This window comes from Ranitomeya variabilis, chromosome 4, assembly GCF_051348905.1.
Source record: "Ranitomeya variabilis isolate aRanVar5 chromosome 4, aRanVar5.hap1, whole genome shotgun sequence".
NCBI classification, from domain to species: Eukaryota; Metazoa; Chordata; class Amphibia; order Anura; family Dendrobatidae; genus Ranitomeya; species Ranitomeya variabilis.
Window position 1 is genome coordinate 653,129,594 of NC_135235.1, and position 68,272 is coordinate 653,197,865.

Consider the following 68,272-nt stretch of genomic DNA (forward strand, 5'->3'; position numbering starts at 1 on the left):
ATGAGGAGAAAGTTTAACAGTGTTGTCTCTGTCCTCACGACCCATCACAAACCCCACTTGGTCTGTGTGAATAATTCTCTGTAAAAAGGGAGCTAGTCTATTAGCCAGAGCTTTGGAGAAAAGTCTTATATCAACATTAATCTGTGATATGGGTCTATAGTTAAAGGGAACCTGTCACCCCGTTTTTTCCGTATGAGATAAAAATACTGTTAAATAGGGCCTGAGCTGTGCATTACAATAGTGTATTTTGTGGACCCCGATTCCCCACCTATGCTGCCGAAATACGTTACCAAAGTAGTCATTTTCGCCTGTCAATCAGGCTGGTCTGGTCAAAAGGGCGTGGTGTCTTCCCCCAGATCTTGCTTAGTTTTCCGTTGGTGGCGTAGTGGTGTGCGCATGCCCAAGGTCCCAAATCCACGTCACAGGGGAGTGAAAAGATCGCGATGTGCTGTATTTCATTGGTGATCGGTGGGTGTGGCCATCTTCCTTTGGCCGCGCGTGCGCAGAAGCGGCGCTCTGCTGGCCGCGGCTTCAGGAAAATGGCCGCGGGATGCCGCGTGTGCGCAGATGGAGATCGCGGCGGCCATTTTCCTGAAGCAGAGCGAACTCTATTGTCCAGCACAGCTCAGGCCCTATTTAACAGTATTTTTATCTCATACGGAAAAAACGGGGTGACAGGTTCCCTTTAAGAGACCACTGTATGGTCCTTCCCTGGCATAGGTGTAACAACAGGGACTGGGTCCTCCAGGGACTGGGCAACAAATGAGGTACCCTCAGAGATAGAATTAAAAACTTTAGTTAGGAAAGAGACGAGCTGGACCCCAAATACCTTATAAAATTTTGGGGTGAAACCATCTGGACCTGGACTCTTCCCCGCAGGGAAAGTCTTAATTCTGGATATAATTACTTCTTCAGCAAGGTCTTTGTACACTGTGTCTACCAACCCCGAAGAAATAAATTTAAGAGCAGTCTGTTTTATGTATGGTTAAAGGGCAAAGAAGGAATATCATTAAATTGACCCTTAATATTCTATAGGTCATTTTAGTATTCATAGAACACTCTCGTGATTTCATTTGGGTCTTGAGTAGAGGAACGCTAGGGTTTTCTAATTATGGGGATGCAACTAGAATCATTTCTGGGATAAAGAATTCTGGCTCATGGTCTCCTACATTTGTTCTCTTGTTCATACAAAAATCTATGCAGTCCAGTCTTTTGACGAAGGAATTTCTGATCCAAAAGATTTTTTAGGTCTTCCCTAGCTTTGACAAGGTCAACAAAACCTGAACAAGACAATGACTTCTTGTAATATTTTTGAAGGTTATTTACATTTTGTAGTAAAGAAACAAAGTCAGCTGCTCTCCTTTTTAAGCCTAGCACCATGTTTAAGACACCCCTTATCACTCATGTAAGCACCTCCCACTGCATCAGGAGAGATGTCCCTATAATGTATTTCCAAAAATTCAGAGATAGAATTATGGATGTCCATTATGCAAATTTGGTCTTTAAATATATTTTCATTAAGTCGCTAGGTCCATGGGCAACAAAGGCCATCAAAGTGGAGTAAGGTGAAGAAAGACAGGAGAATGGTCAAACCAAGATATTTAGCCAATCGATGTCTTAGCTTGATCTAGGCACGGAGCGTTTATTTGCAACCAGAAAAACCCTGTTGCTTTCTCTTGCAGAATTCTTCTACCTTTTACTACAGAAAGAGAAAATACTTCACAGTGTAATCATTTGTATTCCCCGCAAACCCTAAACATGTAAAGGCCAATAGAGTTAGCCCCTAACCTAACCTTGACCTAAAGCATTAAGATGCCTCATATTGCAGTCTTGCCACTATCACCACTTACTTGGTACCAGGTCATGCTCTCCTGAATCAGACGGTAGTGGATGTGTGGAAATGATGACTTATCTAGTACTGCCAGTGGAATAGAAGGGTGCATGTACTATGGTTAAATTCCTGATACCATTCCAGATTGTGACTCCAAATACATACAAGCTCCATGAATATGCAATGGAAAACCAGAGACACAAGCGTGACACCAACAATCCTACTTCTTTCGGCCCTCACGTGTACATTGCTCAATCAGGATATAGATGTTTTATTTCCATTGTTTGCTTTTTGATAAAAGATGTTTATTGGTAATTGCTTACATTTATTAGACATCAATAAGTTCTTTAAATTGTTTTCTATTTCTATTGTATGATGACATGTGAATTTAAATTGCCTGTTACTCATAAATTTGCAAAGTAAAAGATTTAAAAGAAAGTGTCTATCTACTCGTGTGATTTCTCTAAGTAAAAAAAGTAAATACTGTATGTAAAGAAAATTTCCCTACCTTCTGAAAATGAAAATTACTTCTCCCCTGTGTGACTTCTCCAATGTGTAACTAGATTTGATGTGTTTGATAAACATGTCCCAGATTCTGATAATCAAAATGGCTACTCCCCTGTGTGTATCCGCATATGTCTAGTAAGTAGTTTTTTCTGTTGAAAACATTTTCTACATACTGAACATGAGAATGGTTTCTCCCCTGTGTGACATCTGTGATGTCTAACAAGATTTGATTTAACTGTAAAACATTTCCCACATTCTGAACATGAAAATGGCTTTTCCCCTGTGTGAATTCTCAGATGTGTAGTAAGAGTTTTCTTCAGTTGAAAACTTTTTCCACATTCAGAACATGAAAATGGTTTCTCCCCTGTGTGAATTGCCTCATGTTTTACAAGATCATATTTTGAAGAAGAGCATTTTCCACATTGTAAACATGAAAACGACTTCTCCTTTGTGTGCATTTTCAGATGTGCAGCAAGAAGTGTTTTCCGATAAAAACATTTTCCACATTCTAAACATGAAAACGGCTTCTCCCCTGTGTGACATCTGTGATGTCTAACAAGATTTGATTTCCCTGTAAAACATTTCTCACATTCTGAACATGAAAATGGCTTCTCCCCTTTGTGAATTCTTTGGTGTCTAACAAAATGTGATTTCTGTGCAAAACATTTCCCACACTCTGAACATGAAAATGGCTTCTCCCCTGTATGAGTCCTCTGATGTTTATTAAGATCAGATTTCATTATAAAACTTTTCCCACATTCTGAACATGAAAACGGTTTCTCCCCTGTGTGAATTTTCTGATGTTGAGCAAGTGTTGATTTGTCAGCAAAACATTTCCCACACTCTGAACATGAAAATGGCTTCTCCCCTGTGTGAATTCTCTGATGCTTAGTAAGATCATGCTTTGATTTACAACATTTCCCACATTCTAAACATGAAAATTGCTTCTTTCTTTTATGTGCTTTTTGACGTTCACCATCCCTTTTGTTATTTTTATTTTTCTTAACACGTACTGGAGGTATGTCTGGCATAATTGGATGCTCTTCAAAAATATTAAGTGTGATACTAGTACCATTTGCATTAAAATCTGAAAACATCAGGTATTTCTCTGAGATCTTGGTCCAGTTATCTGCAAAAAAACAAAGGTATAGTTTTTTCAATAAACATTGACTCATTATTAAGAATTGATCTTGGCTTGCTCCTGAACAGCTTTCTGCCTCATCCCATGCTTAGACGTCCAGCTGCCTCACTTCTCTGCATGACCTAGAATACTTTTTACTTCATAAACTGTAAAATGCCAGTCAGCGACTAATTCCTGCTTCCCTGCATGCCAGACTACCACGCATTTCTTGAACCCACTGTCTGTTTGCGCAGCATCAGGCTTCCCATAGTTCGCACCACCTTGCTGGTAAGCATAATCATTAACAGAATAACAGACCATTACCATTGAAGGGGTTGTTATTTATTTTTAGTTATGTCTATCACTGCATTTGGCTTAAAAAAACTAACTGCATTGGACTTACCGGCAAGTCTCTACCAATGCTCCTGATGTCTGGCATTGGCTGTGGCACTGATGTCACATTGACAGCATGGCAGCCAGTCAGCTTATTGATTGGTTGCTGTGCTGTTGACATGATGTCAGCCTGTCATGCAATGCTAAACCTTGAGAGCAGAGGCAGGGATGTACCACAATATGCCAAACATACCACACTCCTCAATATTTAAATTGTAACACCTAGAAGGAAAAGTTGTGGAATTATGATAATCACAGGATCGAAAAACATGTACGGTAAGTAATTTGGGAATTATGAAAAATGTAAACAAAATTTTCAACACATCTCCATCTTTTCAGTATCCAGTATAAGTGGCTTGTGTAAAAATACACTTACACGCTTTGGTTTCTATTAACGAGGTTACTAATTGTTGTCTGAGAAATTTTCTGCCACACTGAATGCACTTTGGCGAAAAATCCTCAAGATCTGCTGCTGGCAGCTTCCTTTGAAATTGCCAACCAATGATGTCTCAGATGTGCTCAATGGGAGATAAGTCCAGAGACGCTGCAGAAAATTAGAGCACGTTTAGACCACACTGGCAGTTCACAGTACAACAAGCAATATGCAGCCTGGGGTTGTCGTGTGAGTGTTGAAAAACAGCTCCTGTGATACTTTGGAGAACTGTCCATACCACGGCAACGCCGAGCTATTAGTGTACATGGAATAAATAAAAGAGGGGTGCAGCTACCGTATATTATACCACCTCACAATATAATCATGGGGGTAGGACCAGTGTGATGTTCTCTGAGGCCAGTCTCACACGCCCAGATAATTCAGGTATCCCTTAATAAGCCGATGACTTAGCGGCGTATAAAAATTCATTATGATTCCTCAGGTCATTACGAGTTCATAAAAACCAAACATGTATAGGTTATTTTTTTTATGTAAGTGATGAAAAAAATGACTGAAATTTGTAAGAAAAAAAAATTCACTTATGTCGCCATTTTTGGAATCCCGTAGCTTTTCCATTTTTTCGGATCTGGGGCTGTGTAAGGGCATATTTCTTGCTCCCCGAGCTATCACTTTTATTGATACTATTTTGGGATAGATCCGATGTTTTGATTGCATGGTATTGCGATATTGCAGCTGACAAAAATTTTAATTCTGGCGTTTCTTTTTTTTTTCTCATTACGCCATTTACCGATTTGATTAACTTACTTTATATTTTGATAGATTGGACATTTCTGAAAACAGTGATACCAAATATGTACTTTTTTTTTTTTCAGGGAGATATTTGCTTTTTAACTTTTTTTTTATCTTTTCACTGACTTCAATAGTTCCCTTAGGAGACTTGCAATCATTTAATTCCCTGTGCTACACAAATCAGGGATTCAGCACAGCTATGCATAGCAGAAATCACGATCTCCTATGAATGCCGACCACGAGGTGGATCTCGGATCAATCTGGGGCTGTTAGAGGAATATGTGACAGGTGATCAGATCAGCTGTCATGTGTGGGGAAAAATGCTAACTCAGTGTTGGAGCAGGCATCAAAGGCAGGAACATCAAAGGTCATGAAGGCGTTACATTACTTTTTGTTTACTTTTTCACTGAGGAAGCCGCTTTTCTTTGCATGCATCTCCCAATTAATCCCTCTAGCTGGCACTACAGGTCCTATAATATGTACCCTCCACTGATTGCTTCTTTATGCGGTCCCTATAAAAAAAAAAACTTCATTTGTGCATTTGTGCAAGCCTTTATTCCACATCCTGCAATAATCATATATTATTTTTTATATTTGGTTATTTTGGTAGACACCACAATTAGCACTTACTAGTACTCTTTAAATGTATATTTATATTTTTCTAATTTAATATAGTGATATTACATAAAATTTTCATTTAGGCTACGTGCACACGTTGCAGAATTGCCGCGGAAATTTCCGCGGCAATTCTGCAACTCCTGCCACGGGTATATTGCATGCGGAATTGGCATGCGTATTCCGGCTAAACACTAGCGTTTTGCAAGCGTACTTAGCTTGCAGAATGCTAGTGTTTTCCAAGTGATCTGTAGCATCGCGTGGAAAACTGATTGAAAGGTTGGTCACACTTGTCAAACATAGTGTTTGACAACTGTGACCAACTATTTACTATTGATGCTGCCTATGCAGCATCAATAGTAAAAAGATAGACTGTTAAAAATAATAAAAAATAGTTATTCTCACCTTCCGACGTCCCCCAGGAGCCTTCCTGCTCCTCGCGATGCTCCCGGTCCCAGTAATGCCGCGTGGCAATGACCCCAGATAACGTAGCGGTCTCACGAGACCGCTACGTCATCACAGGTCATTTTCGCAAGGCTTTAATGGCAACGGGAGCATCGCGAGGAGTGGGAAGGCTGCCGGGGATGCCGGAAGGTGAGAATATCACTATTTTTTATTTTAATTCTTTTTTTTTTAACAATTATATGGTTCCCAAGGCCTGGAGGAGCGTCTGCACATGATCCGCTTACTTCCCGCATGGTGGGCAAGCGCATCAATGCATTCTTATGTGTGCGGAATCCCGGCGATTCCGCACAAAGAATGAACATGCTGCGTGGATTCCGCCGTGGAAAAAAACACAGCATGTGCACAAAAATTGCGGATTGCATTCTAATAATAGGATGCTTAATGGATGCTATTTTTCGCGGTTTTATCGCGTTTTTATAGCGAAAAAACAAAAAATATACGAAAATTCCGGAACGTGTGCACACAGCCTTAAGCTTTTTTGTTACTTTACTTATACATGATTAGGACTGTTGGAGTTGCTCAGTGTGGCACATACAAACACACAACAATTGAGTCAACTTCTTCCTTTTTCTATCTGGTTTCAGGCGTGATTTTCATATTGCCTTCACCTGTTACTTGCAACAGGTGAGTTTGAACAAGCATCACATGTTGTTTACCCCAAATTTTAGACATGTGCCACCAATTTTGTTTGGCCCATTTTGTTTTTGTTTGTGAAATTATGCCAAATTTGTCTTTTTTCTGTTTTTTTGTGTTGTTCCAATACATACAAAAGAAATAAACATGGGTATAACAAAACTTGTGCAATTGCAATCATTTTCTGAGAAATACTTCATTTTCTGGAAAAATGTCAAGGGTGCCAACACTTTTGGCCATGACTGTATATATTTCAATTAGGGATACATCAGTGCCTATACTGCTATATTGGTATGTATTTGATTGTATTTCTTCAGTCCTGAGGGATCTAATAGTACTTATTATTCTATATATTATTTATTCTCATATATGATATTTATGTATATTGTGAGTCACTGGCATAGTATGTGAAGGCAGATACGTGTCACTGCACATACTGCGGTCAGTGATGTAAAACCAGAGTGTTTTTGCCTCCAGCAAGCTAGGTGCTGAGAGTTAATGGGAACCGATGTTATGGGCTGGTTTTAGTGGACCTTTATAGAGTGGGTGGGCGGAGGTCCACCTTTTCTCCACATGCAGAGTCCTGACAGGACCTGTGTGATGTCATGTTCATGTGACCATCACATGGGTGTTAAATACCTGGCCATGACAGCCAGTGTGGTTGTGCTTTCAGAAAGGAGGTACTCCCACATAGCTCCAATGAGGAGCTGAGGCCAGTGTGTGGTGCCTGCAGGTTGAAACCTGCAGAGAAAGGACACTGTTTTGTTTTTCCATTAAGCCAGGAAGGCTCTGTTTTTGCTTTCTGAACCCTGCCTTCGTCTATGAGGACTTTAATAAACCAGCAGGTGTTTTACCACCAAAGTGTTCCTGTGTCTAAGTGAGGAAGCAGTAAGGCTAGGTTCACATTGAGTTAGTGCAGTCCATTCAACGCGTGCGTTAAACGGACTGTGTTAACGCAAGTGCCAAAAAAGATCGCGTTATGCAATCGCGCTAGCGCAGATGCTCTATCTGTGCTAGCGGTGACGGACCCGGAAACGCTACAGCCTGCGTCCGAGGGTCCGTCGCAGAATGACGGCACATCACTAGCGCATGCCGATTATGGCATGCGTTGGCGATGCGCCCGATAATAGGGGTTAATGGCGGCGTTAACATACTACGTTACACCGCGTTATGCCGCGGTGTAACGCAGTCCGTCTAACGGACTGCCATAACGCAATGTGAACCTAGCCTAAAGCGTGTCAACCCCTCACACGTGGTGTTTTGAATGCAGGCAGCATTCCAGGAATACGTATACAGGCTGAGGACAACTGTATGTCCTGGGTGAAATCTGCCATTCAGCAAGAGGTGTCTGGCAGCATGGAGGACCTTGTGAAACATCTCGTTCACGTACAGCAGCATCAACTCGCCAGTCAACAGCAAGTAGCGCAGCAGGAGACGAATAAACTGTTAGCACAGCAGTTTTAACACCAGCTGCAGCAACAACAGCAGGAGAACACGGCAAATGGAGCTCCTCGCCGAGGCAATTCGTGTAATGCCAACGGTCTTCTTCTGTCTCCAGGTGATGATGCACACGTCTGGAAAACGGTAAGACGGGCCATACAGAAAATGACCCTGGGGGAAGATGGTGAAGCCTTTTTGACTGTGTTTGAGCGGGTATCGGAGCGTGAGAAACTTCCACCAGAGCAGTGGGCAGAGGTTCTGACCCCTTATTTGACTGGTGAACCCCAAAAGGCATATTATGACCTAGCCCTCCAGGATGCCAGAGTATGGCAAATTAAAAAATGAAATTCTGGCACGCCTGGGAGTGACAGTATCTGTAAGGGCTCAGAGTCCATCGCTGGGCATATGCTAGCGTCAAACCTCCACACACCCAGATGTTTGATCTGTTGTACCTGGTCCAAAATTATCTGCAGCCAGAGACTTCCACTCCGGCCCAGAAGGTCAACCATGTGGTGATGGACAGGTTCATCCACTCCCTACCCAGGCCAATACAGACCTGGGTTGCCCAGGGCGACCCCCGGAATGCAGACTATTTGGTCAGACTGGTTGAAAGCTACCAGGTTGTGGAGAAGTCCCTCGGGAAACCAGATGCCGCTACGTCCCCATACTGGGATACCCAAAAGGTGCGGGCTCACCATGGAGGGTGGCTAGACCCACAAAAGGGGGGCATCCCAACCCTGCTGAGGGGTCATCTAAGGCACTTATGAAGAATGTGGTCTGTTGGCGGTGTCACAATTCGGGACATGTAGCCACCCAGTGCCATATGTCCCCCAAATCCATGGACTGTAGCTAGGGCAGATGCTGCTCCTATCCAGCCTGCGGCTTAGATTGCCAACCCGGCAATGGGTGGCAGTCGTGTGCCTTGTCCATCAATGGAAGTCTGGTGACCCTGATCAGTGCTACACTACCCCATCAGTTAATCCCTAACAAGTTTGTGGGTGTCTGCTGCATACAAGGAGATGCCAAGGACTACCCTGTAGACAGAGTGACCATGTGAACAGACTGTGGTGATAAGTCCCATGAGGTTGGGGTGGTAAAAGACTTGATCCATCCTGTCATACTGGGGCGGGATTTTCCTCTGTTTTGGATCTTGTGGCAAAAGGGGGCTGTACAGACTGTCCAGTAAAAATCCAGCGCCTCCGAAGAGGTCTCCATCAAAATTAAAGATGGAGGTGTTCCATCTATGTGTCCTTGCTGGATAAGAGGACGAGATTGTAATAGAGGAGCCCAGGTTCCCAGGTTTAGAGGTGCCTGAAGGGAACTTTGGGACTGCACAACTTTGGGACTTCACATTTAGGGGGCATTTGAGAATGTGACTGTAATGGGGTTGCACAAGAGCCGGGTGCTAACACCAGTTCATCATTTTGCAGTAGTTGGCGAGTTATTGTATCGGGTGACTAAACTGAGGGGAGGTGAGATAGTGGAGCAGCTGTTCGTTCCAGGACCCTACCAGCGGAGGGTTTTAGACATGGCCCATTCACATGTTTTGGGTGGACATCTGGGGGCGGAGAAAACTCAGGAGAGAATCTTCCAGAGGTTCTATTGGCTAGGGTGTTACCAAGAGATCCTGAATTATTGTAGGTCCTGCCCCACCTGTCAGATAACTGCTCCTACTTTTCACTTCTGAAGCCCCTTAGTGCTTTTACCTGTGATAGAAATCCCCTTCGAGAGGATTGCTATGGACCTGGTAGGTCCCCTCGTTAAATCAGCACATGGCCATCAGTACGTCTTAGTGGTCATGGACTATGTGACCAGAAGCAGTGCCACTAAGGAACTGAGTATAGCTCAGGAGCTTGTCCATATCTTTGCCAGGACTGGTTTTCACAAAGATACTTTGATGGACCAGGGGAGCCCATTTATGAGCAAAGTGATTCGAGAGCTGTGTAGGATCCTCCAGATCACCCAGCTACGAACCTCCGTTTACCATCCGCAGACCGAAGGGCTGGTGGAGCGCTTCAACAAGACTTTGAAGGCCATGCTCAAGAGGGTCGTTGAGGAGGACGGTCGGGACTGGGACTATCTGCTCCCTGTTATGATCTGGTGGCCTAAGAGCAGCATGAGACGTACTCTGGAGAAGGTGGTACCTGTACTGACCGCAGACCCTGAACTTAACACCGCAACTAGAAGTAGCCGTGGAATGTACCTAGCGCTCCCTGGACATCTCGACACAGCCGGAGGACTAATTACCCCTAGAGACAGAAAAGGGAAAACTATCTTGCCTCAGAGAAAATTCCCAAAGGATAGGCAGCCCCCCACAAATATTGACTGTGAGAGGAGAGGGAAAAAACATACACAGACTGAAATCAGAATTTAGCAAAGGAGGCCACTTCTAGCTAAATAGAAAGGATAGGACAGAGTACTATGCGGTCAGTATTAAAACACTAGAAAATATCCACCACAGAAAATACCAAAACTCCACAGCTAACTAAACATATGGAGGGTATATCTGCATCTCCAGAGATACCAGCTTGGCTAAACAAATCCTTATACAGACCAGGCTGGACAAGACAAAAAAAACATGGAAAAGAACTGAACAATAAGGCCACAGCATGTGGACAGCAAAAAAATCAAGGCCAGAACTTATCTTTGTTGAAAAGAACTGCAAAGCAGGAGAGACCAGGAAGAGATGTGAATCCTCCAGGAACAATGGACAACTGGCACTGGCTAAAGGGTGAAGCAAGACTAAATAGCCCAGTCAGATTTGCAGAAAGTGAACACACCTGATAAATGCTGCGATTCAGAGACAGCAGCGCTACCACTTACAACCACCGGAGGGAGCCCAAGAGCAGAATTCACAACAGCTCCCATTCTTGCTCTTTTCTATCACAGAATTCCCACAGGCCTCCACTGGCTTCTTGCCATTCGAGCTCCTGGACATCGCCAAGAAAACTTGGGAAGCCAAGGTCACGCCGCACCGGACTGTGATTGAGCATATCACCCATCTGCATGAAAGGATCGCACATGTAATGCCTATCGTAAGGGAACATCTTCTCCAGGCACAGGAGGCCCAAGCGAGGGTATACAACCGATCAGCGAGGCTAAGGCTATTCCAGCCCGGGGACCGCGTGCTAGTACTTTTACCTACTGTGAAGAGCAAATTCCTGCTTCTTTTTTCTACTGTCCCTTCAGCACTTAGTGACTGTGGGTCCACTTAGGACAAGAGAGTTGTGTATTGGTCACTTATGGCAAGGGCCACACAGGACAATAGGGTCAGTCATCATTGAGCGGGGGCGCCATTTTCGTAATTCTCTTTATAGGGTGCCAACCTCTGCAAGTAGGTAGGTACTAGGTCAGGGACCATTTATAGGGTGGACGTAGTATGCACTTTTCTGTATGGTGTGTCTCACGGCATGTTGTTTGTCCCCTTTCTTTGAATCATTAATAAAGGTTTAACTTTTTATCTGTCTTTAATGAGTTTTCTTATGATAGCAATTCAGGAGTGGCCACAACCGCTCTCCAAGAAGCAAGTGAGCGCGTTTCTTGGGATTGTGGGGTATTACCGGCATTTTTTTCCAAAACTTTGGCATAATTGCCGCACCGATAACAGATCTCCTTGTGGGCGCCAAGTCAACGATGGTGAAATGGACACCTGACACAGATGGCATTTCAAGAACTGAATAGAACTCTGTGCAAGCATCCTGTTCTGGTCTCACCAGACTATAGCAAGGAATTCGTGGTCCAGACCGTTGCTTCAGAAGTTTGGTTGGGAGCCGTGCTGTCTCAGGAAATCAATGGAAACAGCATCCCATCCTATACCTAAGCTTGAAACTCATCTTGCGAAAAGAACTACGCAATAGTGAAGAAAGCAGAGGGGGAGGGATATGTGACAGAGTCACTGGCATAGTATGTGAATAGAGATTCGTGTCACTACACATACTGCAGTCAGTGATGTTTTTGCCTCCAGCACACTAGGTTCTGAGAGGGTTAATAGGAACCAATGTTATGGGCTGGTCCATAGCATCTCCACATGTAGAGTCCTGACAGGACCTGTGTGCTGTCATGATCATGTGACCAGGGCCGCCATTAGGGCATTACTGCCCTTACTGCTGTATGGGGCCCGGTCAGCAGCAGTACATAGAGGGGCCCGCAGATCCGGGGCCCCACTGTTGTGCTTCTACTGATCGGGCCCCATCGTGCACTAAAATACTGTGCACTGTGGCGCACACGTCGGTGCTGGGGCCCGGGAGCCTTTTTTGAGCGGTCCACGGCCGTCTTACCTAGTCGGCTGCGCAGCTCCTGCTCGGCTGTAGCTAGAATGTATGGGCTCCCTGCAGGTCCTGACTACAGCCCATACATTCTAGCAATCTCTGTAGTGAATGTGCTAGAATGTATGGGCTCCTTTCAGGTCCTCTCAGCAGCCTATGCATTCTAGCTGCTTCACTGCTGAAAACACTAGATGCCCCGGGAACGACTGAGGTAAGTATAAAAACATTTTTGTTTTTTTAAATGGGTGAGGTGGGGGGAGTGTGCATGAAGTGTGTTTGAGGGGGTACTGCGCATGATGAAATGATAGGGGGCTGCAAATGATGAAGTAAGGGGGACTGCAGATGAAGTGAAGGGGGATAGGGGACTGCAAATGATGATGTGGGGGTGATGGGGACTGCAAATGATGATATGGGGGTGATGGGGACTGCAAATGATGATGTGGGGGTGATGGGGACTGTAAATGATGATGTGGGGGTGATGGGGACTGCAAATGATGATGTGGGGGTGACGGGGACTGCAAATGATGATGTGGGGGTGATGGGGACTGCAAATGATGATGTGGGGGTGATGGGGACAGCAAATGATGATGCCGGGGTGATGGGGACAGCAAATGATGATGCAGGGGTGATGGGGACTGCAAATGATGATGTGAGGTGATGTGGACTGCAAATGATGGTGTGGGGATGATGTGGACTGCAAATGATGATGTGGGGGTGATGTGGACTGCAACTGATGCAGGGGTGATGGGGACTGGAAATGAGGTGGGGGTGCTGGGGATTGCAAATGATGGGGATTGCAAATGATGATGTGGGGGGTGATGGGGACTGCAAATGATGATGTGGGGGTGATGAGGACTGCAAATGATGATGTGGGGGTGATGGGGACTGCACATCAAGTGAGTGTGAGGGACGGTGGACAGCAATTGAATTGAAGGTGGGGGTGGGGAGAGCAAATGGTGCATTGAAGGTGGGGAGAGCAAATGAATTTTGAGGGTGGGGAAGAGCAGTTGATAATGAATAGAGGGTGGGAGAGAGAGAAGACATGACAATGAATTGAGGCAGAAGGGGCATGTAACTATAATGAATAGGGGTAAGGGTTAGAGCAGAGGTACATAGTGGGGTCGTTGAGGATAAAGTGACTGGTAATAAATTGAAGGAAAGAGTACAGGTGCTAATTAATTTATATATTAAATGGGGAAAGTGGCTATGTATAGATAGTGGGGGCACAGTGGCAGATTATAATTTATATTTGGAATGGTAGGTTGCATAATATAACCAGTTATATATTAATGGTGGGTGAACGTCTGTATTCAGATGTGTAGAAGAAAGGGAAAAAGTGGGGAATGTGCTCTGGAAGCGGTGCTGTAGATAACTGTGTTATTTTATGCAGAGACGAGTCCTGGCTGAAAGAAGTGATGGCGGTCTGCGCTGGATTAAAAAGAAACGCAAAGATGAAGGACTTCAGCTAGAGACGACACTGGTGAGTCAGTATGTTACCTATACACTGACACCATACACTGTATACTGTATACAGAGCTGTTGTGAAATTGCTTTTTGCTCCCTCTAGTGGTTACTAGTTTTTTGACTCTGGTTTTTCTGTCATTCCTTTTATCCGCACCTGGGTCGTTAGTTAGGGGCGTTGCTATATAAGCTCCCTGGACCTTCAGTTCTATGCCTGGCAACGTAGTTATCAGAGCTAGTCTGCTGTGCTCTTGTCTACTGATCCTGGTTCCAGTTATATCAGCTAAGTCTGCCTTTTGCTTTTTGCTATTTGTTTTGGTTTTGTATTTTTGTCCAGCTTGTTCCTAATCTATATCCTGACCTTTGCTGGAAGCTCTAGGGGGCTGGTGTTCTCCCCCCGGACCGTTAGACGGTTCGGGGGTTCTTGAATCTCCAGTGTGGATTTTGATAGGGTTTTTGTTGACCATATAAGTTACCTTTCTTTATTCTGCTATCAGTAAGCGGGCCTCTCTGTGCTAAACCTGGTTCATTTCTGTGTTTGTCATTTCCTCTTACCTCACCGTTATTATTTGTGGGGGGCTTCTATCCAGCTTTGGGGTCCCCTTCTCTGGAGGCAAGAAAGGTCTTTGTTTTCTTCTACTAGGGGTAGCTAGATTCTCCGGCTGGCGCGTGTCATCTAGAATCAACGTAGGTATGATCCCCGGCTACTGCTAGTGTTGGCGTTAGGAGTAGATATATGGTCAACCCAGTTACCACTGCCCTATGAGCTGGATTTTTGTATGCTGCAGACTTCCACGTTCCTCTGAGACCCTCGCCATTGGGGTCATAACAGTTTGCCAGGCCAGTATTAAATGTTTAATGCATTGCAGAAGAGGGATTATAAGAAAGAAGATTCTGAGTTTTTTTTTTTTCTTCCCCTTTACCTCAGAGTGGCTATGCTTGCTGCAGACATGAATGTCCAGACCTTGATTACAAGTGTGGACCAGCTGGCTACTCGTGTGCAGGGCATACAAGACTATGTTATCAGAAATCCTAGATCAGAACCTAAAATACCGATTCCTGAACTGTTTTCCGGAGACAGGTTTAAGTTTAGGAATTTCATGAATAATTGTAAATTGTTTTTGTCCCTGAGACCCTGTTCATCTGGAGACTCTGCTCAGCAAGTAAAAATTATTATTTCGTTCTTACGGGGCGACCCTCAGGATTGGGCTTTTTCGCTGGCGCCAGGAGATCCGGCATTGGCTGATATTGATGCGTTTTTTCTGGCGCTCGGTTTACTTTATGAGGAACCCAATCTTGAGATTCAGGCATAAAAGGCCTTGCTGGCTATGTCTCAGGGGCAGGACGAGGCTGAAGTGTATTGCCAAAAATTTCGGAAATGGTCCGTGCTGACACATTGGAACGAGTGTGCACTGGCCGCTAATTTTAGAAATGGCCTTTCTGAAGCCATTAAGAATGTTATGGTGGGTTTTCCCATTCCCACAGGTCTGAATGATACTATGGCACTGGCTATTCAAATTGACCGGCGGTTGCGGGAACGCAAAACCGCAAATTCCCTCATGGTGTTGTCTGAACAGACACCTAATTCGTTGCAATGTGATAGAATCCTGACTAGAAATGAGCGGAAAATTCATAGACGCCGGAATGGCTTGTGCTACTACTGTGGTGATTCTACACATGTTATCTCAGCATGCTCTAAACGTATAGCTAAGGTTGTTAGTCCTGTCACCGTTGGTAATTTGCAACCTAAATTTATTCTGTCTGTAACTTTGATTTGCTCACTGTCATCTTATCCTGTCATGGCGTTTGTAGATTCAGGTGCTGCCCTGAGTCTTATGGATCTGTCATTTGCTAAGCGCTGTGGTTTTACTCTTGAACCATTGGTAAATCCTATTCCTCTTAGGGGTATTGATGCTACGCCATTGGCAGCAAATAAACCGCAATATTGGACACAGGTTACCATGTGCATGAATCCTGAACACCGTGAGGTGATACGTTTCCTGGTTTTACATAAAATGCATGATTTGGTTGTTTTAGGGCTGCCATGGTTACAGACCCATAATCCAGTCCTGGACTGGAAGGCTATGTCAGTCTCAAGTTGGGGCTGTCGTGGTATTCATGGGGATTCCCTGCCTGTGTCTATTGCTTCTTCTACGCCTTCGGAAGTTCCTGAGTATTTGTCTGATTATCAGGATGTCTTCAGTGAGTCTGAGTCCAGTGCACTGCCTCCTCATAGGGACTGTGACTGTGCTATAGATTTGATCCCAGGCAGTAAATTTCCTAAGGGAAGACTGTTTAATCTGTCGGTACCTGAACATACCGCTATGCGTTCATATATCAAGGAGTCTCTGGAGAAAGGACATATTCGTCCGTCTTCTTCCCCTCTTGGTGCGGGATTCTTTTTTGTGGCAAAAAAGGACGGATCTTTGAGGCCTTGTATTGATTATCGGCTTTTAAATAAGATCACTGTCAAATTTCAGTATCCTTTACCGCTGTTGTCTGACTTGTTTGCCCGGATTAAAGGTGCCAAGTGGTTCACCAAGATAGACCTTCGTGGTGCGTACAACCTTGTGCGCATTAAGCAAGGTGATGAATGGAAAACCGCATTCAATACGCCCGAAGGTCATTTTGAGTACTTGGTGATGCCTTTTGGGCTCTCCAATGCGCCTTCAGTTTTTCAGTCCTTTATGCATGACATTTTCCGGAAGTATCTGGATAAATTTTTGATTGTTTATCTGGATGATATTTTGGCTTTTTCTGAGAATTGGGATTCGCATGTGGAGCAGGTCAGGTTGGTCTTTAAAATTTTGCGTGAAAATTCGTTATTTGTCAAGGGCTCAAAATGTCTCTTTGGTGTACAGAAGGTTCCCTTTTTGGGGTTCATTTTTTCCCCTTCTGCTGTGGAGATGGACCCAGTCAAGGTCCGAGCTATTCTTGATTGGACTCAGCCCTCGTCAGTTAAGAGTCTTCAGAAGTTCTTGGGTTTCGCTAACTTCTACCGTCATTTTATCGCTAATTTTTCTAGCATTGTGAAACCTTTGACGGATATGACCAAGAAGGGCTCCGATGTAGCTAACTGGGCTCCTGCTGCCGTGGAGGCTTTCCAGGAGTTGAAACGCCGGTTTACTTCGGCGCCTGTTTTGTGCCAGCCCGATGTCTCACTTCCCTTTCAGGTTGAGGTGGATGCTTCAGAAATTGGAGCAGGGGCCGTGTTGTCGCAGAGAGGCCCTGGTTGCTCTGTTATGAAACCTTGTGCCTTTTTCTCTAGGAAGTTTTCGCCTGCCGAGCGAAATTATGATGTGGGCAATCGGGAGTTGTTGGCCATGAAATGGGCATTTGAGGAGTGGCGTCATTGGCTCGAGGGTGCTAAGCATCGTGTGGTGGTCTTGACTGATCACAAAAATCTGATGTATCTCGAGTCTGCTAAACGCCTTAATCCGAGACAGGCCCGCTGGTCATTGTTTTTCTCCCGCTTTGATTTTGTTGTCTCGTATTTACCAGGTTCAAAGAATGTGAAGGCCGATGCTCTTTCTAGGAGCTTTGTGCCTGATGCTCCTGAAGTCGCTGATCCTGTTGGTATTCTTAAAGATGGAGTTATCTTGTCAGCTATTTCTCCGGATCTGCGACGTGTGTTGCAGAGATTTCAGGCTGATAGGCCTGAGTCTTGTCCACCTGACAGACTGTTTGTCCCGGATAAGTGGACTAGCAGAGTCATTTCCGAGGTTCATTCCTCGGTGTTGGCAGGTCACCCGGGAATTTTTGGCACCAGAGATCTGGTGGCCAGGTCCTTTTGGTGGCCTTCCTTGTCAAGGGATGTGCGGTCATTTGTGCAGTCCTGTGGGACTTGTGCTCGAGCCAAGCCTTGCTGTTCTCGTGCCAGCGGTTTGCTCTTGCCCTTGCCTGTCCCGAAGAGACCTTGGACACATATCTCCATGGATTTCATTTCTGATCTTCCGCTATCTCAGGGCATGTCCGTTATCTGGGTGATATGTGATCGCTTCTCCAAGATGGTCCATTTGGTTCCGTTGCCTAAGCTGCCTTCCTCTTCCGATCTGGTTCCTGTGTTTTTCCAGAACGTGGTTCGTTTGCACGGCATCCCTGAGAATATTGTGTCAGACAGAGGATCCCAGTTCGTTTCCAGGTTCTGGCGATCCTTTTGTAGTAGGATGGGCATTGATTTGTCGTTTTCGTCTGCTTTCCATCCTCAGACTAATGGACAGACGGAGCGAACCAATCAGACTTTGGAGGCTTATTTGAGGTGTTTTGTCTCTGCTGATCAGGACGATTGGGTGACATTCTTGCCGTTGGCTGAGTTTGCCCTTAATAATCGGGCTAGTTCCGCCACCTTGGTTTCGCCTTTTTTCTGCAACTCTGGTTTCCATCCTCGCTTTTCTTCGGGTCATGTGGAGCCTTCTGACTGTCCTGGGGTGGATTCTGTGGTGGATAGGTTGCAGCGGATCTGGAATCATGTGGTGGACAACTTGAAGTTGTCACAGGAGAGGGCTCAGCGCTTTGCCAACCGCCGCCGCGGTGTGGGTCCCCGACTACGCGTTGGGGATTTGGTATGGCTTTCTTCCCGCTTTGTTCCTATGAAGGTCTCCTCTCCCAAATTTAAACCTCGTTTTATTGGGCCTTACAAGATATTGGAAATCCTTAATCCTGTATCTTTTCGTCTGGATCTTCCGGTGTCGTTTGCTATTCACAATGTATTTCATAGGTCCTTGTTGCGGCGGTACATTGTGCCTGTAGTTCCTTCTGCTGAGCCTCCTGCTCCGGTGTTGGTTGAGGGCGAGTTGGAGTACGTGGTGGAGAAGATCTTGGATTCTCGCCTCTCCAGGCGGAGGCTTCAGTACCTGGTCAAGTGGAAGGGCTATGGTCAGGAGGATAATTCCTGGGTGGTCGCCTCTGATGTTCATGCGGCCGATTTAGTTCGTGCCTTTCATGCCGCTCATCCTGATCGCCCTGGTGGTCGTGGTGAGGGTTCGGTGACCCCTCACTAAGGGGGGGGTACTGTTGTGAAATTGCTTTTTGCTCCCTCTAGTGGTTACTAGTTTTTTGACTCTGGTTTTTCTGTCATTCCTTTTATCCGCACCTGGGTCGTTAGTTAGGGGCGTTGCTATATAAGCTCCCTGGACCTTCAGTTCTATGCCTGGCAACGTAGTTATCAGAGCTAGTCTGCTGTGCTCTTGTCTACTGATCCTGGTTCCAGTTATATCAGCTAAGTCTGCCTTTTGCTTTTTGCTATTTGTTTTGGTTTTGTATTTTTGTCCAGCTTGTTCCTAATCTATATCCTGACCTTTGCTGGAAGCTCTAGGGGGCTGGTGTTCTCCCCCCGGACCGTTAGACGGTTCGGGGGTTCTTGAATCTCCAGTGTGGATTTTGATAGGGTTTTTGTTGACCATATAAGTTACCTTTCTTTATTCTGCTATCAGTAAGCGGGCCTCTCTGTGCTAAACCTGGTTCATTTCTGTGTTTGTCATTTCCTCTTACCTCACCGTTATTATTTGTGGGGGGCTTCTATCCAGCTTTGGGGTCCCCTTCTCTGGAGGCAAGAAAGGTCTTTGTTTTCTTCTACTAGGGGTAGCTAGATTCTCCGGCTGGCGCGTGTCATCTAGAATCAACGTAGGTATGATCCCCGGCTACTGCTAGTGTTGGCGTTAGGAGTAGATATATGGTCAACCCAGTTACCACTGCCCTATGAGCTGGATTTTTGTATGCTGCAGACTTCCACGTTCCTCTGAGACCCTCGCCATTGGGGTCATAACACAGAGCTCCTGTGTATAATGTCACTGGTGATCACTATATTACCTGTACACTATACACAGAGCTCCTGTGTATAATGTCACTAGTGATCACTGTATTACATGTACACTGTACCCTATATACAAAGCTCCTCTGTATAATGTCACTGGTGATCCCTGTATTACCTGTACACTGACACTATATATAGAGCTCCTGTGTATAATGGCACCGGTGATCACTGTATTACCTGTACACAGACACTGCATACTAAGTACAGATCTCCTGTGAATAATGGCACTTATGGTGGTATTTTTTTTTTTTTATTAATGATCAGTATTGTACTATTCAGTCAATATGTGGTGGTAATATGTGGTCTGGTCATGTTGTGTTGGTATTTGTTCCTTGTATGTAGTTGGTCACCATGTGGTGGTAATATGTGGTCTGTACTTGCTGCGGTGGTATTTGTCACTTGTATGTGATATTGTTCGGTCACTGTGGTGGTAATATGTGGTCTGCACATGGTGTGGCGGTATTTGTTCTTTGTAGATAGTATTATAGGTCACTATGTGGTGGTAATATGGTGTCTGGTCATGGTGTTGTGGTATTTGTCCCTTGTATGTGGCATTATTGCTCATTTGAAAAATCGAATAATAAATAAAAATATACCTAAATTGTATTGCATATTTTAACAAATGTTTAATAAGTTAGAGTAGAGTAGGGCCTGGCCAAAAGAGTCTACCTTGTCGTTGTGGCAGATTAAAAAAAAAAACTTTTGGCCAAAACAAAATCTGCTGGCTATGTGTGTGATCTGGTGATGGGAACTGTTAATGTGTGATTGGTGAAAAGTGGAGTTTTTCCAAGAGACAGCGGTGGGGCTGTAGACAGTTCTAGGGGTGGAGGCGGGGCTGGGGTGGAGCCTGGGTGGAGTCTTAAGGAGGCCCCGAAAATTTTGCCAGTTTGGGGCCTCGAAATTCCTAGTGGCAGCCCTGCATGTGACCATCACATGGGTGTTAAATACCAGGCCATGAGAGACAGTGGGGTGTTGTGTCTTAGGAGAGGAGGTACTCCGATGTAGCTCCAAGGAGAAGCTGAGGACAGTGTGTGGTGTCTGCATCTGGAAACCTGCAGATAAAGGACTCTGTTGAACGTTGTTTGTTTTGTTTTTCCATTGAGCCAAAAAGGCTGTTTTTGTTTTCTGAACCCTGTCTTGGTCTATGCGGACTTTAATAAACCAGCAGGTGTTTTACTACCAAAGTGTTCCTGTGTCTTCCTGAGGAAGCAGCTAAGTGTGTCAACACCTCACAATATTGATCAATATGTGTCTAAGGGGAGGCTTTGGTTTTGTTTTTAATTTTGGAGCTATATGGTGTTTAATAAAATATAATTGCTTTTGGAGGCTGCCGTCACACTAGCAGTATTTGGTCAGTATTTTACATCAATGAATGTAAAAGAGGTTGCCGCGCTGAACGGCACTTACACAAAGAAGTAACGTCCTCTGTGCGAAGTAGTACTTGTCTGGCGGTGTCCCGTCTGCCAGACCAGGAAGCCTGAAGCGAATGGGAGCGTCCTCCCTGTGATAGCAGTCCCCCGAAAGCACAAACTGCGACGCTGTGTGTCAGCGTGGAGCCACGGCCGATGGCGCCGCCGGCAGCGTCGCGAGGTGAGCGGGGGGCGTGGTGAAACTGGTGACGTCACCCGTCCGTACCTGACGGACGTATGCAAGGGGCCAATCCCCTTGCATACGTCAGTCAGGTACGGACGGGTGACGTCACCAGTTTCACCACGCCCCCCGCTCACCTCGCGACGCTGCCGGCGGCGCCATCGGCCGTGGCTCCACGCTGACACACAGCGTCGCAGTTTGTGCTTTCGGGGGACTGCTATCACAGGGAGGACGCTCCCATTCGCTTCAGGCTTCCTGGTCTGGCAGACGGGACACCGCCAGACAAGTACTACTTCGCACAGAGGACGTTACTTCTTTGTGTAAGTGCCGTTCAGCGCGGCAACCTCTTTTACATTCATTGATTTGTTGTTAGTTCCACACACCCTACTAACTGGTTTGCCTGCTGCTTTTCTGTGCATAGGTGTTTAGCGCCGGGTGTTTTTTAGTAAAGTATTTTACATCAGTATTTGTAAGCCAAAACAGGAGTGGGTGATAAATGCAGAAGTGGTGCATATGTTTCTGTTATATTTTTCCTCTATTTGTTCCACTCCTGGTTTTGGCTTACAAATACTGATGTAAAATACTGACCAAATACTGCTAGTGTGACAGCAGCCTTAGGTGTGCACCTTTTTCTGTATTGCTTTTTTCTCCTTATAGCATTGAATCCTTCTAAGACAGAAGACAAAATGAGTACTAGATCTTGAGGCTCGTAGAGACGGATCTCATGTAAATCTGTCAACATCTCATATATACTCTTATTTATTATTATTATTATTATTATTATATCTCTTTTCTATGTTGTTAAGGTCTATTTTTTTCTTGGATTAAGTAATTATTCCCATACCATGTAATCACCAGTGTTTAATACTCTGATAAGGGGTATTGTTCCCCAAGCTATGACTAAGAACTGTTAACAAGCATGAAACGCGTCGGCTGTGATGTGGCCATAAATGTATGTGATTTTCCTCAGCGTATGCCTGCACAGAAGGAATAGTTTTAATGAGGGAACCAAAGTGATCTTTTAACCTTTCCATGTGGTGCTGGATTATTGCTGTACAAGTCCTGGATCTACATATTCTCTGAATCCATATCGTAAGGTCATGGATGCCAATCAGCTAAGAGCATTTCTTACCTCTTCTGTACAGCCACCACATCAACCCCTTTATTTTTATTTGCGGAAAAACTGTATTTCTTCAGTTTTGGCCTGTAAAATCTTGTGGCTAACATGCTTTAATAGAAAAAGATGATAAAAAGTGTGTTCATTTGTTCAAACACTAAATCCTTCGACCAGTAAAAATGCACATCAAAAAGTCCTGAGTAAACAAGCCCTAAAAAATGCAACATATAATTCTAGAAGAAGGATAATCTGTGACTTCTCTGCATTCAGTAGTTATTACTCACCTGGACAGTTATCTATAGGAATCTCCTCTTTACACCACTCATCTCCCCTCACATATGTCTCTGTAGTATTAACATGGGTCAGATCTTCACCCTGAAACAAATATTGTAAAAGTCACAGACAGATGGAGAAGTCACATCTATGATCAGCTCTAATCCTGTCATCTCCACTGTTCTTGTGGCACCCCAGGAGTCCGGATGCCACAATAGCGTTGCCTTCCTCACTGTGGGGGAAGGCGATGTCATGCCTGGAGGTAAAGGTACCGTCACATTTAGCGACGCTGCAGCGATCTAGACAACGATGCCAATCGCTGCAGCGTCGCTGTGTGGTCGCTGGAGAGCTGTCACACAGACAGCTCTCCAGCGACCAACGATGCCGAAGTCCCCGGGTAACCAGGGTAAACATCGGGTTGCTAAGCGCAGGGCCGCGCTTAGTAACCCGATGTTTACCCTGGTTACCAGTGTAAATGTAAAATAAAAAAAACATACTCACATTCCGGTGCCTGCGTCCGCTTCCCTGCACTTCTCCTACATCCTGTGTCAGCACCGGCCGGCCGTAAAGCAGAGCACAGCGGTGACGTCACCGCTGTGCTCTGCTTTACGGCCGGCCGCCGCTTACACAGGATGCAGGAGTGCAGGGAAGCGGACGCAGGCACTGGAATGTGAGTATGTTTTTTTTATTTTACATTTACACTGGTAACCAGGGTAAATATCGGGTTACTAAGCGCGGCCCTGCGCTTAGTAACCCGATGTTTACCCTGGTTACCAGTGAAGACATCGCTGGATCGGTGTCACACACACCGATCCAGCGATGTCAGCGGGAGATCCAGCGACAAAATAAGGTGCTGGCCTTCTAGCTCCGACCAACGATATCACAGCAGGATCCTGATCGCTGCTGCGTGTCAAACACAACGATATCGCTATCCAGGACGTCACGGATCGCTAGCGATATCGTTGTTAAGTTGTTCAGTGTGAAGGTACCTTAAGGAGGGATCCCCTTAGCAGGTAACACAAACATACAACACCTTCCTGACTCCGGACCTGAAGGGGGAGCTCTAAACCCAGTTTAAGGGGAACTTCTCTATAAGTTCTGGTCTGGAGGCGGGGTTAGAGAGTGCAGTGTGAGACTGTGAAGGGAGAGGAAGATGGTGAGGAGAGAGACTGGGAGTGGAGCGGTGACTGAGCTCTTCCCAGGATTAAGCGCAAGAAAAACCAGACACCGGAGTCCGTGGTTGCACGGGTACTAAAGGCCAATCAACTAGAACCGGAGGGCAGGAGATTGCAGGTCTCCTGGACCATCTGACACCTGGAGGCACCACAGCAGGTCAGGGAGCCTGGGGCTGCCAATGAGAAGACAGTGCCCATGAAAGGCTCATGCTGTCAGCCATACGGGTTAGGAGTAACAAACACTGAGAGGAACTTGTGTAAGGTTTCAGGCAGCAAGGGACAGAGAATACAGCGCAAAGGGATGGCCTCCGAACCCACCTGGCTAGGTGGATCATAAGTTACACCCTGGCTGCCCGGACCCCATCAACACCAGTAACCTGTGCCCTGGACTGCACCTGCAATTCAACAGTAAAAGGTAGAGGAAACTGCAATCCCTGTGTCCTCCAATTATTTCCTGTACCCTCAGTCCTGCACCCCACCATCTATCATCCCTTACCAACTGCACTGGTAGCCCTGGGACCCCGGTCCACCTGTGGAGAGCAAAACCATCCTTGCTGCTTACCATCTGCTCCAGCGGTCCCTTTAAGCAGTGTCGGTCATCCTGGCCGAACACCACAGGTGGCGTCACAAACTGTTCCCCATAGACTTTATTTTCCACTTCCCTTCTTCATTTTTGTTGTATGCCCAGGGCCACGTCACTGCTTCCGCGACCACCCCTTTAAATTCCACCGTACCCGGCCCGAGTCCCCCACGGTCCTAGCAGGCGCTCCATTTCCATTACACAAGTATAAAACATTTAATACTGGAGGATAAAACAAAACTGAGCACAAAACCTTCACAGACGTCTGCACATCATAGGGGAGATCTCATGACATCTTCCCTCCATCTACCTGATGATCCTGAGGAACATTGCGATTTTCTTCTGAACAGTCCTGTGGAAGAAGAGGACGGGGACATCTCTCTGGTGTTGTCCTCTTACTGGATAGAACTGGAGGAAACACATACAGGGACTGAATTCATTCTTTACATACAGATAATTATAGGCCGTGAGCATTTAGTCCTATTACCTGGTGATGTGAGGGTCTGGGGAACCTCCATCATGACATCCTTGTACAAATCTTTGTGTCCTTCTAAATACTCCCACTCCTCCGTGGAGAAATAGACGGCGACATCCTGACACCTTACAGGAACCTGACACATATAATGAAACCATCATCCCCCGATCCCTTCATAGTGTTACTGTATAATGTCCATGCATTCCCAGCAGTGTCACCTCTCCAGTCAGCAGCTCAATCATCTTGTAAGTGAGTCTTAGGATCTCCTGGTCATTGATGTCCTCATGTATCAGAAGATAAGGTGGAGGCCATGCAATTGGGCTCAGGAGTCTTTCCCACACCTCAGACACATGGGCCTGACAGTGCTTGCTAGAGATCTTCTTCACTACTATGTAATCCTGGTTATGGAGAGACACATTAATAAATCTCACTACAGTCATTTCCAGAGTCCTCACCTCTCCCTGTCCTTCTGTCATTCCCATAGATAAGAATGATGTAATGTGATGTCATCAAAACCTCTCACCTCTCCATTAAGCCAGAAGAGGATCTCTAAGGTGAAGTGTAATATGCTCTCCACCATCTTGTCCCTGATCCTATCCATCCTTGATGGGTCAGGTTGGAAAATCCTCTTATATAGATGATCCCCACTGAGAGGATCTGATAAAGTACAGACCTGAATGGGAAGATGAACTGATGTAACATCGTGAAGAATCTATTCATTATGTTATGAAGACATTTTCCCCACATCACATCATCTTGTTGGCAACACCTACCTGAAAATTCTGAGGAACATTGGGATTTTCTGGTTTACAGTCCTGTGGAAGAAGAGGACGGGGACATCTCTCTGGTGTTGTCCTCCTACTGGATACAACTAGAGGAAACACATACAGGGGCTGAATTCATTCTTTACATACAGATAATTATAGGCCGAGTGTATTTACTCCTGTCTATTACCTGGTGATGTGAGGGGCTGGGAAACCTCCATAATGACATCCTTGTACAGATCTTTGTGTCCTTCTAAATACTCCCACTCCTCCATGGAGAAATAGACAGCGACATCCTGACACCTTATAGGAACCTGACACATATAATGAAACCATCATTCCCCGATCCCTTCATAGTGTTACTGTATAATGTCCATGCATTCCCAGCAGTGTCACCTCTCCAGTCAGCAGCTCAATCATCTTGTATGTCAGTTCTAGGATCTTCTGGACATTAGTGTCCTCATGTATCAGGGGGTGAGGTGGAGGCCCAATGTTTGGGCTCAGTGGTCTTCCACATCTCTCTGACACAGGGTCCTGACAGCGCTCGTTAGAGGTCTTCATTACTACTTTGCAATTCTGGTTATGGAGAGACACATTAATAAATCTCACTACAGACATTTCCAGAGTCCTCACCTCTCCAGTTCTGTCCATCTGTTATTCCCATAGATAAGAATGATGTAATGTGACATCATCAGAATCTCTCACCTCTCCAGTAAGCCAAAAGAAGATCTCTAGGGTGAGGTGTGATATCCTCTCTGCCATCTTGTTCATGTCTCTATCCATCATTGATGGGTCAATTAGGAAATTTATCTTATATAAAAGATCTCCACTGAGAGGATCCGATAATATTGTAGGGATCTGAATGGGAAAAAGATGGCGATGTAACAATTTAAAGAATATATTCCATATGTTATCAAGAAATCTCCACGTCATATCCTCATGATGGTAGCATGCCGGACACATGATCTCCATAAACCATCATGTAACAGAACAGTTACATCTCAGACATACTGGCATTTAATAACATCATTGCAGCGACGACAGACTGAAGTAAACAATGGACGCCTGAGTGATGGACTGGAAATATGTCATAAAGGTGAAGCGCGGCCTGAACTCGATGTGTTTTGTGTCAGAGTGGTGCAGATTATCATTATTTTGCAGAAAGGAGAAATGGGAATTTCCAGCACGTCCATCCAGTGTAAGTAAAATAACCAAAATTTATTAGAACATTTTAACCCCTTAGTGACAGAGCCAATTTGGTACTTAATGACCGAGCCAATTTTTAGAATTCTGACCAGTGTCACTTTATGAGGTTATAACTCTGGAACGCTTTATCGGATCCCGCTGATTCTGAGATTGTTTTTTCGTGACATGTTGTACTTCAAGTTAGTGGTAACATTTCTTCGATATTACTTGCGATTATTTATGAAAAAAATGGAAATATGGCGAAAATTTTTAAAATTTTGCAATTTTCAAACTTTGTATTTTTATGCCCTTAAATCAGAGAGATATGTCACAAAAAATAGTTAATAAATAACATTTCTCACATGTCTACTTTACATCAGCACAATTTTGGAAACAATTTTTTTTTTTGTTAGGGAGTTATAAGGGTTAAAAGTTGACCAGCAATTTCTCATTTTTACAACACCATGTTTTTTTTAGGGACCACATCACCTTTGAAGTGATTTTGAGGGGTCTATATGATAGAAAATAACCAAGTGTGACACCATTCTAAAAACTGCACCCCTCAAGCTGCTCAAAACCACATTCAAGAAGTTTATTAACCCTTTACGTACTTCACAGGAACTAAAACAATGTGGAAGAAAAAAATGAACATTTTACTTTTTTTTGCAAACATTTTACTTCAGAACCATTTTTTTTAATTTTCACAAGTGTAAAAACAGAAATTTAACCACAAATTTTGTTGTGCAATTTTTCCTGAGTACGCCGATACCCCATATGTGGAGGTAAACCACTGTTTGGGCGCACCGCAGAGCTTGGAAGTGAAGGAGCACCGTTTGACTGTTTCAATGCAGAATTGGCTGGAATTGAGATCGGACGCCATGTCGCGTTTGGAGAGCCCCTAATGTGCCTAAACAGTGGAAACCCCCCACAAGTGACACCATTTTGGAAACTAGACCCCCCAAGGAACTTATCTAGATGTGTGGTGAGCACTTTGAACCCCCAAGTGCTTCACAGAAGTTTATAACGTAGAGCCGTGAAAATAAAAAAATCGCATTTGTTTTCACAAAAATGATTTTTTAGCCCACAAATTCTTATTTTCACAAGGGTAACAGGAGAAATTAGACCACAAAAGTTGTTGTGCAATTTCTCCTGAGTACGTCGATACCCCATATGTGGAGGTAAACCACTGTTTGGGCGCACCGCAGAGCTTGGAAGTGAAGGAGCACCGTTTGACTTTTTCAATGCAGAATTGGCTGGAATTGAGATCGGATGCCATGTCGCGTTTGGAGAGTCCCTGATGTGCCTAAACAGTGGAAACCCCCCACAAGTGATACCATTTTGGAAACTAGACCCCTTAAGGAACTTATCTAGATGTGTGGTGAGCACTTTGAACCCCCAAGTGCTTCACAGAAGTTTATAACGTAGAGCCGTGAAAATAAAAAATCTAATTTTTTCTACAAAAATGATCTTTTTGCCCCCAAATTTTTATTTTCACAAGGGTAACAGGAGAAATTAGACCACAAAAGTTGTTGTGCAATTTCTCCTGAGTATGTCGATACCCCATATATGGGGGTAAACCACTGTTTGGGCGCACCGCAGAGCTTGGAAGAGAAGGAGTGTCGTTTTACTTTTTCAATGTAGAATTGGCTGGAATTGAGATCGGACGCCATGTCACGTTTGGAGAGCCGCTGATGTGCCTAAACAGTAGAGACCCCCCACATATGACACCATTTTGGAAACTAGACCCCTTAAGGAACTTATCTAGATGTGTGGTGAGCACTTTAAACCCCCAGGTGCTTCACAGAAGTTTATAACGTAGAGCCGTGAAAATAAAAAAATCGCATTTTTTCTACAAAAATGATCTTTTTGCCTCCAAATTTTTATTTTACCAAGGGTAACAGGAGAAAATGGACCCCAGAAGCTGTTGTACAATTTGTCTTGAGTACGCCGACACCCCATATGTGGGGGTAAACCACTGTTTGGGCGCATGGCTGAGCTCGGAAGCAAAGGAGCGCCATTTGACTTTTCAATGCAAAATTGACTGGAATTGAGATCGGACGCCATGTCGCGTTTGGAGAGCCCCTGATGTGCCTAAACAGCAGAAACCCCCCAAAAGTGACCCCATTTTGGAAACTAGACCCCCCATGGAACTTATCTAGATGTGTAGTGAGAACTTTGAATGCCCAAGTGCATCACAGAAGTTTATAATGCAGAGTCGTGAAAATAAAAAATATATATTTTTTAACAATAAAGATTTTTTAGCCCCCAAGTTTTTATTTTCACAAGGGTAACAAGAGAAATTGGACCCCAAAAGTTGTTGTCCAATTTGTCCTGAGTATGCTGGTACCCCATATGTGGGGGTAAACCACTGTTTGGGCGCACGGCAGAGCTCGGAAGGGAAGGAGTGCCATTTTGGAATGCAGACTTTGATAGAATTGTCTGCGGGCGTTATGTTGCCTTTGCAGACCCCTAATGTACCTAAACAGTAGAAACCCCCAACAAGTGACCCCATTTTGGAAAATAGACCCCCCAAGGAACTTATCTAGATATGTGGTGAGAACTTTGAATGCCCAAGTGCTTCACAGAAGTTTATAATGCAGAATAGTGAAAATAAAAAATATTTTTTTTCCCACAAAAAAGATTTTTTTAGCCCCCAAATTTTTATTTTCACAAGGGTAACAAGAGAAATTGGACCCCAAAAGTTGTTGTCCAATTTGTCCAGAGTATGCTGGTACCCCATATGTGGGGGTAAACCACTGTTTGGGCGCACGGCAGAGCTCGGAAGGGAAGGAGTGCCATTTTGGAATGCAGACTTTGATAGAATTGTCTGCGGGCGTTATGTTGCCTTTGCAGACCCCTAATGTACCTAAACAGTAGAAACCCCCAACAAGTGACCCCATTTTGGAAAATAGACCCCCCAAGGAACTTATCTAGATATGTGGTGAGAACTTTGAATGCCCAAGTGCTTCACAGAAGTTTATAATGCAGAGTAGTGAAAATAAAAAATATTTTTTTTCCCACAAAAAAGATTTTTTTAGCCCCCAAATTTTTATTTTCACAAGGGTAACAAGAGAAATTAGACCCCAAAAGTTGTTGTCCAATTTGTCCTGAGTATGCTGGTACCCCATATGTGGGGGTAAACCACTGTTTGGGCGCACGGCAGAGCTCGGAAGGGAAGGAGCGCCATTTTGGAATGCAGACTTTGATAGAATTGTCTGCGGGCGTTATGTTGCGTTTGCAGACCCCTAATGTACCTAAACAGTAGAAACCCCCACAAGTGACCAAATTTTGGAAACTAGACCCCCTAAGGAACTTATCTAGATATGTGGTGAGAACTTTGAAAGCTCAAGTGCTTCACAGAAATTTATAATGCAGAGTAGTGAAAATAAAAAAATATATTTTTTTCCAACAAAAAAGATTTTTAGCCCCCAAGTTTTTATTTTCACAAGGGTAACAGGAGAAATTGGACCCCAAAAGTTGTTGTCCAATTTATCCCGAGTACGCTGATGCCCCATATGTGGGGGTAAACCACTGTTTGGGCGCACGGCAGAGCTCAGAAGGGAGGGAGTACCATTTGACTTTTTTAGCGCAAAATTGGCTGTCGTGTTTGGAGACCCCCTGATGTACCTAAACAGTGGAAACCCCCCAATTCTAACTCCAACCCTAACCCCAACACAGCCCTAACCCTAATCTCAACCCGATCCATAATCCTAATCACAACCCTAACGATAATCACAACCCTAACCCCAAAACAGCCCTAATCTCAACCCTAACCATAACCCTAATCAAAACCCTAAATCCAACACACCCCTAACCCTAATCCCAACCCTAACCCTAATCCCAACCCTAATCCCAAACGTAACACTAATCCCAACCCTAATCCAAACCCTAACCCTAATCCCAACTCTAACCCTAACTTTAGCCCCAACCCTAACTTTAGCCCCAACCCTAACCATAACTTTAGCCCCCGTCGTCACAAAAAAAGTTCAATGTAACCGTTTTTTTGTACGTCGCGTCCGCCATTTCCGCGGATGCGTGGCCGTAACTCTGCCCCCTCCTCCCCAGGACATAGACTGGGCAGCGGATGCGTTGAAAAACTGCATCCGCTGCCCACGTTGTGCACAATTTTCACAACGTGCGTCGGTACATCGGGCCGACGCATTGCGACCGCCCCGTACCGACGCAAGTGTGAAAGAAGCCTAAGGCTACTTTCACACTAGCGTCGTACTCGGCCCATCGCAGTGTGTCAGGCCGACGTACCGACGCTAGCGTTGTAAGCGCCGCACAACGGGTGCAGCGGATGCTGTTTTTTCAACGCATCCGCTGCCCCATTGTGAGGTGCGGGGAGGCGGGGGCGGAGTTCCGGCCACGCATGCGCGGTCGGAAATGGCGGACACGTCGCACAAAAAAGTTACATGTAGTTTTTTTTGTGTCGACGGTCCGCCGAAGCACGACGCATCCGTCGCACGACGGATGCGACATGTGGCAATCCGTCGCAATGCGTCGCTAATGCAAGCCAATGGAGAAAAAACGCATCCTGCAAGCACTTTTGCAGGATGCGTTTTTTCTCCAACGACGCATTGCGACGGAAGCCAAAAAACGCTAGTGTGAAAGTAGCCTAACCCTAACCCTAGCCCTAACCCTAAATTTAGCCCCAACCCTAACTCTAACCCTAACTCTAACCCTAACCCTAACCCTAACTCTAACCCTAACTCTAACCCTAACCCTAACTCTAACCCTAACCCTAACCCTAATTTTAGCCCCAACTTGTCTTCTCCTGCCGGCCGGCAGATGGCAGCAGATGGCGGGCGCACTGCGCATGCGCCCGCCATGATGAAAAAGCCGGCTGGCAGGAGAAGACAGAAGAGGACCCAGGGACCCCGGGTGAGTATGATAGGGTCCCCGAATCCCCCTATTTCTCTGTCCTCTGATGTGCGATCACATCAGAGGACAGAGAAATAACTGATCGCTTTTTTTTTTTTTTTTTGCGGTCGCCGGTAAACTGTTAATTACCGGCGATCGCAAAGCAGGGGTCGGTGCAAACCGACCCCGATCATGTTCTTTGGGGTCTCGGCTACCCCCGGCAGCCGAGACCCCAAAGAACATCCGGGTGCCGGGCGGCGGGCGCACTGCGCGTGCGCCCGCCATTTTTTCCCGGAAAAAAGATGGCGGCGCCCATGGGGAGACACGAGGAGCACCGGGGGAGGTAGGTAAGTATTGGGGGGCTATTGGGGGCCATCGGGGACCACATTTCTCTGTCCTCCGATGTGCGATCACATCGGAGGACAGAGAAATTAAACGGCAAATCGCGGTTTTTTTTTTTTTGTTGCGACCGCCGGTAAACGGTTAATTACCGGCAATCGCAACTCGGGGGTCGGTAAAAACCCCCCGAATCATGTTCTCTGGGGTCTCGGCTACCCTCGGCAACCGAGACCCCAGAGAAAATCCGACTCTGGGGGGCGCTATTCACTTTTTCCACAGCGCCGTTAATTAACGGCGCTGTGGATTAAGTACCCTTAGCGGCCGCCGTTAAAAGGCGTATCGGCGGTCGTTAAGGGGTTAAAAAACAATTTAAAAAAAAAGAGAGAGGAACCCTCTTTGCCTGACGCGTTTCTGGCGCACCACAGCGCCCTTAGTCATAGGAACTAATACAACATGGATAAACAGGTTTATATATGACAGGGAACCAATCACAGACATAGCAATCAATTTCATTGGAAAAGGCTGCAGCTAGACTCACATAACAGAACTTTAACTTATTTTTCTCCAAATATATTGGAAATACACAAATATCTGTTTTAAATTACCACAAAATCTGTTTGTCAATTCAATATATATAAAAAAGATCATTTTTGTAATTCATACCATGTGGATATTTGGTGTCTAAAGTTAGAATCCAAAAAGCTTCCCGCAGAGCTAATTGCTTCCTCCAATCTCCACCTCTAGGTGACTGACTAACCCTTTCAATGCCAAAAAAAGAAAAATCTGATAGATCGCCTTTGTGCACAGAAATAAAATGTTTAGTAGCCCCAGAGTAACCTGAATTATTATTTTTTATATTAGCTATATGTTCCGAAATTCTTTTTTTAATTTTCCTTGTGGTATAACCTATATAGCAAATATTGCAGGCTTTGCATTTTATGCAGTATATGACATGATCAGAGTCACAATTGATAAATGATTTTATATTATAAGTGACATTGTGATTCGAAGAAAAAGAAGTTCTTTTGTTGTCTGCAAATTTGCAGACATTGCATCTATTACTAGAACATTTAAAGAAACCCTTCACTGATAGCCATGATGTGGGAGTTTTTTTCGGGCGCACCATACTGGGAGATAAAACATTCCCCAGTGTGCAACCTCTTTTAGCCACTATCCTGCATCCGTTTTGGAGAATTGTGCACAAAGATTTATCTTGATTGACTACAGGAAGATATTTGAGAATGATCTGTCTGATTTTGTTATACTGACTGCTATAAGCAGTAGAAAAAGTGATCTGCGTTTCAGAAGCGGCACTTACATTCTTATTTTCAGAATACAATAAATTGGTACGTGGAATTTTGGAAACTTGTCTGAATGCATGCTTTATGTTAGATTGTTTGTACCCTCTATCAAGCAGTCTATCAGAAATAATACAACTCTCCTTATGGAAATTTTCTTCACTAGAGCAAATTCTTCTTGCTCTGGTGAGCTCCCCCCTAGGAATGGCATGAATAGTATGACGAGGGTGTGAGCTTGAAGACATCAGGATCGTATTACCAGAGTTGTCTTTTCTGTAGAGTGAGGTGTTAACCCTCTGTGTTGTGTTACTGCCTGTAAGGAGTACATCCAAGAATGAAACTTCATCTGAAGGAATGCCGCTGGTGAAACGCAGGTTACACTGATTGTCATTATGTCTCGGCGTGTCAAGCTTCAACCCTTCCCCCTCCCCCCTCCTCCCTTTTCTGAATTATCACACAGTTTTCACCCTCCGCATACAATTAAAGCTATTCCGGATGGAGAATTAATTAGGGAAAAAATAAATTGTAGTGATCAAGAATAGTTTTGTAAAGAATCTAAAATTATTAAGTCCAGACTCAAATCTAGAAATTATCCAAACTGGTCACTGGATCATGTAACCAAAATTATCGATAAAAAGATCAGGAATAATCTTATCACAAAAAAGAAAGAGGTACATTCTGAGACTAAATCTATGATACCTACTTTAATACTCACCTACAGTACTTTTTTTTCCAGCTATTTCCAATATTGTCAAAAGAAATTTAAATATATTAAAGGGAATCTGTCACCTACTTTTTCGCCTATTAGGCTACTTTCACACTAGCATCGTTTGTAATACGTCGCAATGCGTCGTTTATGAGAAAAAACGCATCCTGCAAAGTTGCCCGCAGGATGCGTTTTTTACCCATAGAATTTCAATAGCGACGCATTGCGACATATGGCCACACGTCGCAACCATCATGCAATGGTTGCGTCGTGTTTTGGCAGACCGTCGGCACAAAAAAAGTTACATGTAACTTTTTTTGCGCGACGTGTCTGCCATTTTCGACCACGCATGCGCGTCTGAAACTCCGCCCCCTCCTCCCCGGACATTACAATGTTGCAGCGGAAGCGTCTTAAGACTGCTTCCGCTGCCCACATCGGGCATTACTTTCATAACGGGCGTCGGCACGTCGGGCTGACGCATAGCGACGGCCCCGTGCCAACGCTAGTGTGAAAGTAGTCTAAGCTGTGGCCACCGCCATTAGGGGCTTACCTGTTGTGAATTCTGTTCTCGAACTCCCTCCTGTGGTTATGAATGGTACTTCGGCGAGTTCTGTCCATGGACTCCCTCTGGTGGCTGTGAGTGGAGCTGCTGGTTCTGAGGTTCCTTCCCCAGCTGATCTCGTTTAGGCCTTTGCTGGCTGCTCTATTTAACTCCAGTCAGATCGTTACCTGATGCCAGCTGTCAATGTCCTAGTACTGGTTCAGTTCTCTTGGATCTTTCAGATGACCTGTCTACTTCAGCAAAAGCTAAGTCCCTGCTAGCTTATTTGTTACCATTGTGTTTTTGTCCAGCTTGCTATTATGATTTTGTCTTGTTAGCTGGAAGCTCTGGGATGCAGAGTGGCACCACCGCGCCGTGAGTCGGTGCGGTGCTCTCTTTTGCACACTCTGCGTGGTTTTTTGTTAGTTTTTTATGCTGACCGCAAAGATACCTTTTCTATCCTCAGTCTATTTAGTTAAGTCTGGCCTCGTTTGCTGAAACCTATTTCATTCCTGTGTTTGTGACTTCCATCTTAACTCACAGTCAATATATGTGGGGGGCTGCCTATTTCTTTGGGGAATTTCTCTGAGGCAAGTTAGGCTGTATTTTCTATCTTTAGGGGTAGTTAGCTCTTAGGCTGTGAAGAGGCGTCTAGGCAGAGTCAGGAACGCTCCACGGCTATTTCTAGTTGTTGTGATAGGATTAGGGGTTGCGGTCAGCAGAGCTCCCACTTCCCAGAGCTCGTCCTGTATTACTAGTTTGCTCATCTGGTCATTTCTAGTGCTCCTAACCACCAGTTCAATCATAACACTTACCTACAGCATTGTATAATGCTGTAGATAAGTCCCCGATGTAACCTGAAAGGTAAGAAAAACAAGTTATATTATAATCACCCGGGGGGGGGGCGGTCCGGTCCGATGGGCGTCGTGGTCCAGGTCCAGCGCCTCCCATCTTCATGCGATGACGTCTGTTGTGAATTCCGTTCTGGAGCTCCCTCCTGTGGTTGCTAATGGTATTTTTGTGAGTTCTGCCCTTGGGCTCCCTCTGGTGGTTTCGAGTGGAACTTCTGCTCCTTTAGGTAGCTGTAGCAGCTGCCTCCACTGATCGCCTTGCCTGGGTTTGTTATTTAAACCTGCTCTGGGCTTTAGTTCATGCCAGCTGTCAATGTTCTTGGTTGGATTTGGTTCTCTCCTTGGATTTCTCATATGGCCTGTCCTTGTCAGCAAAAGATAAGTTTTTGCTAGTTTTTGTTTGTCCATTTGTTTGGACTCTATTGCTCTGCAAATATGGCGTCATTCCATGTCAAGTGAACCAATGATTTTTACCACTATATTTTTAATTCTTTTGAGATTTTGTTATTTGGTAATAGTGTGTCAGAGAATGCAAAATATGAAGAAAAAAAAATTCTAGATTTTTTTATTTATTTTTTATTGATTTTCAAAGTTCGGAAAAAGTGCGAATTTCGGTGTTGTCTGCCTTTACATTTCTCCCCATAACTCAGGCTAGAAAAGAGATAGAGAAACAAAATAAACACCATTCTACTCAGAAATGTACAGGCTTTCACCAGATATGTCACAAGAGTATCTTTAATAATATTTTACCTATGCGAATGCAAGCGCAAAACTTTAAAATACATTTCCGAAAAAAACGTTTAATTAAAAAATTTCAAAAACAGCACATGTGCCTGCTATGGTCCTAGCCACATCTGTACCAAAATACAAGCTGGGATCGTGATGGGATCATATTTTAAAAAATAAAACTATTACAGTGTCAGTTCAAAAATCTTGATCTCAGGTCTGTTCAGCCTGTGGTGTAGAAGTGTGGGGTCCATATTTACCTAATAATCCATGATTGCTAGATATTCCTGTATTATTTTATTATGTTAGAGCTTAGAAGCAGGAGAGGACAGAGGAGAAGCTTTGTTAGGGCCCAACCTGAGATTGAACAGGGGTAGACGGTGACTGCAGAGCAGATGACAGGCCGGCAGCTCGGGCCTCCACAGACCGTATTCGCACCAAATCTGATCACCCAGACAACTCCTCAAATGGAGGGAGAAAAATATTCTTAACATCCAGTTCATGTATTGTACAAACCAGGACTACGAAGAGGAGGAGGAGAGTTTGTTATAACATCGGTTACAGGAAGCAGAACCCATCACAGGGACTCAGCAATACCGGACTGTCATCCCATGTAGTGGAAATAAAGACCGTGACGTCCATGACGTGGTAGAAGGCGGCACAAGATCGGCAATGGACGACACAACTGGTGATGTGACCTGTGAATATGATCAGCGCTGACGGCTACTGGACTCTCCAAAGATTGTGAAAATTTAGACATAGAAGTGACTTTTCTGCACCTTCTGGTCCAGAGCCATCCTTTGTGTATCCAAGAAAATCAGACATTGTAAAAGTGAACAAAAATCAGATATAACTCAGGTGGAGCCGAGCACCATGACAGCCGCACATACTCTGACACAGAAGGAAACAGCCATTGCTAGGGAGCGCTTATGGACAAGATGACATTTCACCCACTAGAAGGGACACATTGATGATAACAGGCCAGTGTAAAAACCTACTATTAATTGTTTGATTAGTTCATATTTTATAGTACGAGGATTTAACTACTGGACTATTCTTCTTAAACACTTCAGAAATGACATGTTTAGTGATATAGTAAAAAAAATTGTTCCATGTATAAATAGGAGGTAAAAATATTGGTTCTTTTAATCTTGTTTTTAACATATAATTAGGATCAGACTGAATTTAGAAAATCACACTTGAGGATGTGATCACGTTTTTTCTTTTGGCTTGTTCAAAGAATTCAGGTTGAAAATGCTGAGCAAGTTGTGTTATGATGATTAAGATGTATTTATTCTGGCACTTCGGTAGTTATTTTTTGGGTTTCTTTATTGTTACATATAAATGTTGAATGCAATAAGTTGTAATTTGAAAAGAAAAAGGGAAGAAACTCACACAAACATAAAATCAGATGATTCAAGGCTTAAAAAAAAATACAAATGTGATAGATCCCAAGTTGAATCCCTGTACAAATATAAACAAGGACACAAGTAACACACATGCATGTTTTCACAATTTTAAAACATACGTTTTTTTCAGAATTGCACATCAAAATGTTTAATTTGATTTCACCAAAACAAAATATAAAGAAACATAGTCTTGTGACATATCAAATGAAAGCCGGTACCGTTCTGAGAAAAATGTTGCCTCTCCCACCTCTATATCTTAATTCTAGCCCGAGATATGATAAAAAATGTAAAGCCATACCAGGCCAAAATCCGCACTTTTTTAAAACTTTAAAAATCTGTAAAAAATTAACTGATGAAGAAAAAAATTCTAAACTTTTAATTTGTAATTAACTAAAGTTGTACTTCATAAAAACAAAAAATAAAAAAAATCTAAAGACGTCAGGTAAAAAAAATATTCATATTTGGATCACTTGACATGGAATGACCCTATTTTTGTCCAGCTTGTCACTATGTCATATTCAGGCTAGCTGGAAGCTCTGGGAAAGCAGATTTGCCCCTCCACACCGTGAGTCGGTGTGGAGTTCATTTTTGTAAACTCTGCGTGGATTTTGTAGTTTTTAATACTGACCGCACAGTATCCTTTTCTCTCTGTCTATCAAGTTTAGTATTGGCCTCCTTTGCTGAAGTCTGATTTCATTTCTGTGTACGTCATTTCCCTCTCCACTCACAGTCAATATTTGTGGGGGGCTGTCTTTCCTTTGGGGGTTTTCTCTGAGGCAAGATAGCTTTCTATTTCCTACTTTAGGGGTAGTTAGCTCTTAGGCTGTGATGAGGTGTCTAGGGAGAGTCAGGAACATCCCACGGCTATTATTAGTGTTGTTGTTAGGATTAGGAACTGCGGTCAGTAGAGATACCACCTCCTCAGAGCTCGTCCCATGTTGCGTTTTAGCCACCAGGTCATATCAGTGTGGCCTCTTAACCACCAGGTCATAACAGACGTCCTCTTCCTTGCTTCCTGTTGCAGCTCCTGCGCAGGCGTACTTTATCTGTCCTGTTGAGGGCAGAGCAAATTACTGCAGTGCGCAGGCTCCAGGAAAGGTCAGAGAGGCCCAGCGCCTGCGCACTGCAGTACATTGCACTGCCCTCAACAGGACAGATAAAGTACGCCTGTACCGGAGCCGCGACAGCAGGCAAAGAAGAGGACGTCATCGCATGAAGATGGGAAACGCCGGACCTGGACCGCGACGCCCATCGGACCAGACCGAACCGGACCGGGACCGCCCCTGGGTGAGTATAATCTAACTTGTTTTTCTTACCTTTCAGGATACATCGGGGGCTTATCTACAGCATTACAGAATTACAAGTCTGGTATATAGAACTGCGGAGAGGCTTCTACAGGGGACGTGTGCGCTTCTCTCTATTCATCGTCTATGGGACGGAGGAGAAACGAGCGCGGCTCTAACTGGTGACAATGCAGGAAGACGATGAGAGAATCGCTGACGCTTTCTACCCTCAATGTGACAGGTTCCCTTATATGAAGCCCAGAATGACAAATACAAATGTTCTAGCGCCTGCGGCCAGTAATGGGGAATCTCCAGCACCTACCTCCACCTGCAGAGCCGCACACCACATATATGGCTGCTCTGTGCGCACAGGACCTGTGATGAGGTCACAGGAGGGGAGGAGTCAGGGGTCACATGATCAGGGGCCTCAGTATATACAGGACTCTGCTGGTTGTCCTGGTGCTGGAGGAGCGGAGTCCAGGCAGCGCACATAGGGAGCTCCCGGGGGCACGTTCCCGTACAGCCGACCACTTGCTCAGGAGACTTCAGAGGGAAAATACACTACAAGCAAATGTGGCGCCAAGCACCTTAGGATTTTTTGAATGCATCCACTTCCAGTTAAAAATGTTAATAAAAATTAATTTATTTTCTCAAAACAAAAAAAGGAAAAAAAATATATATATATATTTTTAAAATATTTTTAAAATACAGTACAATGCGTTTCGGTTGCTATTTTTACAGTGCAGCCTTCATCAGGTAGCAAAATAAAAAAAAACCAGACATACAGTAAGCACTATAAAGTCTAAAAAAAAATATATATATATATATTTATTTTTTTTCCTTTTTTTGTTTTGAGGAAATAAATGAATTTTTATTAACATTTTTCACTGGAATTGGATGCATTCAAAAAAATCCTAAGGTGCTTAGCGCCACATTTGCTTGGAGTTTATTTTCCCTTTGAATCAAGAGACTTCAGAGCATTTACAGAGAGATGAACCAGCGCTCCATAATCACCAGGTTTTACCTCAAAACTTCTTTATTGTGAGGTTTTTCAGACTCTCATTCATGAATATTCTTTCTTGTGGTCGCAATGTTTCAGCTCACAGACCCTCCCTCAGGCTTAATATAGATAGAAAACCAGTATAATATGGGAAAGTATAACAAGGGGCTCAGCAATCAGAAACCGGTATTACAGAGAACATTTATAGCGTGAGGTAAAAGGGAGCCAGAATGTACAGTAAAAGCAGCTGTGGGTTATATAAGGAAGTAGCCAAGGAACCCCCAGCATGTAAATACAGCTTTGTATTATTATTTATTCACCTTCAGCTTGGTCTCGGGCCATGGCGAATTCATGGATGAACGATCTGTAGGAAGATGGATCTTGTGCAAGCCTAGATAGGTCCACCAGGGTCTTCTCCGCCATTATCTTGATTGAATCAAACCATCGGGTTGCTGATCTTCCTCTTCGCTTTGTTACTTCAAATCTTCCAACCATAATGTCCTTCTCCAGTGATTGCTTTTTTGTATGATGTGTCCAAAGTAGGCAAGTCATAGTTTGGTCATCCTTGTTTTGAGAGACATATCTGGCTTGATGTGTTCCAAGATTGATTTGTTTCTTCTTGCAAACCATGGTATTGATAACATCCTTATCTAGCACTACATTTCAAAGGCGTCGATTCTTCTCCTTTCTTGTTTCTTTATCTTCCAGGTTTTGCATTTGTATGTTACCACAGAAAAGACCAAACTATGTACAATCCATGTATGAATATGTTTTTGTGAAGATCTTGTCCAGTGACTTCATTGATTTGCCCATAGCTATTCATGTGCACATGGCCTTAGGGTTAGGGTTTGGATTACATTTACAGTTGGGATTAAGGTTAGGGGTGTGTCAGGGTTAGGGGTGTGGTTAGGGTTATGGTTGGGATTAGGGTTAGGGGTAGTTGGAGTTGGGGTTAGGGGTGTGGTTGGGATTAGAGTTAGGGGTATGTTTGGGTTAGGGTTTCAGTTAGGCTACTTTCACACTAGCGTTAACTGCATTACGTCGCAAATCGTCTTTTTTCAGAAAAAACGCATCCTGCAAAAGTGTTTGCAGGATGCGTTTTTTCCCCATAGACTTGTATTGGCGACGTATTGCGACGGATTGGCATACGTCGTGTCCGTCGTACGACGTATGCGTCGAAATTTGTCTAAAAAACGTGTCGCGACGCATCCTGCGGCATGCGTCGTTGGCTACAGTGAAAGCCTATGAGCGACGGATGCGTCGGGACACGTCGCACGACGCAATGCAGCACTGCAATACGTTTTTTTACACTGAGCATGCTCAGAAGCTGGAATTTGTTGCCAATTGGCCAGACACCCCCAAATCTATATAAACCTGGCCTGGGCCTTCAACCCCACATATGCCAGCAAGACCCAGAGAGGAGAAGACTGCCAGCAAGACCCCAGCCAGCCACAAGACCCTAGCCAGCCACAGGACCCCAGCCGGCCACAAGACCCCAGCCTGCCAGAGGAGCCAGCCACAGGAGCCAGCCACAAGACTCCAGCAAGCCTGCCACAAGACTCCAGCCACCATAGAGCCAGTGTGAGTATTGCAATTTTTGTGTGCATCTGGGTGCCTGTGCATTTGTGTGTGTATGAGGTACTGACTACAGCAAGAGCTTAAAACCTGAAGAGAACCAGAGGCCTGCCATCGTCCTGCAACAGCCAGTGCCATGCTAGAGTCCAGATCCACCCTGATGCCAGCCACTGTGAAGACATGCAGCTCCAGCCAAAGGATTGTCAGCCTTTTTTACGTGTGTGTGTATGTGTGTGCGTATGCGTCTTCTGATTGGGTCCACCTTTCTGCCTTTGTTGTACATATGTGTATTTGCATAAAGCTTATGTGCTTGTGTGTGTGTGTGTGTGTGTATTTTTGTACGGCTGTGTGCTTTTGTAAGTATGTCTTCATGTGCCTGCACCTTATTATGCCTTCGCCAATCTTATGCCTGTTCATGTGGGAGGGTATGTGCCCACGTTCAGGATTGCATCAGGATTTGGTCAGGATTTTTCATTAGTATTTGTGTGGGTGATAAATGCAGTAGTGGTGCATATGTTTCTATTATACTTTTCCTCTAATTGTTACACTCCTGGTTTTGGATTTCAAATACTGATGGGAAATCCTGACCAAATCCTGATGCAATCCTGAACGTGGACACATACCAGGCATGTTTGTGCGCATCATGTTGATTGCATGTGCATTTGTCCATGCCTAATTGGTTAATTGCCTTTTTCTGATGGATTTACTAAGTATAGTGGTCTGTGCAGCATGTGGTTTAAATGTGTGGTTTTTTTTTTATCTTATATATATATATATTTTTTTTTAAAAAATCTGATGTATTTTTGCAAAGTGTAGTCTGCAGCTTGTGGTTTGAATGTGTGAGTGTGGTTTTTTTTGTTGATTTTCTGTTGAAACCATTCGCAGTTGATGTACCGTACTTGTATTTAAAATAAAGAGCATTTCAGCTCCCAATTGTGATGTGAAGGGAAAAAAAAAAAAAAGGATAATAAAATGTTTGTTAATAAAAATGTCCGTAGTATCATTTCAGAAAGGTAAATTTAAAACTGGTGTATGTACCAAAGGTTACACATGCAATAAAGAGTTGGTTGACATCTCATTTTTTAATAAAGGTTATTTGGGGGAGGTGATTTTTGAAAATAAAATGTGGTAAATATATTTTTACATGGTGGGTTCACATTTTAAAATATTTTTTTGGGGACATGGAAATGAATGGTCTAACGTGCACCTGTTTTTGGGTTTTGGTGTTCACCTTTAATGAACATTTCTCACATCAATTCAGCAGGGTGTTTATCTTAAACATTACCTAGTTCAGGGGGTGGTCTAACTATAAATCCATTATACTTATTACAGATACACCAGGGACCAGGACCACAGCCGCAGCAAGCCGCCGCCGCCGCCTCTAGTCCCAACCAGGACCACAGCAAGCCGCCGCCTCTAGTCCCAACCAGGACCACAGCCGCAGCAAGCCGCCGCCTCTAGTCCCAACCAGGACCACAGCCACCAATCTTTTCAAGTACGTTTTGAAGACCCCAAATCTGCTACTTCAATGTGTAGAGCAGATTGCAAGTGTCTTTTAACTTACAGATACACCAGGACCACAGCCGCAGCAAGCTTGAGCAACAATGTCCTCTTCTGACAGCCCTCCTCCACAGCAACAGCGTGTATCGGTAAGTTAACACAAAAAATGGGTTTTTTTTAGTTTTTTTAAATTACATTTCTATGGATCACTACATGCATAAATTATGTTTCAACAGGAAGCTGAATCAGATGAGGAGCTGTCAGAAGGGGGTGAGACGGGTGGAGAGATGCAAGTGGAGGAGGAACCAAGTGTAAGTAGTGGTAAAACAGTTGCTTCGCACATCACACTGCACCATACACAAAACAGATTTTCATACATAACTTTGTTTCCTTTATTTCAGTCTCCTGCTGCTGCTGCTGCTGCTGACCAGTCAGCAAATCGTGAAGGTTCTCCCAGCCGCTCCCAGAGTCGGCGGAATCGTCTCCGCGGTCGGCCATCAGTGAGGTTTTTTTTTTGGAGGGGGATTCTATTGGTACTTTAGTGTTTCAGTGTACTAATTTGTTTGTTTTTCTTCTTTTTTTGCACAGGCTTCACAGCGTGCTCCCGCAGAGGAGTTCGATGATGACATCGACATTGACAGTCTCATCGAGGAGGTTCGCGAGCGGGAGCCGCTGTGGAACATGGGTGACCGCAGGCATGCCGATACCGGCGTCACCCGTCGGCTCTGGGACGAAGTGTGTCGTAACATCTTTCCAAGGTGGGAGGACCTTCATCCACAGCAGCAGAGCAAACTATGTAAGTATTCACTTTTCAGTGATGTTTTGAGCTGACTGTAATGTATTGCATTTACCAATTTTTTTTTTCTTTTCATTCTTGTCTTCACAGGTGGAAAGGTTAGGAAGTGGTGGCGGTCACTAAGGGATCGCATTAAGAGGGAATTCAACGCGGAGATGCAGGCCCCGAGTGGCTCAGCAGGAAGGAAGAGGAGCAGATATAAATATGGCACGGCCCTCTCCTTCCTGAGGCGAACCATGCTGAGCAGAGTGTAAGTATTCTACAGCCCACTAATAACCATGTTAACCTGTCTAACTTAGTTTGGTTTCAGTCAGGGCTTTTTCATATCAATATATTAATTTCTTTTGTTTTTTCTTTCACAGCACCTTCTCCAGCCACCGGGCACCTGCATCTTCCTCTGCACCCTCTGGAGCGATCCCTCCTGAGTCCGCCACTGAGGGCCAGGTCGGTAGGCCCCACACCACTGACCCCTCCTCTGACCCCTCTGTCCCCTCCACCTCATCTGCCCCAAGCAGTGGAGCATTATTGCAGCCTTCATTGCTCGCATCTGATGCTGAACAGATTGCGTTCCCTTTACCCCACCCCTCTGATCCTGCCACCTCGAGACCACCATTAGGTTCGTGGCGGCAGCGACAGAGGGGTCAGGAAAAGAGCTATGCTCCTGAGTTCTTATATCTGAATGCATCCTTCCAAAGCTCTTTCAAAATTTTGGGAGAGCAAGTGACTGCTGGTTTCAACATGGTGCAATCCCGCATCAGTGAAACAAGCCATGAAACCAGCAGTCGCTTGGATAGGCTGCATTCAGATGTAAGTCAGTCTCCGGCCAATCTTTTTTTTCAATCCATGCTCAGGAGCATGGAGAAGCTTTCTCTTCAGCAACAGATGCGGGTAATGAATACCTGCCATAATGCTCTAATGAAGGCCCTTAACGAACCCCAATCTACCCACACATCCACTACAATTCCACCCCAGGCCCCATTTCCACACCATGCCCCACCCCAGGCCCCATTTCCACACCATACCCCCCATTACCAAACCCAGTCCCAATCCCCACACCAGCCCCATTACCAAACCCAGCCCCAATCCCCACACCAGCCCCATTACCAAACCCAGCCCCAATCCCCACACCAGCACCATTACCCAACCCAGTCCCACTACCCAACCCAGTCCCACTACCCAACCCAGTCACAATACCCAACCCAGTCCCAACACCCAACCCAGTCCCCATACCCATCCCGGCCCCCAAACCAAATTCCTTCCCCAATGTTTTCTTCCATGCCCAGCTTTTCTTCCCCAGTAAGTATTCCCCCTACCCCAACACCACCCCCCTCTGGTCAGCCTCCTGGTTTTACCCCCCCTTCCACTGCACCCCAAAAAAGTAGGGTTTCCCCACCTATCGACGTGGTCCAACCTTCCAGCCCCTCCTCCCCTTGTATCTCCACCCCACACTTTGAAGATTTGTAATGTAGTTATGTAAATGTTATTTAAAAAAAATTTGCAAAGTTTTAAAAAAAAAAATTTGAAAATAAAAAATATAATTTTTTGGCAAAGAATTTTTTTTTTTTTTTTTTTTTAAAAGAGTTAAAATAAAATTCTGTCTGATTTAAATTCTAGTCTTTGTGTGTGTGTGGATTTATTAAGGTAATATGGCAACTAAAAAAAAAAAGGTAAAATAAAAATAAACACCAGACGTGTGAAAGGTATAACATTGGTTTTACTAGCAAGAAAACCACGCTTTGGGAGAAACACATTTTTTACATAAACAAAACACATGGAAAACAGGTTACACAATCATGTCTTGCCATGGGATCCGCCCGACAGGTGACACAAAATAATCCGCAAACTGGTCCCTCATCCTTGTAACAGAACCTGTGGAGCGAACCGAGCTGCTGCGGTAGTCCCACAAGGTTGTCTCCAACTCTTCGTCATCCAAGGAAACGGGCTCCTTTGAAAGGACAAAGTTGTGGAGCACCACACAGGCTTTAACAACCTCGTCTATAGTTGTGGTTTTCAGTTTGATTGCCGTCATTAGAACTCGCCACTTCGCCGTCAATATACCGAAAGAACACTCTACTACTCTTCATGCTCTAGTAAGCCGGTAATTAAATACCCGCTTGGTACGGGTTAAGTTCCGGCTACTATACGGTTTCAGTAGGTGCGGCGAGAGTTGAAAGGCTTCATCACCTACACAAACATATTCCATGGCTGGTTCACTTGTTCCTGGCAGTGGTCTGGCTGACGTGAAATCGTAGGTCTCTCCATAAAGGCAACGACCCATTGGAGAGTTTTTAAAAACTTGCGAATCGTTGGACCGTCCATACGCTCCTATGTCCACGGCAAGGAACTTGCAGTTGGCGTCTGCAATAGCCATAAGAACGATGGAGAAATACTTCTTGTAATTATAGTACTCCGATCCTGTTCCTGCCGGTTTCGCAATCCTTATATGTTTCCCGTCAACTGCACCCACACAATTTGGGAAATTGCAAAATTGCTGAAACTGTTCGGCACTTCTCAACCAGATTTCCATGGATGGTTGGGGGATATACTCTGGCTGTAAAGTGGTCCAAATAGCCCGACATGTCTCCTTCACTATTCCTGAAATAGTGGAAATGCCCAGCCTGAATTGGTAATGGAGCGAAGTCATCGATTCACCAGTAGCTAGGAAGCTGAAAAAAAAAAAAAAAAAATGTTAGTAAAAATTGCACAGACCAAAAAGTTTCAATAAATGGCACTGTGAAAATTTTTTTAAGAACAGGACACACAATAAAACCTGCATGAAACCGGTGTAAAAAAGCAGTGGAATGGCCGCAAACAAAACAAAAATTACATGCTGCAGAAAATAGTGCGCAATATGTCAGCCCAGTATTGTCTGCAGCATGTAATCTAACTTTAAAAATGACAATTGACAGAAAAAAAAGCAGTTGCATGTCAACAAACCCCCCCCCCAAAAAAAAAAACTGCAGAAAATGCAACGCAATATTTCAGCGCAGTATTTTCTGCAGTCTGTTATAGGACATTCAATATGAGCAATGGCATTAAAAAAAAAAAGCAGTGGAATGGCCGCAAACAAAACAAAAATTACATGCTGCAGAAAATAGTGCGCAATATGTCAGCACAGTATTGTCTGCAGCATGTAATCTAACATTAAAAATGACCAATGACAGAAAAAAAAGCAGTTGCATGTCAACAAACCCCACAACAAAAAAAAAACTGCAGAAAATGCAACGCAATATTTCAGCGCAGTATTTTCTGCAGTCTGTTATAGGACATTCAATATGAGCAATGACATTAAAAAAAAATCAGTGGAATGGCCGCAAACAAAACAAAAATTACATGCTGCAGAAAATAGTGCGCAATATGTCAGCGCAGTATTGTCTGTAGCATGTAATATAACATTCAATATCAGCAATGAAATAAAAAAAAGAGGCTTACCGCAGGGTCACCATCAGCCGCTCCGCCGGTGTGATGGCAAGCCTCATCCTTGTGTCCTGCCTTTGGATGACATCCTCCAGTTTTTGAAGCAAAAAGTCAAAATGTTCCATCCTCATCCGCACGTAATTGTAGAATTTGTGTGGATTGTGCCAAAACTCCAGGTACAGAGTGGACTGGACACCCCGAGTCATCCGTAGTTCATTAATCGGATGTATCCAGAGTCGCCTCCGTCTCCGTTCCTGCAGAAGCATCCTACGTCTTTCCGCTGCCGCCTCCTTCTCCCGCACTATGATATCCAGGCGATTCGTCTCAAAGATAACGTCGGTAACCAAACTAGCAATCCTCACAAGAACACCTTCCATCGCTGCCACAAAACTAAAACCCTCAAAGATGGGCTGTAAAAACAGTCACTATATAGTTTTCCATATTTTCCAGTAGCCAATCAAATTTGGGAGCCTCCCATTTTAAAAACGGATCCGTCGTAAAAACGGATGAAACGTATGCAACGTATGCAACGCATCCAGTATTTCGACGGAAACGTTTAGCGGATTTGTGACGGATCCGTCGAAATGCTGTATGCGTTGCATACGTTTTTCACTTTTTTGACGCATCTGTTTTTTCGGCAAAAACGATTTGCGACGTAATGCAGTTAACGCTAGTGTGAAAGTAGCCTTAGAATTGGGGGTTTGCACGGTTTAGGCACATCAGGGCTCTCCAAACGCGACATGGCATCCGATCTCAATTCCAGCCAATTCTGCGTTGAAGAAGTAAAACATTGCTCCTTCCCTTCCGAGCTCTCCCATGCGCCCAAACAGGTGTTTACCCCAACATATGGGGTATCAGGGTACTCAGGACAAATTGGACAACAACTTCTGCTGTCCAATTTCTCTTGTTACCCTTGGGAAAATAAAAATTTGGGGGGGGGGGGTAAAAAAAACATTTTTGTAGGAAAAAATTATTTTTTATTTTCACGGCTCTGCATTATAAACTGTAGTGAAATACTTGGGGGTTCAAAGTTCTCACAACACATCTAGATAAGTTCCTTGGGGGTCTAGTTTCTAATATGGGGTCACTTGTGGGGGGTTTCTACTGTTTAGGTACATCAGGGGCCCTGCAAATGCAACGTGACGCCTGCAGACCAATCCATCTAAGTCTGCATTCCAAATGGCGCTCCTTCCCTTCCGAGCTCTGCCATGTGCCAAAACGGTGTTTCCCCCCACATATGGGGTATCAGCGTACTCAGGACAAATTGGACACAACTTTTGGGGACCAATTTCTCCTGTTACCCTTGGGAAAATACAAAACTGGGGGCTAAAAAATAATTTTTGTGGGGAAAAAAAAGATTTTTTATTTTCATGGCTCTGCGTCATAAGCTGTAGTGAAACACTTGCGGGTTCAAAGCTTTCACAACACATCTAGATAAGATCCTTAGGGGGGTCTACTTTCCAAAATGGTGTCACTTGTGGGGAGTTTCAATGTTTAGGCACATCAGGGGCTCTCCAAACGCAACATGGCGTCCCATCAAAATTCCAGCCAATTTTGCATTGAAAAGTCAAACGGCGCTCCTTCTCTTCCGAGCTCTGCGATGCACCCAAACAGTGGTTTACCCCCACATATGGGGTATCAACATACTACAAATTGCACAACAACGTTTTGGGGTACAATTTCCTCTGGCAACCTTGGAAAAATAAAAAATTGGGGGCAAAAATTCATTTTTGTGAAAAAATATTATTTTTTATTTTTACGGCTCTACATTAAAACTTCTGTATATATAAATAGGAGAAAATAAGGAGCATATAGTATTAATGTAAACGAATATCCTTTATTGGTACAAAATATGGGGTGCTTCTTTGTTCCGGTGGGACCCCCTTTATTGCCCTCTCCATTGGTAAGTTCATCGGTGGTATCTACTATTATTACTATGCACTATGCACTTTTGGTACAACTCTTTTGGGTTACTGCACTAGCAGAAGCTATACCCTGGTGTATTTAGCTCCACCTTTTTATCGTAGGGGACTTGTTTCTTACGTTTACTTATGTACCTATATATGGGGGCAATTTTTAGGGGGGAACTCCCCTTCTTGTGCTTGACTGGGAAAACACCAATTATTTGAAATGTATTACTGTTTTAATATCTAATATTTTGTACCAATAAAGGATATTCGTTTACATTAATACTATATGCTCCTTATTTTCTCCTATTTATATATACACGCTATGGAGCTTTATTTGTCTGGAGGCACTTAAAATATATGTGCCTGGGTCCAGACCATTGCTATGGGTTTGGGATTTTTGCTAATATTAAAACTTCTGTGAAGCACTTGGTGGGTCAAAGTGCTCACCACACATCTAGATAAGTTCCTTAGGGGGTCTACTTTCCAAAATGGTGTCACTTGTGGGGGGTTTCAATGTTTAGGCACATTAGTGGCTCTCCAAACACATCTTGGAGTCCCATCTCAATTCCAGCCAATTTTGAATTGAAAGGGCAAATGGCGCTCCTTCCCTTCCGAGCTCTGTCATGCGCCCAAACAGTGGTTTACCCCCCCCATGTGGGGTATCGGGGTACTCAGGACAAATTGTACAACTTTTTGGGTCCATTTTCTCCTATTACCCTTGGTAAAATAAAACAAATTGGAGCTGAAGTAAATTTTTTGGGAACAAAAATTAAATGTTCATTTTTTTTTAAATATTCCAAAAATTCCTGTGAAGCACCAGAAGGGTTAATAAACTTCTTGAATGTGGTTTTGAGCACCTTGAGGGGTGCAGTTTTTAGAATGGCGTCACACTTGGTTATTTTCTATCATATAGACCCCTCAAAATTACTTCAAATGTGATGTGGTCCCTAAAAAAAAATGGTGTTGTAAAAATGAGAAATTGCTGGTCAACTTTTAACCCTTATAACTCCCTAACAAAAAAAATCTGGTTTCCCAAATTGTGCTGATCTAAAGTAGACATGTGGGAAATGTTACTTATTAAGTATTTTGTGAGACACATCTCTGTGATTTAAGGGTATAAAAATTCAAATTTGGAAAATTGTGAAATTTTCAAAATTTTCGACAAATTTCCATTTATTTCACAAATAATCGCAGGTAATATCAAAGAAATTTTAAAACTACTATGGAGTACAGTATGACTCAAAAAAACTGTCAGAATCACCGGGATCCGTTGAAGCGATCCAGAGTTATAACCTCATAAAGGGACAGTGGTCAGAATTGTAAAAATTGGCCAGGTCATTAACGTGCAAACCACCCTCGGGGCTTAAGGGGTTAAACCGCCCAGAAGCGACATCATTTCCAGGGGCATGAACTCACCTGCACTTTGCTTGTCAGGTGGCCGCTTCAGCACACTATTTGTAGCCATCAATGCCTCCATATTGCACAATGCAGCCTACAATCCAAGGCGCAGGTGCGCCGGACCCACCCAGGACCCAGGTAATCCACGGCCCCATGACTCTTGACACTTATTACTCTGTTTACTTGCCCCATTAGTACTAAATCCCCTTTCCTACAACAGGTGTCCTTTTACAAGCAGGATATCCTTTACACCGTTCAGTGAATTTTGCCAATAGGTAATATGGGCTATATCTTTTCATACTCAGCATCAACTTCACATTTAATGGGTACATCTTAGCATAAGGGTATACACCCTACGATATATTTATGGCACTGACAATTGAGGCTAATTCCCCTATATTCAAACATATCCTGTCATATTTATCCTGATATTGTCTCTTGTACCCCTTTTCCCTCTAAAGGATTGCCATTTTTGCCTTGGGATGTTGTTTGTTGGCTTCTATGGCTTATTCTAGACCTATATGTGACTTTTTCCAGATCTATACATGACTGCAATTATGCTTTGAATCATTTTGTTTCTTGTAATCTTGTAAGCTTATTGTTTTTACCATGTATATACTTGCATTTTATTTATTTGTTTTTTTGTTTGTAATTGTATTATGGAATTGATCTCTCATACCTTGTTTTTTCTTCTACAGCGACTATATGAATAAGACCCTATGAGGGTCAAAACATTTTGTTCTTGTCGCCTCACCATTTTCTCTATCCCTGCACCAATTCCTTATTCATGAATTGTGTTATCGCTGCATCCACACCTGTATAATAAAGTCTTCACAAGCATCTATTAAGAGTATGCGGTGATTGAACATTACTCTGTTACGAGGATTGCCATCCCAATTCACCAACACCTTGGATCTCAGCAAGAGTGCTTGCCACACTACCTAATTTTAGTAGGGATGCATTACATGGGATAGCTGAACAGTTGGTTCACACCTTGACAATGACCTTTAATAATATACTTGTCCTTGACGTGATCCTGGCAGAGAGGGCAGGGGTATGTAAGATGGTTGGGGCATCATGCTGTTTCTTTATTTCCAGCAGTGCTCTGGATGGTAGCATGAGTAAAGTCCTGGGAGGAATCGAGGCCCTGTCCACCGAATTAGCTGAAAACTCAGGTATTAGTAACCCCCTCAGTAAATGGTTAGAAAACACGTTGGTAAATGGGGATCCTTTCTTAGTAACATAACGTGTACTTTGGTGATAGTTCTGGAGGTAATTACAGTACTTGGTTGCTGCCTCTCACCCTGTGTTTGAAGCATTGATTTGAAAGCTAGAGACAAGGCCACAGAGACAAGACCTGTTGCAGGATTGTGCCCTGTGATAGTGAAAGATGGTGAGGACTATGAACAACTATACTCTTGCTTGCATGTGTGTGTGTTTGCCCATCCGATGGTGTGACAGGCAGACTGATCCAAAAAATCTGGTGAAGCGGTATAGGAAGACTGACATCTATCAGGGGAGGTGAATGCATCAGGAGGAATCTGTAGGCATGCACTTCGGCTGGAACAGTCACCCAATGCCACAAGAAAAGGGAATTGTGAAAACAGGATTCATTTATCTAATCTGACTCAATTTTGATTATTCTACATGCATATTCTTGCTTTACAAAATGGAGTCCTCCTACAGACGCACAACTTACCCGCTCCTTCCCCATCATCCTGTAGAATGTAAGCCTGTAAGGACAGGGTCCGCTCCCCTCTGTATCAGTCTGTTATTGTTAGTTTGTTTGTAAGTGATATCTGTAATTTGCATGTAACCCCTTCTCATATACAGCAAAATGGTATCAATGGTGCTATATAAATATGACGAAGAGGGCTAGCGTCCTTTGAAACGCATTGGTAGCTGTTCCTCCCGTGCACCTGGAGCACCCCCACTGTCGCAGGGCCGAGGGGTACCCGGTACCGGGCCTCTCTGTCTCGATTCGGGGATTGTCACGGTGGCTAGACCCGGTCCGTGACCCTGCTGAGGGGCGTCCAGTGAAAGTTGGGAATGATTCGGTGTGGTGCAGGTCGCGATGAATAACGAGGACACCAGGTTGCAGTCTCTTTACCTCTTTACTGAAGGCTTCAGGATCCTCAATCCGGAGTACGGTTAACAGGGCTGTCTGAGACCAGCCGGTCCGATGGCACTTCCAGAGTTCCCTTTGCAGGTGGAAATCTGTGCCTACCTTCTAGCGCTTGTGTGTTGTAGTCTTTCCCTGCTGAGCACCATGGGATAGTCCTCACAACTGTTGTGTCTGTTTCTGAAGTTCCCTCACAACTGATTCTGTTCTTCTCCGTCCCCCAGATGATATGGCTAGGACGCACCCGTATGATGGGTAGGCCTGGAGTTCTTCCGGGACCCTAGAGTCGCCCCTCTCCAACTGTTGCCCCCTATGTCTGCTTAGGTGATTTAGGTGAGACAGCCAGCCTTTAAATGACTGTCCTCCCATAGGTTTGAAGTAAGGCTTGGAGCTCAATACTTCCTCAACATTTCTGGCTACCGGCTACGCGCCTCAGTAGGATGTTGCCTCGGTCTTACAGCATGACTCCTACTGGTGTTATCTCCTTGTTGCGTTGATCTCGTTTCTCACTCTTCACAATAAACCTCGCTTCTTGTCCTTTCTTGGGGTACCGCCGCAATGAAGTGCAGGCGCGGTCCCGTAACGTTCTTTCTGTTCGCTAGGCCTCTGTCAGGATCCCACCCCTGACAGGGACCCCCCTGAATCTTCCCCTGCAACACCATCTGCCACAGGATGTTGCCTGGTTCCAACCCAGTCAGCTTTCTGTCTAACTTCCTATCTAACCCCCAGTTTTACCAGATTGTGAGGAGTGGCCTAATACATAGCATCCGTAGCTCCCCCTGGAGGCCAGACTGTGAAGTGTATTGGTGTCTGTGATACCTGGTCAGGTGAACTCCTTCAGTGCCATCAGACGTACCAACACCCCCCTTAGCGGCAGAGCATCAGTACTGCAACGACCAGGACTCTGGGGCGCTGCACACCCGTCCCCTCAGCTCGGTGATGTCATGTCAATCTCCGCCCCCTCCTTCCTCGCCGCAACCTCAGCATTGTTTTCAGCCGGGGCACGCGATGATTTGGCGGTTTTCTGCATTACGGCAACTCCTCTACAGCGGACGCTGTGCAGTACAATAACAGTGTTGGCATATCCACAATCAACGGGATCTTCACGCACTATATCACTGACTATAAAGTCAGTGAGTACAATCAGTCAAGCATAAATCTAGATTGCATTTATCCTCTCACTATAACAAAGCAGTGCTGATCCATTCGATCAGTGAAAGGTCCCGCTGCACCTAAACTTAGGCCTATGGCCTCTTTCACACCTCCGTCTTTCTTTTTCCATCACAATCCGTCGTTTTGTGAAAAAACGGATCCAGCAACTGATCCGTTTTTTTCTCATAGACTTGTATAAGCGACGGATTGTGCCGGATGACCACACGTTTCATCCGTCGTGCACTGGATCCATCGCACAGAGGAATGTTTTTTCTGTACGCCGGAAAATCGGCCAGCGACGGATCCTGCGTTGTCCGTCGTTGGCTATAATGGAAGCCTATGGACGCAGGATCCGTTGCTGACAGTCAAAAACAGGAATCCAGCGACGGATCACGTTTTTTTATCTGAGAAGGATTTTCTAGTCAGGGGAAAACTATCTCTCTCTCTCTCCCTCCCTCCCTCCCCCTCTCTCACTCCCCCCCCCCCTCTCTCTCTCCAGAATTTTCTGCATTGAAATTCAGGCAGCACCTCATTCGACGGATCTGCCGTCAAAAAAACAGATCCAGTGCATCCGTCTTATACAATCAGCATAGGATCCGTCTTTTCAACATTTTGACAGATTGTGACTGATTGTAAAAAATGGAAGTGTGACAGAGGCCATATGCACCCTTAAGCATCGCACTCCCTATCAGCCAATGGCACCATAACAACTCTTGATCAACGGAACCTGTATAGCACAACCACATTGCCTGCATATTGAATACCAACAGGTTCCTTCGTACATTATATCACCAACGGGAATACTAGTGAGTACACCAAATTCATATCAATAGATCTAGATTGCAATTATTCTCATATCACAACTAATGCAAATATAAATCTGTTTAATTGGTGGGAAACTTATTTGTACAAGACCTTACGGGGGACAGCACCCCCAGGCATTACGCTCCCTATAAGCGAATTTTCTATATGGATCCTGGGCAGACTACACCACTAATGACAATTTAAGTAAGTACATCTGTACACTTATTTATACGTACCTCACTATCTTGTTCCACTCAAAATCAGTAGTGCTACAAATTTCCACTCATCTTTTATCTATTTACAGCTCACTATATCACCAACGATATTAGTAGTAAGTGTATTTATATTTATTCTAAAAAATTATTTATTTTTATTCCACATGTTGTTCTGTTCATATAATTAGCGAGGTGAGTACTATCAATACTAGCAACTAAATAATAATAATAATAATGGGAGAGACCTGTCTGTCACTAATTGCAGGGCTGGAAGAAGCCACGATGAACTCATCACTTCTCTCCCAGCCATTTGTTCAACCTGACTCATAATGCCCTTTGTTTGGCCAACATGAAAAATGTGACACGTTTACTTTAAAATTCATCTAAACTATATATATAAGGGCTCATACCCACTTGCGAGAAAAAAAAAAGGTCCATAAAGTGGACCGAAAAAATTGGATGCAAACTATGCGATTGTCATGCGATTCTCATGCAAGTTCGATGCGATTTGTAATCGCACCATCCGTATGACATCTGTATGCAATGCGTTTTTTTTCTCTGCAACTATTTTTATACAATCATTTACAGGACCATTTACAGTGTTCTATGCCACAGAATGGTAAGATATCTGTTAAAAATGGACGGAATAAGGATGGTTCGTATTCCGTCCTTTTTTTTCTAGCACCTATTGACTTGGTTTGGCGAGACTCGCAGCAAATCGCAGCATGCTGCGATTTTTTTCTCAGTTCAATTTCGGCTGAGAACAAAAATCGCAAATGAGATGTGACCTATTGAATAGCATTGGTCTGAGTGCAATCTGATTGTTTATCGGATTGCACTTGTCCGTTTTGCTCGCAAGTGAGTATGAGCCCTAAATGTGAAAAACTGATGAAGATTCTTACCAAAACTCTGACGACAGTGATCAAAAGCACTGATGAAACTCAGACCGTTTTTTGCATACGAGAAAATCACTGGCATCTGAATTAGAATTAGAGTAAGTTAACAGAGCTTAAATTTTTTGCCACATTTGTGAGAAGATATGCAGCCTGCATGGGCCAATATTCCTGCGTTTCAATTTTTTGTGACAAGACATTGTTGCAATTAGATAGGCCAGAGGATGTCCAATGTACTAATAGTTGGGCGTCTCTTATAAAGTGCCCAATCAGGTTATAGATGCTTTATTTCTATTGTTTGCTTTCTGATAACAGATGTTTATTGGCAATTACTTACATTTATTAGTCATCATTAAGTTCTTTAAATTGTTTTCCATTTCTCTTGTATGATATGTGAATTTAAATTGACTGTTACTCGTATAATTTGCCAAGTAAATGATTTAAAAGTGTCTACCTACCCATTTGGTTTCTCTTAGAAAATTAATTAAATACTGTATGTAAGACAATTTCCCCACCTTCTGAAAATTAAAATAACTTTTCCCCGCGTGACTTCTCCAACGTGTAACTAGATTTGATGTGTTTGTAAAATATGTTCCAGATTCTGATTAGAAAAATGGCTACTCCGCTGTGTGATTTCTAAAATGTATAGTAAGTATTTTTTTCTGTTGAAAACATTTTCCACATACTGAACATGAAAATGGTTTCTCTCCTGTGTGACATCTGTAATGTCTAACAAGATTTGATTTCTGTGTAAAACATTTGCCACATTCTGAACATGAAAATGGCTTTTCTCCTGTGTGAATTCTCAGATGTCTAGTAAGAATTGTTTTCAGTTGAAAATATTTTCCACATTCAGAACATGAAAATGACTTCTCCCCTGTGTGCTTTTTCAGATGTGCAACAAGAAGTGTATTCTGATAAAAAGATTTTCCACATTTTAAACATGAAAATGTCTTCTCTCCTGTGTGACATCTGTGATGTCTTTCAAGATGTGATTTCTGTTGAAAACATTTTCCACATTCTGAACATGAAAATGGCTTCTCCCCTGTGTGAATTCTTTGGTGTCTAACAAAATTTCTGTGCAAAACATTTCCCATACTCTGAACATGAAAATCTTTTCTCTCCTGTGTGAATTTTCTGATGCTGAGCAAGAGTTGATTTGTTTGCAAAACATTTCCCACATTCTGAACATAAAAATGGCTTCTCCCCTGTGTGAATTTGCTGATGATTAGTAAGACCATATTTCGAATTACAACATTGCCTACATTCTGAACATGAAAATGACTTCTTTCTTGCATGAGCTCTTTAATGTTCAACATCCCTTTTGTTATATTTATTTTTCTTAAGAAGGACTGGACTTATGCTTGGTATAATGGGATGCTCTTCAAAAGTATCAGGTGTTATACTAGGATCATTTGCATTAAAATCTGAAAATATCAGTTATTTCTCTGAGATCACGGTCCAGTTATCTGTCAAAGGAAAAAATATATATATTTTCAATAAACATTGAATCATTACTAAAAATTGATATTGGTTTTCTCTTGAACTGCTTCCTGCCTCATCCCATGCTTGGACGTCCAGCTGCCTCACTTCTCTGCATGACCTGGATTACTTTTTACTTCATAAACCATAAAATACCAGTCAGTGACTAATTCCTGTTTCCCTGTATGCCTGACAACCAGGCATTTCTTGCACCCACTGTCTGTTTGTCCCGCATTGGGCTTCCCATAGTTTGCAACATCTTGCTGATAGGCATAATCATAACAGAATAACTGACCATTACAATTGAATGAGTTGCTCACTTACAAAAAAAAAATGTCCATCACTGCATTTGGCTTTAAAGAAAAAACAAAACTACCGTATATACTCGAATATAAGCCGAGTTTTTCCAGCACTTTTTTTGTGCTGAAAAAGACCCTCTCGGCTTATACTCCATTGAGGGTCCCAGAAGATGGAGGGGTAGTGGCAACGGCGGAGAAGCGGATCACAGGAAGCAGGAGCCTGGGAGTGAATATTCATTTTTCTTTAATAACGAGCACAGTACTCGCAGCCGCCGGCTTCCTGCAGCAGCCGGGCGATCACGTGTGCCCGCTACTTAAGGGAATGAATATTCACTTCCCTCCACGCCCATAGGCATAGGATGATTTATTTTTTATGTCTTTCTGATGGGCCATGCATAACAGGATAGGGATGAGGAGCCATGCATACCAGGATAGGGATGTGGGAACCATGCAGACCAGGATAGGGATGAGGAGCCATGCAGACCAGGATAGAGATGAAGGGGCTATGCATACAAGGATAGGCATGAGGAGGCCATGTGTACCAGGATAGGGATGAGGAGCCACGCATACCAGGATAGGAATGAGGAGCCATGCAGATCAGGATGGGAATAAGATGGCTGTGCATACCTGAATGGGGATGAGGGGCCATGCATACAAAATGGGGATGAGAAGGCCATGGATACAAAGATGGGGATTAAGGGACAATGCATACCCGGCTTGCACTTGAGTTAAGTTACGTTTTCCCAGTTTTTTGTGATAAAATTAGGACCTTTGGCTTATACTCGGGTCGGTTAGTACTAGAGTATATACGGTAACTGGCATTTGGAACTGATGAAAAATGAAATCAAAATTCTCAAAACATCTTCATCTTTTCAGTATTGAGTATGAGTGGCCTGTATAAAAATGCACTTATATGCTTTAGTTGCTATCAATGAGGTTACTATTTGTTGTCTGAGGAATGTTTTGCCGCACTCAATGCACTTGAGCAAAAACATCCTCAAGATCTGCTGCTGGCAGACCCCTTTGCAATTGCCAATTAATGATGTCTGAAATGTGTTCAATGGGAGAGAAGTCCAGAGATGTTGCAAGACATGGGAGCCTGTTTAGACCTCGCAGGCAGCTCACAGTACTAGTAATATGCAGCCTGGGGTTGTCATGTGTGTCGCAAAACAGCTCCTGTGATACCGAGCTATTAGTGTACATGGAATAAAGATTAGAGGGGGTGCAGCTACTGTATATTATGCCACCCCACACCATTTTAACCTTTTTTTTATTAATCTATGCCATGCTCCATATTTGGAGATACCAAATATGCTTACTTTTTAAATTCCTTTAATTTTAATAGTAGGTGTGTCTTGGGGTGAGTTTCTTATCCTCTTAGAAAACATTTTTTTAACCCCTTCATGATCATGCAATTTAATTTTTTTCTCTCTTTCTTCCCACAGCCATATCTTTTTTATTTTTCAGTCAATATAGCAGTATGAGGGCTTGTTTTTTTTATGGGACAAGTTCTGCTTTTGAATGACACCATTGTTTTTACTATATATCTTACTGGAAAACAGGAAAATACATTCCAAGTAAGGTGAATTTGCCAAAAAAAAAACAAAAAGCAATTCCTCAATGGTTTTGGGGATTTGTTATTTACCGTGTTCACTAAATGCTAAAACTGACTTGGCAATATGATTCCCCAGGTCATTCCGAGTATGCATATACCATACATGTATAGTCTTATGTTTTATTTTAAAAAATGGTGAAAACAATTCTGAAATTTGTAAGAAAAAAAATGTAACTTGTTTTTAGTCTCATTTAGTCTCACTTAGGGCTCATACTCACATGCGAGAAACTCAGATGAGTTTCACACATCAATAGCCGGCACTGCATCCGGCACTCAGGAGCGGAGCGTGCGGCTGTATGTATTGCTAGGCAGCCACACGCTCCTATCTGAGTGCCGGGTGCAGTGCCGGGTATTAACGTGCCAGACTCATCCGAGTTTCTCGCATGTGAGTATGAGCCCTAAGTCTCATTTTCTGAGACCTGTAGCTTTCCCATTTTCTCGGATCTGAGGCTGGGTAAGGGCATATTTTTTTGCTCCACAAGCTAACATTTTTATTGATACCATTTATATTTTGATAGATTGGACTTTTCTGAAAGTTTCAATTTCAATTATGTGTTGGTTATCGTTTCAGGGGAGTGATTTGAACTTGTGTCTTTTTTAACTTTTTTTTAAATCTTTTCACTGGCTTCAATATTTCCGTTAGGAGACATGCGATCATCCAATCACCTGTGCCACACATAGCAAGGATTCGGCACAGCTATGAATAGCAGAAATCACAATCTCCTTCGAACGCCGACCACAAGGTGGATCTCGGCTCCATCTGTGGCTGTTAGAGGCTCATGACAGGTGATCAGGTCAGCTGTCATGTGAGGGGAAAGATGCTCAGCTTTGGAGCCAACATCAAAAGTCATGAAGGGGTTACTCTTTTTTATTGACTTTTTTCCTTGAGGAAGCTGCTTTTCTTTGCATGATATGCTTGGAGTCTCTCCTCATTGATCCCTCTAGCTGACACTACTGGTCTTATAATCTGTACCCTCCATTGATTGATTGCCTCTTTATGCTGTTTCTATAACAAACTTTATTTGTGCAATCCTTTATTCCACATCCTCCAACGGTCATATATTATTTGCTATATTTGGTTATTTTGGTAGACACCACAATCAGCGCTTTCTGGTGCTCTTTACTTTTACAATTTATATTTTTCTTATTTAATAGTGATATTACATCTATTTTTCATTTATGTTTTTATTACTTTACTTACACATGATTAGGGCTGTTGGAGTTGCTATTTTGGAGTGTTCTGGATATTTTGTACTGATTTGGACATTCAATTGGCTTTGGTATGGCATACTATGAAGTTGTTATTATAGGGATCTACAGTCATGGTCAAAAGTGTTGGCACCCTTGAAATTATTCCAGAAAATGAAGAACCTTGTCATACATACAGTAGTGTTCAAACTAATAGCAATGTGTTCAAAAACATGAGTTAATCACAAAATCTTTATACTAGTTTTTATTTCCATGCATTGGGAACATTGCACACTGTTTTCTAATTCAAAACATGAAGAGAAATGTATATAATTTTTAACTACTTTACAGAAAATAACAAAAAATGAACATTGGGCTGTTCTAAAAAAAAACTATCAGTGTCTGCATTTGTCTTTACAAAGTTACAAACTCACAATATGTACTATTTTTTTGGAGGACTTTGCATTCCTGTGGATCACTAACCTAATATTTAGTTATATACCCACAGGTTTTTTTTAGAACTGCTTCACATCTATGTTGCATAGAGTCAGCCAACTTCTGGCCCTTGTCAACTGCTATTCCAGCCCAGGATTCTGCGACTACATCCCACAAATTTTGGCATTTGTTGACTTTGTCTCAGAAACTGCATTTTTGTCACCCCACAAGTGTTCTATCGATTATGGTCGAGAGATTGGGCTGGCCACTCCATAATATTAATTTTGTTGGACTGTAACCAACATTTTGCTCGTTTACCGGTGTGTTTAGGGTCGTTGTCTTGTTGAAACACCCATTTCAAGGGCATATCCTCTGTCTTTGATAATCCTGGAGCTGATCATTGGCTGAACCTTTGCATTCTGGCTACTCTTCCATCCATTCAAATGGTAGTCTTCAGTTTTCTTTTACCTCTCTCTGGTTTAGCTTTCCATTTTAAAGCACTGGAGATCATTTTAACTGAACAGCCTATCATTGTCTGCACTTCTTTATAAGTTTTATCCTCTACAATTAACTCCTCTCTCAAAATACGCTGTTCTTCTGAAAAATGTCTCAAATTACCCATATTTCTCAGGCTTTCAAGGAGAAATGCATGTACAACATGACCTGGCTTTAACCTTTAAATAAGGGCCACCTGATTTCAATTAATTATTCTAATGCACAGACTCAAAAACATGCAGATCATGAATGCTGAGTCTGTTGATGTTCTTAAAATCTACTGCACCAACTGGTAAATTGTTTGACATGTGGTAATATAATTTATACCAAAAACAGTGATTAATCTGGTCAGTCATATTGGACTGCTATTATTTTGAACACTACTGTTTATTTCCTTTGTGTGTATTGTAATGTAACAACACAAAAAAAAAAGAAAAATGGACATAATGTCACACAAAATCCCAAAAATCGGCCAGACAAAATTGTTGGCACCTTCAACTTAATATTTGGTTCCACGCCCTTTAGAATAATTAACTGCAATCAATTACTTCCTATAACCATCAACAAGCTTCTTACACCTCTCAATTGGAATTTTGGACCACTTTTCTTTTGCAAACTGCTCTAGGTCTCTCATATTTAAAGGAGCCTTCTCCCAACAGCAATTTTAAAATCTTTCCGTAGGTGATCATTGGGATTCAGATCCTGACTCATTGCTGGCCACTTCAGAACTCTCAAGCTCTTTGCGCCATCAATTTCTGGGTGCTTCTTGAAGTATGTTTGGGATCATTGTCCTGTTGAAAGACCCATGACCTAGGACACAAACACAGCTTTCTGACACTGGTCACTACATTGCGACCCAAAAAAACTTTGATAATCTTCAGATTTCATAATGCCTCGCTCAGTCATGGCACCCGGTGCCAGAGGCAGCAAAATAACCCAGACATTTTTTTTTTTAAAAGCCACCATATTTGACTGTAGGTGCGGTGTTATTTTCTTATTATACCTCATTCCATTTTCAGTAATTAGTAGAATGATGTGCTTTACAAAAAAGCTCTTTCTTGGTTACATCTGTCCTCAAGATGCTTTCCCAGAAGGATTTTAGCATATTTGCGTACATTTTAACAAACTGCACTCTAGTTTTTGTAGGTCTCTGAGTCAGCAGTGGGTTCCTCCTGGGTCACCTGCCATAGGGTTTAATTTCATTCAAATATTGACGGATAGCTCGCGCCAACAGATACACCCAAGCCCACAGGACACCTTGAATTTCTTTGGAATTTGATTGGGGTTGCTTATCCACCATCCACACTATTCTGCGTTGCATTTTTGATGATCTCAGGTTGGTTGAGGGCTTATTTTTTGCGAGCCGAGCTGATGTTTTTAATGACACTATTTTGGTGCAGATACAATCTTTTGATCGCCCATTATTGCATTTTAATGCAATGTCGCAGCGACCAAAAAAACGTAATTCTGGAGTTTAGCCATAATGTTAATCCTTTTTTTTTTTTATTGATAGACCTGCGATTCTGAATGTGGCGTTACCAAATATGTGTATCTTTGATTTTATTTTTGTTTTATTTTGGATGGAGCAAAAAGGGGGAGGTTTGACCTGATTTTGTTTAGATTTGTAAACTTTTTTTTTACTTTGTCATGCTTCAATAGTCTTAATAGGAGACTAGAAGCTGGTACAACTCGATCAGCTCTGCTACATAGATGTGAAGGTCAGATCGCCTATATGTAGTAGAATTGCTGACTTGTTATAAGCACTGACCACTGGGTGGCGCTCACAGCAATCCGGCAGTGACAACCATAGAGGTCTCCAGGAGACTTCAGATTGTCATGTCGACACACCGGTGACCTGCGATCACGTGACGCAGGTCACCAATGTGCATATTGCGGGATTGCCGGAAGTGCCATTTAAATGCTGCTGTCAGCGTTTGACAGCGGCATTTAACTAGTTAATAGCCATGGGTGGATTGATATTCCAGGCACATGTTAGCTGTTCAAAACAGCTGACATGTCCCTGGAAAGATGTGGGCTTAACGCCGGAGCCCACATCAAAGGGAGGGTGTCTGACATCGGTGTACTATTATGCCCAAAATTGGAAATAGGTTAAACACTGACTGATTGCGGTGAGCCCTGGCTATGCAGTAAGGTGATGGGAGATCCTCTCTGCACTGTTGGAATGAGTGTCTCAATAAGGCAGAGGGCGCAGGTGGAGGCCCTAGAGGAGGTGGAAACAGAAGCAGTAGAGGCAGGGTTAGATGCAGAGGTTTGTCCCTGAAGTCTTGGGGATTCCAAGACTTGTGGAGCAGTCCCTTGCCTGCTTGGCCCCACATCCACCAGAGTCACTCAATATCCAGTCAGCAAGTGATAAAGCCTCTGGCCTGGTTTGCTCATCCAGGTGTCAGGGATGAAATGCACCCTGGCAGACATAAATTTAGTCAAGGAACGGGTGATGTCTGCAACATGCTGGTATAGCACAGGCACAGCTTTCTTAAGCAAAGATATGGCAACTGGGCTACTGGTACTGGGGAACTGCGATGGCCATTAGCTTTCAGAAACCATTGTAACCACCAGACAGAAAGGCAGCATTTTAGAGGCCAGCAGATTGGAGATGGTGGAGTTCAAGCTCTTACTTTGGCATGTTTCGGAGGAAACATTCTATTATGTGACCACAACTGCAGAACCGAGGGCTGGCTGCTGTGCTGGTGTAGTATGAACATGACAAACTGCTGGACTGTGATGAGCAGGTGGACATGTTTGGTGGATTGAGAAGGATGTGGTGTGCTCAATGAAACAAAAACAGCAGTCATGTCCACTTCCATAACAGCTGACGGCTCTCACTCACCTCAACTGTAGGGGGTAAACAAGTTGAGGTTCTGCGACCGGAAAGCTGTGTAAGAACACTCACCATGGTGATGGAAGAAGAAACAGCAGATGTGGTTGATGGGACAGCCAGTGGATGGCGAGGCCTGCCAGTCTGCATTTTTAGGCAGTGAGATTCCCAAACTAACACATGTTGATCACGCATGTGGTGGTTCATGCATGTAAAATTCAAATTATTGCATTTTTTTCCTCTGCTGAGTCGTTTCTTGCAAAGTTGACAGATGTGAGTTGGGTCATCCTTTGTGGTCTCAAAAAGGCCCAGCCTAGGCAACCCTTGCCACCCCTTCAAACTTCAGGGGTGGAAAGGGTTGTAACCACTCCTGGCCACAGCCAGAGTTGTGACAGATGATGCAGTGCTTGTTGTAGTTGCTTCACTTCATGTCTGTGCGGAAACGTGACCTACTTGTCTTCCTCCTCCACTACATGACTCTGGGTTGACACCAAGTGGTATCTACAACCTCATCGTCATCCTGTTCTCCAACTCCTCATCATGAGAGTCACCCTCCTCCTCTTCCTGCTCTGTCTCAGGTATCTGAGTCTCATCAGGTCTGGATTCCACTCAAACCTTACCTCGCCCTGGATCCAACAGTAAAAAATTTGGGTCATCGATGCAGACGCTTTCCTCCTCTGAACTTTGTGAATCTTTGCAGAAGACCTCTGATGCCCATGGAATAGAATGTATAAACAGCTCTGCAGAGTGGGCCCATCTGTCAGTTAGCCTGTTGGAGAGTTATGATGCGGGGGGAAACAAGGGTAATTGCCACCTCTGAGTATTATACTGTGTGTGATGTTAAGGTGGAGGAATAGGAGGAGAGGCCACTTGATTCAGTGTTTGCTATCCAATGGAACACATGCTCTTTCTGGCCCTCATCTACAAGGCATACCACAGAAAGGGAATCAAGTAGCCCATCCAGTAACAGATGTTCAGTTGTCTTTGGACTTGACGAGACTGTCTGCTCAGTAGAGCTTTTAGTAACATTACCACCTAACCCACGTACACATTGAACACCAAACCTATTCACCATTCCACTATGACCTCGCTTTTTCCTACTCATGTTGTATGCACCCTTCCCCTCTTTGAACCAGCTGTTTCACAACCCTAAGATCAGACCTGTCAGTAACCTGTGACTAAATTAACAATCAGTATTTATTTACTGAGATAGTGTGCCTGCACAACAATATTAGCCCAAACAATTTTGATTCAGAAATGGGGCAATGCCTTCACAAGAATATTAGCCCAAACAATTTTGATTAGGTAATGTGGAATCCTGCCTGCACCCCAATATTAGCCCAAGCAATTTTGATTAGGAAATGTGTCCTGGTGTCTGCACATCAGTATTAGGTGAAACGATTTTGATTGCTAAATGTGGTCTGGTCCCTGCATCCCAATATTAGATCAAAACTACAAAACGATTTTGATTAGGGAATATGGACTTCTGTCTGCACCCCAAACGATTTTGATTAGGAAATGGGGCCTGGTGCCTGCATCCCAATATTAGCTGAAACGATTTTGATTAGGAAATGTGGGCTTCTGCCTGCACCCCAAACAATTTTGATTAGGAAATGGGGCCTGGTGCCTGCACAACAATATTAGACCAAATGATTTTGATTAGGAAATGGAACCTGGTGTCTGCACAACAATATTAACCCTAACGTTTTTGATTATTAAATGTGGCCTAGTGCCTTAACCATAATATTAGCCAAGATGATTTTGATTAGGAAATGTCGACTCTTGCCTGAACAATATTAGCCCAAACAATCTTGATTAGGAAGTGTGGACTCCTGCCTGCACAACACTACTAGCACAAACTATTTAGATGCTGGAAGGTCTATTTCACACAGGATCCTATCTAACTATATGACAACTTGCAGCAGCAGGAGCATCCTCTCTGTGCTGTTACATTGAGAAAATGGTGCCAGCAAAACAGTATTTTCCCCCCGCTCATCAGAGCGCCACTATCCTAGCAAAAGCATTAATCGAAACGCAATCATTTTCCTAACTGTACCTGAATTTTGACGACTTTGTAGGATAAATGCTCGGGAATCCGAACATGAATCTGAATGAGCTACGTTCAAGCCGAATTTGAGATTGGCAAATGTTTTCGGAGCAAGTTCGCTGATTTCTAATCAAAACATCTTATCTACCCCAAAATTGTATCTATAAAAATGTCAGTTTGGCATGCAAAAAATAAGAGCTCACCCAGCCCTACATCACGAAAAATGGAGATGCTACAGGTCATGGAAAATGGTGCCATTTTTCACAACTTAAATAAAAGAACACCTATACATGTTTGGGATCTGCAAATCATAAAGTAAGGTCAATTTTAGCATTTAATGAACATGGTAAAAAAAAAACAATAGTGAAATTGCACTTTTTGTGTTATTTTACCGCACTTATAATTTCTTTCCTGTTTTACAATACACGATATGTTAAGATCAATGGTGTCATTCAAAAGTACAACTCATCTCGCAAAAAGCAAGCCCTCCCGCTGCCATATTGAAGGAAAAATCAAAAGTTATAGCTCTGGGATGAGAGACAGCAAAAAACAAAAATGGAAAATCTCAAGGTGGTAGACTCTTTTTACAGCAGTCTACCAACTTGCAGATAAGTCTCCAACTCACTTTGCATAAAGGAAAAAATACCTTGCATCATCATTCCATATGGTGCAGTCGGGTCCAATGTTTTTTTACTGGTATTGCTTAGCGCCTCCTCTCTCCCAACAATTGCTTTACCCTGCTCCGCTTCACGTGGATGACAATTTCACTTCTGTGTAGGCGTTCTTCGCTTTGCGCTACTGAGGGCAGAGCCAAGTACTATAGTGCACATTTGCCAACTTTACTTTCGTATCATCGATTCTCTTTGGCCTCTTCTGGTGCATGCGCACTACAGGACTTTGCTCTTCCCTCAGTAGGGCAGAGAGAAGTATGGTTTCACAGGAGTGAGAATGTCATTGACATTAAACAGAGCAGGAGGATGGAGATTGCGAGGATAGAGGAGGTGCCAAGCAAGACCAGCAATGCCCAAAGGGTCACAGGATTCCTGCTGCCCAAAGGACAGCACGAATCAGTGCTTGACATGTGATCACTTATTTTTATTAGTTTGAAGAGATGGCTGGGAGAGAAAAAAATTAGTCTTCCACTGCTTCTCCCTACCCAGTTCCTTGTAATTGACAAGTCTCCCCCTATGTACATACACAGTAGTGACCTGTCAGCCACTAAGAACAGGTTAGGAACTAGCTGTAAACCCTTCTTTTTTTCCCTGCTGTCTCATCAAACCTGTCTGCAGTCGCACAGCCAGTCTGTTATTCATGCTGCCCTTAATTTGAGAAACATGAGTCAAATGATAGCTTCCTTTACTGTATATATAAATGTGAAATATTCCATAACATACCATATATACTTGAGTATAAGCCGACCCTAGTATAAGCCGAGGCACCTACTTTTGCCATGAAAAACTGGGTAAGCTTATTGACTTGAGTATAAGCCGGGTATGCATTGTCCCCTCATCACTATCGCGGCATGCATGGCTCCCCCGTCCCTGTCATTGTATGCATGGCTCCCCAGTCCGTCATTGTATGCATGGCTCTCCCGTCCCTGTCCTGGTGTGCATAGCTCCCCAGTCCCTGTCCTGGTGTGCTTGGCTCCTCAGTCCCTGTCCTGGTGTGCATGGCTCCCCAGTCCCTGTCCTGGCGTGCACGGCTCCCCAGTCCCTGTCCTGGTGTGCATGTTCCCCAGTCCCTGTCCCGGTGTGCATGGTTCCCCAGTCCCTGTGTGGATGGCTCCCCAGTCACTGTCCTGATGTGCATGGCTCCCCAGTCCCTGTCCTGGTGTGCATGGCTCCCCAGTCCATGTCCTGGTGTGCATAGCTTCCCAGTCCCTGTCCTGGTGTGCATGGCTCCCCAGTCCCTGTTCTGGTATGCATGGCTCCTCATTCCCTTATTCTTATGTATGATTCTGTTAAAAAAAAAAAAAACATCTTATTTACCCGCCTGCGCTCCCTCGGTGGCACTGCATCTTGTTCCGGCTTCCAGTATTTCTTCCTGCTGAGTGATCACGTGGCCCCGCTCATTAAGGTAAGGAATATGCACGTCACGCCTATTGAAGTGGAGAGGCGTGCATATTCATTACCTTAGTAAGTGCTGCCACGTGATCGCTCAGCTGGAAGAGCTGCTGGTGCCAGCGGATGGAAC

At 43.7% G+C, this 68,272-nt stretch overlaps 1 protein-coding gene across 1 annotated transcript; it reads right to left on the reverse strand.

Annotated features, from left to right (window-relative positions):
- Nucleotides 1-1,579: 1,579 nt before the first annotated feature.
- On the reverse strand, nt 1,580-39,279 carry LOC143767428 (uncharacterized). Its single transcript, XM_077255759.1, has 11 exons — nt 39,223-39,279; nt 26,405-26,557; nt 26,096-26,275; nt 25,890-26,013; nt 25,709-25,806; nt 25,459-25,608; nt 25,154-25,333; nt 24,948-25,071; nt 24,771-24,868; nt 22,717-22,807; nt 1,580-3,467 (listed from the first exon to the last, which is right to left on the reverse strand). The coding sequence occupies exons 1-11, from the start codon at nt 39,247-39,249 to the stop codon at nt 2,443-2,445; spliced, it is 2,250 nt and encodes a 749-aa protein (XP_077111874.1). The 5' UTR covers nt 39,250-39,279; the 3' UTR covers nt 1,580-2,442.
- Between the last annotated feature and the right edge of the window lie 28,993 nt (nt 39,280-68,272).

What these genes read in the sequence shown, in the direction of transcription:
- LOC143767428 (XM_077255759.1), bottom strand. Translation starts at nt 39,249, where the DNA reads ATGTGGTGTGCGGCTCTGCAGGTGGAG. An exon ending in GTGCGGCTCTGCAGGTGGAG is followed by an intron (nt 26,558 to 39,222) that starts GTAGGTGCTGGA and finishes TTTCCCATTCAG; the next exon opens with ATCCCTACAATATTATCGGA. An exon ending in TCTTTTGGCTTACTGGAGAG is followed by an intron (nt 26,276 to 26,404) that starts GTGAGAGATTCT and finishes CTCCATAACCAG; the next exon opens with AATTGCAAAGTAGTAATGAA.